Source organism: Lutra lutra, chromosome 2 (assembly GCF_902655055.1).
Source record: "Lutra lutra chromosome 2, mLutLut1.2, whole genome shotgun sequence".
NCBI lineage: Eukaryota > Metazoa > Chordata > Mammalia > Carnivora > Mustelidae > Lutra > Lutra lutra.
The window spans coordinates 35302379-35370994 of record NC_062279.1 but is presented as its reverse complement, the minus strand read 5'-3'; the positions used below and the strand labels follow the sequence as shown (position 1 = coordinate 35370994).

Sequence of the window (68616 nt, the reverse complement as noted above, 5' to 3'; positions counted from 1 at the left end):
GATACATTAAAAGGTTATAAAGATCAGATTAGTATGAAAGTGAGTTCATTTTAAAAAATTAACAATTTTTCTTTTTCTTTCTCTTTTTCTTTTTTTTTGAAGTTGGCTCCCTGCCCAGCATTCCCAACATGGGGCTAGATCTCACAACCCTGAGATCAAAACCTGAGCTGAGATCGAGGGTCAAATGCTTAACCTAGGCGCCCTCACAAAAAATTTTCTGTAACCTGTTGTGCTCACTTTCTAAGAGAATTTCCATAGAGCAAATAATATGGAAAGGACCCGAGGCATTTTCAGCCGGCTTTTCTCTCTCTCTGTCCTGGAGCCTGGCACTTACCAGCTTTTAGGATTCAGTTTGGTGGCTACAGATAGCCTTTCAGCGCTGCCCGAATGACTGTTTCAGGGATTGGGGTAAAAAAAAATTAGCCATTTGCCTCTCTCATGACTGACCACAATTCTTCCAAGATGTTGACAATGGGCAGAGAGGGCCACCTGAGGAGGCAAGGTTGGCCCATCGGTCATTAGGTATTCTGAGTTAGGCAATGATGACCAGCTACTGAGGGGCAATCACAAAACTTGTTAAACTACTTAGCCTCTGTAGGGTACACACCACACATGTTTTATAGGTCATAAACATTTCCGTCCCTGTTTGCTCTGCATTGCTTCTAGGCTTACCAAGCGAAGTTTCAAGACATTTCACCCATCTGGACTCACCCCTTTCCAGAACACCTTTTAGATGTTCTCAGCTGCTAACCCCACGTGATTTTCAGCCTTATTTTGATTCCCTGGCGGAGCCAACTAATGAATTGCTTTGAAAAAATTCTTCACCTGAGAACAGTTGAGAGTGTCCTTTGGGTCAAACACCACAGCAGGTGCTGTTCTGTTCTTCCTGCTTCTTCCCCTCACCCGAGGCCATAATCCCCTGTGTCACAATGCTTGGTTACCACGCGGGTGACTCACACTACAAGTCAGGTAGAGATTTTGCAGGGGGAGGGAAATGGGTAGCCCACATCTGACCCTGGGGTCCCGACTGGACCCACAGACAAGGAGCCCTTGAAATTTACACACATGAAAATGTTGAAGTCACTTGTAGAGCTCGTGGTCTTTCTTCCCTTCCCTTTCCGGAGCCCCCTGTGTCTAATACAATAATACAGTATTCATTTTACTGGAGCCCCTAAGTAGGTGGTTCACAAAGGATTTAATTTTGCTGAGGACCCTGATTGTGTGCGAGTCCTTATTTGGGATGAAATTGTACCCTTTAGCAGGCATATCTTCCCATGTCTAATTATTTTCTCAAGTTTCAAAGTCAGAAAAGGCACCAATGGTTCCAGTGTAACACTTGTGATGTTTGGTGAGCCTGAGCTCTTGCTCCCACCTGAGGGTATGGTATGCTTTTTAGGGCAGAATCTGGCCCTTTTGTATTTCCAGTGCCTGCTATGTAAAAATGTTTGAACTGTATCTTTGAAGCCATCTTTTCCCTGTTCGTGTCTGCCCTCTGGAATGTTTTAAAGGAAAAACATGTTTGCTTCAACTGCAGAAAGATTATTTTTGACACATACCAGCCAGTCCCTTACGAGTATAATCCCAAAAGTCTGCACTGCTGTGAGACTTTCCATTTCCCAAGAGCAAGAACTACGCTGCCTTCACCCTGCCACATTCCGATGGAAGGCCCCTGTGATCAGCTTTCCTTGCTTTTGAGCCGTACTGTGAGAAAAGGTGTGCTCTGAAGCCAACTGGTTGAGTCGATTGGCCGTGGTTGGATAATTTTAGCTCTTCTCAAAATGACTGTTTAAAAGCCTAAAAGCCCAGGAGATTGGACAATGCAGATCCAGGCGATAGAAGACATAATTGAATTTTTCTATATTTTGAGCTATTACCTTGTCTTGTGTTTGACTCCCCCCCAAAAAACTCAAAACCCCAAAAGCAACCCTAAACCCAAAAAACTCTAAAACAGCAGGGCAGCCTATTTGGATAATAGGCATTTTTGCCTATATATGCCCAGGACCATCACTTGAGTGAGGGGGGTAGAGGGGTAGGAAGATTGAAGTTTTCATTCTGTACTGTTTTGCATAATTTGAATTTTTACTTCATGCCTATTATTACTTTAAAATATAGTTTATATATAAGTCTTCTGTCAACTTTCCGTGTATTCAGAGATCCTTTTGATTTTTGAAGAACTGGGTTTTTAATTATAAGTTAAAATAATTATTTGATTATAGAAGGGACCGCTTGATTTCCTTGATTGGTTGCAGGACTTTTTCCAGAATATGGGCTTAAAAACAAACTCACTACCTTGGGATGATGGTTTTCTTCCTGTACTCTGCCCTTTGGACTAGGAAAATGAACCCAGCCCTGATTTCTGAGATAATTCCAGCTTTCTGGGCCTTCATGAATGGTAATGCTGGAACACACCCACTCTGCCATCACAGGCTGTGTGGCTATGCTGGGACTTCATTATTTATGAACTACTTCTATGAGGTGGTAGAATTAAGTGAGCTAAAAAAAAAAAAACAAATTAAAACTCAAAAACAACAACAACAAACCAAATGGATAGAAACACTTAGAATCAAATTGATGCTTGAAGGTCAAAACCTGCAAAGGTGTCTGGTTTGGGATTCCTTAGGGTGAGCCATTCATGAATCATGGCTTTCATTTATCATTAAATTATGCATGTGCCGAAAGAACCCTTGCTTAAACGGTTTGAATTTTTAATGACGAGGGTAATACTATTAGAAGAAACAATTCCTGTCTTCTTTTCCAGCTTTAATAAATCCGGCACGGATTTTTAAAAAATTCTGAACATTTGCATAAGATGCTTACCTGTGCTTCAGTCTGCTTTTCACATCCTTCAATAGGCCTGTGCCCCTTCCTGGCTACCTGGTATTTGGTTTTAGGTTTGCCTGTAAAAATAAATTTTAGGAACAGTTGATGAAGCATCTGTTCTCACCTCCTAGTGGTTTTAGAGGTTCCCCAAACAAATCCCACTTTAGTGCCCAGGACTGAACCTATGCATCAGGTAATAATAGGTCCCCCAGGGAGGATTCTAGAATTGGTTGTGGTGTCACTCAAAACAAACAGACTGGCGCTGATACTTTTGGAGAGGCAGGCTGGTCCCAGGAGCTGTCCACAGCCTGCTCTGAACGTCGTCTCTGCATCCCCTGGGAGGCTAAGGGACTGAGTTGCAGGGAAGAGCTTGGGGAGGCGGCCTGACCCACTGTTTCCCCAGGGTGAAGAGGTGAAACTGCCTGCGGCTAGTGTGGTCATCTGAGCTCTGCAGTCAGCTTTCAGCAACTTCCCCTTTCCAGGTGCCTGCAATGCGAATTTACAAAAGCTAGCCACCCTTCATCACCAGGGCGACCACTGAGCCACGTGACTGTCCGAAGAGGAAAATACAAATGATTCTCTGGTGTCTAAATGACAAACATGCAATCGCTTCCAGGCTAAGTCTTAGAAAATAGATTGGAAAGACACCAGACTGGCGGGGGTGACGCTGTGTAGAAAGACCTTGCATCTGCCCCCCACCTCCAGCTGTGGCCTGTGGTTTTAAAAACCATAAAAGATTTCCCCCTAAAGGTCCAGAATCATAGCTCACCTCATCCTCTCCGATGTTGGCTGTGTTTTTTAAAAATCCAGTCTAAGTTCTTCTTGATGACTTGGCACACTGGACTTTCTGTGTAATCTTATGATTTATGATGGGTGGCCAGCCATGGCGGGTTTCCCCCTTTCTTCCGAGAACACTTCTTTTTGTCTTCTGATAGGACTCTTAAATGAGAAGCTTAAACTTGCCTCCAAAAGAATTTAAGTTTGAGCCCTCCTCTCGTATGTTGCAAAGGGGAGATGAGTCAAGAGAGTGCAAAGCAGGAATTTTGGTGTAAGAGTAGGGGCTTTGGAGGAAGGCAGAACTGACTCAGAATCTGCCCATGCCCTTTACCAGCTGCAAGACCTTGGACAAATCACTGCACTTGTGAGCCTCAGTGTCTTGTGAGACTTGGATGAGGGTGTCCCTAAGCGTGCACAGTGCTGGGTATGCTGTAGGCGCTGTTTAAGTGTTAGGTGTCTGCTTCGCTCTGCCCCTTTACTTTCAGTGTGTAATCAGCTGAGCTAGTGGGGCAGCCTTCCGCCCTGCGAGCAGACTGGCTGATGGTGAAAGAGGAAACTGCTCGTTTGAGGAAACCTATCATTTCCTTAACGTCCCTGGCCCTCAGCTCTTAAGTAGGTCACGACACAGAACATCCAAATGTGGTTTCTCGGTCTGACGGTAACCCTAGGGATGGCTCTCAGTGGGCCACGCACTCAGACTTTTCTGCTCTGTAGGGGTCGTGCTACTCATCAGCCACATGTTCTTGCAGTTCCCCAGATGGAAAATGCCCAGGGGAGATTTCCTTTTTCTGACATCGTCTTGCAGGAGAGTTGGGCTGATAGAATATTGGCCATATCTTCAAGCAGTTTGCAAACGACCAGTTGAAATACTTGATAATGTTTGAAATATTCTTTTTTTTGGATTAATAAGGTAGGAAAGAATGCTTCCTTTCAGTTTCTAATTTTTTTTAGGGTGGTAAAATATACATCACAAAATTTACCATTTTCATCATTTTTTTTAGTGTATAGTTCTATGGTATTAAGTACATTCACATTGTTATGCCACCCCTCACCACCATCCCTGGCCAGAACTTTTTCATCTCCCCAACTGAAACTATACCCATTAAATACTAATTCTCCATTCACTGCTACCCCCAGCCCCTGTCAACCACCATTTCCACTCTATGAATCAGACTACTGTAGATACCTCATATAAGTAGGATCATACAATGACATTTGTTTTTAAAGATTTTATTTATTTGTCAGAGAGAGAGAGCACAGGCAGAGGAAGCAGCAGGCAGAGGGAGAAGCAGACTCCCCACTGGACGGGGAGTCTGATGTAGGACTCGATCCCAGGACCCTGGGATCATGACCTGAGCTGAAGGCAGATGCTTAATCGATGGAGCCACCCAGGTGTCCCACAATGTTTGTCATTTTGTGACTGGCGTAATTCATTCTTTTTGGAAAAAAAATTTTCTCTGTCTTATATTTTCTATTATTCCCCAACAGGGACTGTTCTATAAATGCTTGCTTTTTTTTTTTTTTTTTCTGAGATGTATGTGTAAATTTGCATTCTGCCTTCTTAACTGTTTGTGTGTGATCTTTGCATTTTTACCCTGTTGGCGGAAAATACCAGTCACAGGAAATGACTGGATGGAATATTTGTTTGACTTATTTTATTGTTAGAAATAGTTATTAAATCAAGATTTTAAGTGACTGTACATTAAGTACAGAATCAGATTTTGTCTTTCCCTAGTGGGTGTCTTCTCAAAAACAAAACTGCAAGTTCTGCCCCTATTCCCCTACCCCACCCTCTCTATTCCAAAGAAGAGAGCCCAAGAATGTATATATGTGAGAGGTTGGTGGTAACAGAGAAGAAAAGCTGGTTAATGGGGATGCTGAACGTTGTTTTAGGCTCTTCGATTCAAAGATCACCTCTCAGCCTTTCTCCTTGTAGGTGGTATACCTTGAAATCCAAACCCGGAAAGAAGGATAAAGAGCGAGGAGCAATTGAGGTTGACATCCAGTTTATGAGAAACAACATGACTGCTAGCATGTTTGACCTCTCCATGAAAGACAAGTCTCGGAATCCATTTGGGAAACTGAAGGACAAGATCAAGGGGAAGCATAAGGATAGTGCGTCCGACACCGCCTCAGCCATCATTCCCAGTGTGACACCCTCCGCTGACAGTGATGATGAGTCTCCTTCCAAAGACAAGAAAAAGAAATCGAAGATCAAGACCCTGTTTTCCAAGTCGAATTTGCAGAAAACGCCACTTTCCCAGTCCATGTCCGTCCTGCCTACTTCAAAGTCAGACCGAGTGCTGCTTCGTCCTGGAGACTTTCAGTCCGGGTGGGAGGATGAGGACAATGAGGATGACTCCCCCTCTGCCTCAGATGGTAAGTTTGCTCCTCCTTCTTACTTGGGCTCTCTCTCTCTCTTAGCCCCTTTGCACTCAGAGAGAAGAAGCAAATCTTAAAGAGAAGGATTTTAATTCAGTTCCTCGATTACTGAAATGATGATGGTGGTCATGATGGTCATGATGGTGGTGATGACAGCCATGATGGTGGTTAGTCTTGGTCAGAAAGGCTTCTCTTTTTAAGCCCTCTGGTTCCCAAGAATGTACAAATTCCTTTTCTAAAATGCCTGGCTCAGTCGGTTAAGCCTCTGCCTTTGGCTCAGGTCATGATGCCAGGGTCCTGGGACCCACCTCGGGTCCCCTGCTCACTGGGGAGTCTGCTTCTCCTTCTCCCTCTGCCACTCCCCATGCTTGTGCTCTCCCTCTCTCTCAAATAAATAAGTAAAATTTAAAAAAAAAAGACTAAAAAAAATTTTTTTTAAAGATTTTATTTATTTATTTGACAGACATATCACAGGTAGGCAGAGAGGCAGGCAGAGAGCGGAGGGGAAGCAGGCTCCCTCCTGAGCAGAGAGCCTGATGCAGGGCTCGACCCCAGGACCCTGAGCCGATCATGACCAGGATCATGACCCGAGCCGAAGGCAGAGGCTTTAATCCACTGAGCCACCCAGGCACCCCAAAAAGAGAATGTTTTATCTCTGTAACTGATGTAGATTTAAAAAGCTTTTGGAGTTAACAGAATGAATGTATCCAGGCCTTTTCTTTCTTTTCTTTTTTTAAATTAAGGGTAAAATCATGGAACCTTGGAGTAATTCTGACATTTTATTAACTCATCAGGTATTTATTGAGATCCTGTTAATGTGTTAAACCTTCATGGGAATTATCCTTAGTGAAAGCTGAGGAATCTAGTTCCTTTATCTGTGAATTAACTGTGGATTTGAACTTCAGTTTCAATGACCAAACCTTACTGTTGGCCAGATCCTGCCCTTCTCATTGGTTTAATGCAGGGTTTCTCAACCTCCGCTCTGCACTGTTGGTAGCTGGGGCTCATTTGTAGGGGCTGCCCCATGCCTCCTAGGATCTCTAGCACTATACCTGACCTCCCCCTGTTAGATGCCAGGAACACATTCCCATGCTGAGAACCAGAAATGCATTCAGACACGAGGGATGGGCACCCCCTTCTGATTGTGAACCAGTTGTTTAACTTCTTGTTTCCTTTTAATCTTTGTTTTTCTTCCCACAGTGATGTCTCACAAGAGAACAGGGAGTGCGGATGCTAAGCAACTGAACCAGATCAATTTCAGCCTTCCCAAGAAGGAAGGACTCTCCTTTCTTGGCGGCCTTCGGTCTAAGAATGACGTCCTTTCTCGCTCTAATGTCTGTATCAATGGGAACCATGTTTACATGGAGCAGCCGGAAGCCAAGAGCGAGACCAAGGACAGCACCCCCTCCTCCTCCCCGTCCCCCCAGGGCTTCAGGAAAAAGCATTTGTTCTCCTCCACTGAGAACCTGGCTCCTCGGTCTTGGAAGGAGCCTGGGGATGGAGGGGCCGTGTCTTCCGAACCGTGGTTCTCTGAGTCTTCCACCAAGGACTCTCTGAAAACCATGTCTCTGCCGTCCTACCGGCCGCAGGGCAGTGGGGATATTCGGGAGAGCGCGGCTCCTGTGAGCTTAGAAGCCACAAAAGAAACCAAAGAGAGCAAGAAGCAGGAGAACAAGAAGTCCTCGTTGCTTTCTCTGGTGACGGGAAAGAAGGACGTGGCTAAGGGCAGTGAGGGCGGAAGTCCGCCTACCGTCCTGGGGAAGGAGAAGGAAGGTGCGCCGCTGCCGGAGGTCCGACCAAGGGATGACCGGCCGGGGCCTGACGAAGGCCTACGGAAGAGAACTGAGAAGGACACTCTGGCTGTCGTCTCTGGACGGGGTAAATCCCTGAATCCCTTTGAGGAAGTGCAGGTCACAGAACCGGAAGCCGACCGAGAGCCCAAGTCGGAAGCTGCACCACCCGTGGGCTCTGCACGGGCTCCGCAGACCAAAGCCGTCAAGCCTCGGTGAGTCTCAGCCTTCCTCATGCGGGGCTGTTCGTGGCGATCAGAAAGGTCTGCTGCTGGAGCAGCCCTTGCCTGGGGATCCAGGGTGGTACCTGTGTATGGCAAGCATTCAGTGGTCTGAGTTATTTCTACCAGCCCGTTGGCTGGCCCGCCCTGCACAGATTGCTGCGATGGGCCCCTGTCCCACCCCGCTGCCAACAGGTACAGTCTGCCCCCTGTCGGTAGGATGATCCGCCCGCATGGAAAGCCCTGGTTTGTGGCAAACTCCGAGTATTCCAAGCGGGGCATACCAGATTCTGGTTGTGGTGTGTGCAGAACATGTGTTTTTTTAGAGTCCTCATCACGGATTTCCCTTCGAGGCAGATGATATCTTTCCTCCTTGCAATTTGGCATTGGTGTGCTGGCGCGGGGGCCCCTTGGTCCGCTCCCAAGCGTGCCCGTTCTCTGCGTGGCCATTGTACATCTAGTTGCGAGAGCCTGAGTGAACACTGGGGGCTTTCTGCTTTCAGCCTGACTCACAGTCACACTAACAATATTTCTGTGGTCTTGGGTGGGAGAGACTTTTTTTTGAGATTCTATGTACTCTGATTTCACACACACACACACACACACACGCACGCGCAGACTGTTCCTCTTCAGAATTAGTGCCCATTGCCCGGAGGGGCATCTTTTACTGCTTCGAACTTTGTAGATGCTTTTTGTTTATCACCAAAAGCAGCCGTGGACTGTTGCTTTACCTGGGGCTTTCTGTTTCTGTTGCAACAAGCCCTTTGTGTGGCAGATGTGTGGTGATAAAAGTGTCCCTTTCCTACCTTAAGTAATTGATGTTTCTTCTTTAACTTCTTAAGATACTGGCCCCCCCCATATAAAAGTGTTTGCCCCTTTGGAACAACTTTATTTGTGTTTCTTGCCTCTCACGATGCATCTGCAACTGACCTGCAGATTTTATTTTGTCCTTTTTGCAGACTGGACGTGTCTCCAGAGGCTCAACCCACAGCCAGGCTTTCTTCTTCCCCTGACTCTCCTGTCTTCTTTTCTGCTCTTCTTTCCAGTTCTGGCCAGACACCTGTCCCTTCTAAATTGGGGCATGGTGCCGAGACACCGTCCTCTGAATCTCCCTCTGTCTTCTCTTTCTCATCTCCCATAGTGGCTCCCATTTCCACATCCACGCCGGTTGAGAACTGGCCTTCCACAGACAAGGGCCAGGCCAGTCCAGAAGAACCATCTTTGCCCCTTAAGGCAGAATTGCCAAGGGAGAGTTTAATACAAGTTCCAAAGACCGTTTCTGGTGTCTTGGGGTCACTTTCCAGAAAGTTACCCACTCCAGCATGTAAAGGGACTGAAGATTCTCCCACGAGGAAGACCAGTGAGATAGGCCCAGACAGCACTGTTGGTAACGACTCAGAAAAGTCTCTTGTGAAGCAGTCTGAAATGGGGCACCATGAAGAAATTCTGGGGTTTCCTGCCTCAGAACGAGACTCTGTCCCTTCATCTCAAGAGGCCCAAGAAGTAACATTCGGCCTTTCACTCCAAAGTGACCAGATTGAAAGCCCAGCGGGGAAGCATCCGATGAGGGCAAGCACAGACTCAGAGAGTCCGTCTGTGTCCTTTGGGGAGACCAGCCTTCAGGAAGACAGCATGACTTCTGCAATGACGGAAGCGGTGCCCCCTTTTCAGATGGGAGAATCCGCTCCCCCTCTTGGCTCCGTGATGCGGAGACACGAAGAGAATGTGGGTGAGAGCCGAAAGAAAATCAGGAAGCACGTGTCATTTTCTGAGCAGCTCTTTACACAAGAGGAGGTAGAGCAGGCCGCTCGGTCAGTGGAAGAGGACAGAAGCCATCCCCGGGAGCTGACACACGAGAGAGCCGCCGCTGGAAATGCGTCAGACGGGGAGTCTGCTGAGGCCGGAGAGAGGGAAGCTGTGTCCCCAGCAGCACAGTGTGGTGTGCCAGCTTCCGTGGCAGGCCCCCTTCCCAGCCCGTCTTGCGAGGAGAAGGGCTCAGAAGCCCCCATGAGTGAAGCAGGCTCAGGGAAAGACATTCCGCTCTTGAGGATTGAGCCAGAAGATACACTCATGGCCCCAAATCAGAGCAAAGCCAATGATCACGAAGGTTTATTGTCCGAGCCCCTGAGTGGCCTTCACTCTACCCCAGGGGTTAACTCTCCAGTCGTGGCTGATCTGGGCTTAACCCTTCCTTCCATTCCTGAAGTGGCATCAGATGATGAGAGAGTGGATCAGGTTGAAGACAATGGAGAGACAGCCCAGGTGGCAGCCCCAGAAGGAGGACCTTCCTCCTTGAGCCTGTCCCCTGTCCATCCTGAGATGGAAAAGGGGCCGAGGGGTGAGGCAGATGGCTGGGCGGCGCCTGCAGAGGGTCCACACGACCCCGGGTCAAAAGCACCCAAAACATCTGCGGCAGCCTCTCCAGAGCCAACGGCCGCTTCAGGAATTCATAAGCCAGATCTTGGCAAGAGCTCATGGTCGGATGAACAGCTGCCATGTCCTGGCGGCGGTGAGAGGGAAAAGCTGATGGGAAATGGGAGGCCAAGCCCGCCTCCTGATCCAGCCCTGGATTCTCCTGTAGCCAGTCCCTCCTTTTCTGAGAACTTTCCTGTTACACGCTCTTTCTCCAGCTACCCACACGCTGACACTCACCACACCAGTACAGCAGAATCTCAAAAAAAGGCCACAGCAGAGGGTCCCGCTGGTAAAGTGGAAAGTTCTGGCAAGAGGAAGCCGCTTCTTCAGGCCTGGGTCTCACCCTCAGAGACACTTCCTATCTCAGCTCAGCCGAGCGTGGGAACGGGGTCAGCCAAGCACAGGTGAGAGTCGGGGAAGGTCGTTTTGTCCATGGGAGTGAGGCCCACCCCATAACCCAACCCTTTGCCTTTTGCCTGCTGAGGTGGATGGCTTTCTAAGTGCACGGCTATCCCGATGGCATATGCCACGCAGTTTGCTGGTAGGGCCTGTTTGCAAAGGGTCTCCCCCCCCCCCAACCCCCAGGGTGGGAATTCCTCCTCAGGACACCCCTGCATTTGTAGGGAGAACACTGGGACAGTCTTCACAGATGGTTTAGGAACTGTTCTGCACAGATTTGGGGCTCTGAAACTGCATCTTCCGGTATCTTCCCAGCATCAGAAACCAGCTGAGGCAGAGTGGTAGAACGGAGCAGTGTTGTGAGCTTGCTTTGAGGTGAAGCTGGCATGTTTGTTCCTGGCACTTTCTTTACTGTTGAGGAACGGGAGGCTCTGTAGGACCCCTTGCACTGGTGTGGGTCCTAGGCTTTAGCTGCCTCAAGAATAAGAGGCTGGCTTTAGTGTTCTTCTGACGTTGATAATGAGACCAAGGGTATGGTGAGAACGTCAGGACACCTAACTTTCCGGTGCGCATGGTGGGCCTGCACGTGGCTGCCTCGTGCTGACCGCCCTCATTTCCGCAGGGACTCCGGCATCTGCCGGACTGGACATACGGAGAGCGCATCACCACTCTGCCCTCTTGTCTGTCTCACCGGCTGCCGTCCGTGAGGTGGACGGTGTCTCGCTTTTGTCACTACCGAAGGTCTAAGGATCCTTTCCCCTTCTCTTTAGACTTCACCCTGTGAAGCCAATGAACACAACAGCCACCAAGATTGCCAGCTCCAGCTTGGGCACCGCCACCATCATCAGCGAGAACTTGACCAATGAAACTGCGATGAAGGTATGTCTCCTCCAAGAAGTAGGTGTGCTAGTTAGGGGTCCATAAAAAACCCGTTTCAAGAGTCACCGTTATGTAGACCCTCCTGGGCAGCAGGTAGGGCCGGGAACGACTTGACCATACATACGTTTATGTCTTCGTATAATCTTTGGAAGCCCCTACACTTCCCAGGGGACTATTACTGCTCCCCTTAGAGTTAGTCATTGTCGAATTGCTTGGGTCTCCAGCAACAAGACTGACACCGGGGCCGCTTTTTAGTGAGAAGAAAATGTCACCCACTGGCTGGTCCAGTCTAATCAGATATTTTCATTTGCCCATGTATCCTTTTTTATCTTTTGGCAAAAATGTAAAATTCTTGTGCTTGTCATCATTGCCTAGATACACTTTTTTGAAACTTTATTCTGTTAATCATTGCAAACTTTAAAAAAAAAGTTGCGAGTATAGTACAAAGGACTGCTATTAACCTTTCATCCCAGTTCATCAGTTGTTGACATTTTACCACATTTGCTTTATCGTTTTCACCCTCTCTCTCCCTGTCCCTGTCTGTTCTCTCTTTGTATAGACATACTTCTTCTTTTTTTTTTTTTTTTGTCTGAGCCATTGGAGGGTTGCCCACCTCATGCCCCATTTACCACTAAATACTTCAGCGTGTAATTCCCAAGAATAAGGACATTTAATCAAGATCAAGACATTTGAAGTCCTGTGTACTCCTCTTTTCTCATCTGTAGCCCATGCTTGAGCTTCACCCGTTGTCTCGTGAGTTTTCCTGTTTCTCTTTCCATTCCAGGATCCAATCCAGAATCTCCCACCGTTTTGTTGCCATGTCTCCCTAGGCTCCTTTATCCTGGAATCGTTCCCCAGCCTTCTTGATGTCTCTCAAGACCTTGACATTCTCGAAGACTTTAGATCAGTTGTTTTGTAGAAATTTTCCTCTGTTTGGATTTGTCTGCTCTCTCCTCCTGGTTTGGTTGAGGTCATGCATTCCTGGCAGGAATTAACCGTGCAAATCACGCGTCCTTCTCGGTGCATAGTAGAAGGAGGCACATTATATCCTCTTGTCACGGTAGTGGGAGCGTTAACTCTGATGACTGACTTCAGGCGGTGCCCATGAGGTTCTGTAGTATAAAGTTCCTGTTTCCCCCTTTACAATCGATGCTGTTTCCCCCTTTACAATACAATACAGTTTGTGGGGAGTTAATGTCAGGCCATGTAAGCATTCTGTTCCTCAGCGCCCTTTTGTTCCTAGTCTTTCGTATCCATCAGTGAATATGGCAGTGGCGAAATGGTAGTTTTCCAGCTCCATCCCCCTCATTGGAAACACTGTTCCAGTCTGTTTTTCATTTATTAGTAGATCATAAGCGTTTTTTGCTTGTTGCTATGTAATTATTCTTTGACATGGTTATACTCATATTTACTTAACCATTTCCTTATTATTGGATATTTGGGTTATTTTCTGTTTTTCAATATGAGTAACGCTACAGTCAACAATTTCTTGCATAGAACTTTTCCCCTTCCTAAGCTAAATTTCCAGGAAGAGTATTTCTTGATTAGAGGATCTCTTCTCTTCAAAAGCTTGGGCTAACTTTAAAAAAAAAAAAAAAAACTCCTGCCCACCAGCCAAACCAAACCAGCCCCTCAGATGATCTCTGCTTTGGAGCATCTCCATCCTGCCCTTTCTGGTTCTAAAATCAGGAGAATCTAGAACACTGCCTCCTGGCAAACCTCTGGTCTTTGACTCATTATCACTTGGGCTAGGGAGAATGATTTACAGAGGGTCTGGTGGGCAAGGCTGTGTTGAGTTTCAAATATGTGAAGAGGAATTTCCTGACTGACTACTGGGGACCACTGTCAGTAGAAATAAACTTTATTTCTATTTTAGTCCAGGGCATCTAGATGCTTCATTCAGTGAGACATTTTACAATCCAGTGCACTATAAGACATCAAGTAGTCTTTGTGGTTTTAGAATAAAAATTTCTTGCTCACTTCTCTTTTACTCCTGTAGGCATTTTTATTTTATTTTAAGATAGTATTTATTTATTTATTTGAGAGAGAGAGAGAGAGTGGGAGAGAGAGCATGAGCAGGGAGGAGGGGGAGAAGCAGACTTCCTGCTCATCAGGGAGCCCAGTGAGGGACCGGATCCCAGGATCATGACCCAAACTCAAGGCAGACGCTTAACCTACTGAGCCACCTAGGCACCTTCCCTGCAAGGGTTTTTAAAGTACTGATTTGTTTGTTATCACCTGGGCTCCATTGCATCTCTGCCATCAGGAGCTGGGCAAAAGGTTTCCTGAAAGCTGGACCCGAGGTTCAGGGAAAGAGGCCACAGATGGTTACTGCGAACAAGTTAGCATCTTCTAGCCGCTTTGCCTTCTCTTCCCTTGTACTGTGTGGTGCTGGGGTCAGTGGTAAGTGAGCATCATTTTCAGATGTGCCTGCTGTGTATTAATTAGCCCTTACCTAGAAATGTTCCATAACTTGCCAGCTCAGCTTGGTGGGCCTCTGAGGGTGTGGGGAAGAGGCAGCACATACCTTCCTGGGGTTTAAAGATATTTATCAGGAAACCAGGCAAAAGAACAGCATAAAAGGGACAGTAATGAAAGCTAGGGTCATGGAGCAGCCTCCCATCCCCTCTTCCTTGTACTGTGGGATGCAGCTGGGCTCCAAAGAGAAACAAACAGCCAGCTCTCGGGAAGTGAGCAAGACCCTTGGCTCCCATTTTATTTATTCTTCAAAGCTCATTTAATCAGGGGCTTATCTCCTGGCCCTGACTGAGGGAATAACTTGTCTTAAAACAAAGGCAACTGCTGGTTATTTTGCTCATGATTTGTAAGCCCGGCCACTGCCCCCTCTGGCTGCCTGCTACAAAGCACTTGGCCATGGACCATACCTAATAAATACTCTTGAGCAAAGAGGGAGAGTTTCTTAGAGACTCTTGTTGGCCCCCCATATAACAGGTGCCTTGTACTAGGCCGTAAATAATATTTACAAAAGTAACTACTCTTTGGAATGTGGCAGAGTGAGAGAGAGGTTAGGGAAAGATACTGCCTGGCTGAAGTTATGAAAAGCTAGCTGAATCATTACCATAATGGGTTTTGGGTTTTGTTTGGGTGGGGTTTTTTTATTGTTTGTTTGTTTGTTTGTTTTTTGGTTGCTGTTTCAGGACCTCCATTGCTTTTAGATTATTTGAAACTTAAGGGAGTGTATTATTTACCCAGGTGGCTTTAATACTTCCATTTAAAAATAATACAGCCAACTAGATCCAAAAATCATCTGTCCTGTTAATACGGAAACAGACATGGATCTGAATATACGTCATTATTATTGCAACTATGGTGGGAACATCCAATATGAAAATCCTGGAAGGAAATATGTGACAATGGGCACTGTTTTTTCTTGAATTAATGGTTATTTTCCTTGTACCTCTTCCTTGCCATGGCTGTTGTTCACTTTCTGTAATGCTGGATTGTTTTATAATTTTTAAGTCATCACATGTATAGGATTGCCTAATGATTTCAAAGCCTCACATACTTTCCTCTTTGGATTATGAAATCCAAATTGAATAGCTGTTTCATAGTTTGCAAGGTATGAAGCGTACATCCCTTTTCAACCCCACGCATTTATCCTAAGGAACTATTTTAGAGATGTGATCCAAGATTTATGCTCATGCATCTTAATAAAAATGTTATATATAATTGTGAAAACTGAAAAAACCTAAATATCTAACAAAGGAGATGGGTAAAATATAATGAAATTTCAAGCATCCATTAAAAATGATTTCTGCTAAAAAAACAAACAAAAACCAACCAAAAAATATAGGTGGTGCCTGGGTGGCTCAGCCATTAAGTGTCTGCCTTCGGCTCAGGTCATGATCCCAGGTTCCTGGGATTGAGCCCTGCATCAGACTCCCTGCTCGACAGGAAGCCTGCTTCTCCCTCTCCCACTCTCCCTGCTTGTGTTCCCTCTTTCTGTGAAATAAGTAAATAGTCTTAAAAAAATGATTTTTGTTAAAATTTAGTGAGGGGAAAATGCTCAGAAAGTAATAATTTTAAAATGCTTGAAAACCATATTCTGCATGATGCTTGAAGTTGTAAAACATACCATAAAGAAGCCAAGGAAGAAATAAGAGACCCGGGGCATCTGGGTGGCTCAGTGTGTTAAAACCTCTGCTTTCAGCTCAGGTCATGATCCCAGGGTCCTGGAATCGAGTCCCACGTCAGGCTCTCTGCTCAGGCTCTCTGCTCAGCAAGGAGCCTGCTTCCCCCCGCCACCCCACCTGCCTCTCTGCCTACTTGTGTTCTCTGTCAAATAAATAAATAAAATTTGGAAGGAAGAAAGAAAGGGAGGGAAGGAGGGAGGGAGGGAGGAAGGAAGGAAGGAGAGACCCAAATGTTATGTGTTGGAGCTCTAGGTAATAATTTTTTCCCTCTTCTGTATTTGAGATTTTCCATTATGAAGAAATATTCCCCTTATAGTGAAAACAATTCTGTTATTTTGGGGGAAAATTAATTTTTTAAAGATTTTATTTATTTGCTTGAGAGAGAACGAGAGAGTACAGAGGGAGAGGGAGAAGCAGACTCCCCACTGAGCAGAGAGCCCGACATGGGCCTCAGTCCCAGGACCCCAGGATCATTACCTGAGCCAAAGGCAGATGCCTCACCAACTGAGCCACCCAGGCACCGCGGGGGAAAATTAATTTTAACTCGTCTTCAAAGTCTAGTTGTGGTATCACTGCTCATCTTTGCAGTCTGTCCCAGTCCCCTGTGTAGCAGAGGGCTCTTCGCTGTCCAGCTCTCTGGACTCCCACGCCCCTAAGCCCTTGTGTGTGAGGCGCTGTAAGGACCTGGTCTCCACTCTGGAGGAGCCCCTGCTGCTCCTGCCTCCAGCCGACAGCTTCTTCATCTCTCGATCTCACAAACTGCCTTGCACCGTACCTTATGTGCTCCACAATTTTCAATTTCAATTTTAATTTCAATTTTCAATAAATAAAACCCTTGTATGATAGAGATACAATCTAAAAACGCTCGAGGACATTATTCTTGGGCTATTGTTCCCAAAGAGTACTTTTTCCTTGATAGACTCCATCAACAGACATGCACCTCCTTTTTAAAAAAGTGGGGTCAAATAAACATCACATAAAACTTTTATCATCTGCAGCATTCCAAAATTTAAAAAAATGTTTTTCAATTCAAGCATAGACAACATATTAGTGTTATATAAGTTTCAGGTGTACGATTTAGTGATTCAACAACTTTATATACATTACTCTGTTCATCATAAGTATGTTCTTTGCCCCTTCACCTATTCTATCCATCCCCCACCCGCCTCCCCTGTGGTAACCATCTGTGTGTTTCCTACAGTTAAGAGTCTGTTTCTTGGTTTATCTCCTTTTTTCTTTATTTGGTTTGTTTCTTAAATTCCACATATGAGTAAAAGCATATGGTACTTGTCTTTCTCTGACTGACTTATTTGGCTCAGCATCATACTCTCTGGCTCCATCCACATCATTGCAAACAGCGAGATGTCTTTTTTTTTTTTTTTTAAATGGCTGAGTAATAGTCCTGTGTGTGTGTGTGTGTGTGTGTGTGTGTGTGTGTGTGTGTGTTTACCACTTCTTTATCCATTCATCAGTCAAGGGACACCTGGGCTGCTTCCATAGTTTGGCTCTTGTAAATAATACTACAACAAACATAGGGGGTGCATGTATCTTTTTGAATTAGTTTCTTTGTATTCTTTGGGTAAATACCTAGTAGCAGGATTACTGGATCAATTCTGGTTTTTTAAAGATTTTTTTATTTTTATTTTTTTATTTGAAAGAGAGAGTGAGAGAGCATGAGCAGGGTGAGGGGCTGAGGGGGAAGAAGACTCCCTGCTGAGCAGAGAGCCCGATGTGGGACTGGATCCCAGGACCCTGATCATGACCTGAGCTGAAGGCAGATGCTTAACTGACTGAGTCACCCAGGCGCCCTCAATTCTGTTTTTAATTTTTTGAGGAACCTCCATACTGCTTTCCACAGTGGCTGCACCAGCTCGCTTTCCCAGCAACAGTACACGAGGAACCGTAAGCAATTTTAAGTGTACAGATCAGTAATGTTAAGTGCATTCACCCTGTACAACCTGTCCCTAGCGTCCTTTTCCAGAAGCTCAACTTTCTGGTTGAAGATGGTTTTAGAATTACTAATGGGATGATTGAAGTCCAGAGGAATGTGTACCTTCAACAAGTTAAGAAACTAAAACAATAAAAAGATTAAGGGAGAAGTGGTTTCTCAAAAAAGTAGTCCAACCTCTCACCTGTTTCTGTGCAGTCCGTGTTAGGTGCACACCTGCTGTGTGCATGGAGATGTCGGTGTGTGCTTCTAAACCGGGCCTGTGAGCACTGTGCTTTCCTTCCGAGCCAGGATAAGAGCGATGGGGTTTCTCTCTGATATCTGGCTAGGGTGTAGGCAGCCGATGCGCCACTATACTAAGCAGGGCCTTCTATCATGTTGTCAAAAGAGTGAGTGATGATTCCGCTCTCGACTTAGCTTCTCCAGCTGGAGGCTTGGTACGACATGGTACTTTTCCATTTAATCCTTATCTTGGTTTCCTCACGGTTTGGGCCTGGTCACTTTGCAGCTGGACTCCAGTCACCCCGGATTATAAATGCTGATGGAGTCATTCCTTAGGGCTCCTGCTGTTGGCAAGAGCACGGCTGCTAAGCCCTGGCTGTGGCCACCGGGTGCCCAGAGGGTGCGCCCTGATGTCTGAGTGTGCTGACTGCACGATGAGCCATCGTGGCTCTTAGCTCTGATTCTGCATATGTCTTGAGGATGACGTGACTTCAGGTGGGGTCTCTGAGTGGCCAGTGCCTCAGCGTTCCTTGGACCCCTTCTGGGTGTCACGGAGGAAGCAGCAGGCGGTCCTGGATGAGCGGCTGCCTGGGGAGGGGATGGGTGAGCGTCATCTCCCACACCTTCTGTCACTAGGGTTTTCTCATGGGCCAGCTTAGCTTGGGTCTCTCAGCTGGTGTTCATAATTCGCTGTGCCCGCTCAGAGTGTTCAGAGACCTCCAGTTGTTACATTTCCTGAAACCTCAAATCCAGAGTCTAACCCAGGGGTTTGTAGCCTAGGAGCCAAGTGCGGTTTGTACATTTTTATAAAGTCATAAAACAGAAATAACAAATGAAACAACAGAAGAACGGTCGACACGGGCCATATGTGGCTGGCAAAGCCTCAAATATTTACTCTCTGGTCCTTTACAGAAAACTGTCAATGACCCGGTTTCCCACCTGAACTGAAAACACATTCCCGGGAGACTGATTGCTAATAACATGTTCCTCTTTTAGATTACTTTTCGATATTTGTCTTCTTTGCTGACTTTACCACTTTTTCTCCTCATTCTCTACCCTTCTGAAGAAATACAACCCCTCGGACCCCGCCTTTGCATACGCACAGCTGACCCATGATGAGCTGATCCAGTTGGTCCTCAAGCAGAAGGAGATGATAAGCAAGAAGGAGTTTCAGGTCCGAGAGCTGGAAGACTACATTGACAACCTGCTCGTCAGGGTCATGGAGGAAACCCCCAACATCCTCCGCGTCCCGGCTCAGGTCGGCAAAAAGGCAGGAAAGATGTGACTCGTCAGCCTAGGAGACCCAGACTGTTCTGTGAGTTCGTTTCCACCCGCTCCTGAGGTCAAGGACTCTGTAGGCCTGATAACCAGCACACAGGCTCGAAGTCACCAGCCGCCTCCCTTGCCTGTTATCTGGCAAGAGTCAGTTCCAGCAACTGAAGCCAGGTTAATTATTACAATGAATCTTTTACTGTACATTCCCAGGGTTTTATTTTTAAATGCCACTGTGCCTTTAACTATCTTCTAAATATTTTATGCTCTGACCGGAGATGTGGTCATAAGATCTGCTCCTGGCCCAGAGTTTCGGGTGGCGCTGGGTGATTCATGTATCTAACACTGGGACTTTCTCTCTTCGATATTGACATTTAAAAATACATACCCCCCCCCGCTGCCACCCCGCCCTGTCAGTGAAGTGCGGGGTGAAATGAGAAGGATCGGGCACGTGCTTGCTTGGCTTTTGAGAGTAGCTCAGGGTGGCGTTTGGCTGGAGGTGCTAAGTTTTGATACCGTGTAAACCTCCCGGGCTTCTTGGACTTGGTCTTACTGATTTGACCGAAGCGGGGGAGGAGAATGAAAGCCTTGTGAGTGTGCCTTGCTAGATTTTGGAACAAGCTGCCTTTTCTAAATGCCACAACTCTTCAGCCTTACGGTGTGCTCCTGATCGGTGCATAGGGCCCACCTGTGGAGACGGGAGAGGCAGAACAGGGAGTTTGTCACTTCACACTCGTTTAACGGGGGTTGGTCGAAGTCTCACCGTAGCCGGGCTCCTGCTAGCTGGAGTGGCCTCATCAGTGCCTTGAGAAGGGATCAGGTGGCCAAAGCATTGACTAACTTGATTCCATGAGGTAGGGAATGATCTCAGTAGGACTCCTGTGGCCTATTGCCCCAGTGCCTTTGCTTGGCTCCCTGATCTCCTCACAACACTTCCTGGTGATCCCCTACTCCACCCCCAACCCTTGATATAAAGTTATGAAGAGCAAGAAGGTAACACTTAGTTTGGTTGGCTGTATTTTTAAAGCTAGAAGAGCACACCTATTTTTCTGAAGCTAGGATGTTTCTGAAATGATACCCCCCAGTCAGACTCCTCAGGTCGTTTCATTGTTCAGAAACTAATACTGGAATTAGAATGTTTCCGTGTTGCTCGCTTTTTTCCCTCCTGGTTGTGACAGAATCTTACCTAACCTTGACCTGTCTCTGGGGCGGGAGATCACAGGCCAGTGCAGAGGGCAGGGTTTGAGGCAACAACAGTTATTAGCTCGGGGCTCTCTTCTCTGTCTGTTCTTGTTCTATGGAGGCAAGAGGCAAGACGGTTGGCAGCAGAGCCCTTTTCAGGATCTTATGTTAGTGGCAACGTTAGTTACATCAGAGCACTTCGCTCTGAAGGGTGATGCTGTCACTTGATCAATCAGCTTTTGATTATCTATAGCTGCTTTATTTAATGCTCTTACAGTAGTGTGGAAGCTGTAAACTTCCCAGATGACTTGTATTTTTGTAGTGCTATGAGAGTTATTTACGTGCCTGGAAAGAGAATTGTATATTCGCCTCCACTCTGAAAATGTACGTGTATATATTCGTTCCACAATAGGTTGTTTTTGTTTTGTTTTGTTTTACTTAGAAATGTATTTTGACTGTGATAACCCAAGGGCACTGGGGGCAGGGGTGCTCCGAAGGATTTCTCCTTAGAGGAACTGGTGTGGAGACCTGCACTGTTCACGAGAGGCGCTTGGTCTGGACATACTATCTGCTGCTAGGACCTCGGGTGTGTAACTCGGTCAGTATTTGAGAGGGACGTCTGGGTAGAAGAGTGAATTCCTGTGTTCTGAAATGCCACTTGGGGACTCTGGAGAATGAAGGAGAATTTACTTCAAGGGTGTCTGGCTTCTACCAATGCTGGGGAAAAAGAAATCCAATTCATAGCAGTCCTGTACCTCTCAAAGTAGCTAACCTGGAGGGCATGAGGTAATGACTGTCCGTGAGGGCTCTATTCTGGGGGAGGGTTTATGTCTCCCTGACCCATTAGCAGGGGTTGGTGAATTGGAGCGTCGGAGGGCGCGCGTACCCACCTACGTGAGGAGCTTGGCTCCAGCTGCTGTAAATGCCAGCCTGATAGAAGCACGCTGGGAGGAGGCTGTGTTCTGGAGAAGCGGGAGCAGCTATTTTCCTGGCCTCACCTAGCTGCCTCCAGAAAGAGCGGTCGGTTCTTTAGGGAAGCATCAGGTTAAATACCGAACATCTCGCAGTGAACTTCAGCTGGAGGTCAGCCTCCTGAAAACATTGTCAATCCTTTGCCTATTTCCTATCATCTCATTCCTTGGACTCTGACAGGTTTCCTGCCCTCTGTTTTATTCCTGTGTGTTAGCACATCAGAATGGAGGAACAAGAAAGCCTGCCCTTGACCATGCGGAAGAGCCGTTGACCCTGAGTGGGAGGTGTGTGCAAATGAATAGGGGTGTGTGTGTGTGTGTGTGTGTATGTGTGTGTGTGTCTGTGTCTGTGTCTGTCTGTGTCTGTGTGGTTTCCAGCTTTGCTAACAGTGGGAACTCAAAAGGGCAGAGCGGGGGAGGACCCATGACAGCCACACACCAAATTGAAGGCCAGAGACAATTTAATGTTCAATTAGGCAGCATCTTCCCTCCCTGAGTCCCTTTTCCCAATCGATCGTCTTTGTTTCTCTTAAGAACTACGAATTAATGATCCCTCAAGGCTGACAGATTAATTGCCTTCAGTAGGGAACTTGGCCTCCTGGTAGTCATACCAACCTTGACTCTGGTTTCTCAGGATCTGTTATATGGGCTACTAACTTGACCTCTTCCACCCTCCGACTGAAAGATCGCCCAGCGTTTTTGGATTATAAAATGATTTCCTGCCTTTTGAGTTTGGGAATTTTTAACTTCTTTGGTTTTGTTTTTAAGAAGTAACCTAAAATTTCTACAACACTAAATAAAATGGTACTACCTTTCAAAGATGTGTGCCTGTGCCTTCATGGGGATGCAAGAAAAATGTCTTCTGTCTCCTGGAAAACCTCTCTTGGGGAGTGACCAGCGTTTCTTACCCCGTGAGCATCCCTCAGCTGGATTCCTGTGGCTTCCACCTTGCCTCGTCCCCAGAGGTCCCCATGTCCTTTCTCCTGCAGGGGATGGGACATCTCTGATCCCTTCCGTATGACAACTCGCCTCATCTTGGCCTGCAGGGACCATGGCATTTACCAGAAGAACATCAGTTGAATTCTCTGTCCCCACTGCGAAGAGCTGCCACCTTTGCTTGGCACCGGGCACTTTTGGCTGAGCATATGAACAAGGTCCCTTCCTTGATCTCTCTACCCCCCACCCTCACCCTCACCCCTGATTTCCTAGAAAGTAAAAGTTTCATTGTGGGGACATGATTTAAATTCAGATTGGCTTCAGACTGCCCCAGATCTGGGAGCCAAATCCCTGGTTCAGTCAGCTTAGTTTATTCATTTCGGAGCAGAGGGTATTAGAGAAGCACAGAGAATCTTCTCCTGAGCTCAGCTCTCTGGGAACTCTGAGTCTTTCCTGATGAGGTGAGAGGTCTGCCTGCCTCCCAGCCATAGTCCATGCTCCAAGGTCCCCAGTGTCTTGAAAGGGAAGAGATGCTTTTACTTGCCCAGTGATTAAAGTCACACTGTAGAGGGACAGAGGCAGGCAGTGCTTGTGAAGCCCCCCAGATGGGATGGGGGAGCTCCGGCAAGGCCTCCCTGGTTATCCCAACTGGTCAAAGGTAGGGCCACCGTGTAAAGTGGTGTGAGAGCAGCTTCTCTTAAAACACAGCCCTCCAGATTCAGTTTAAGAAAAAGGAAAAAAAAAAAAAAAAGCCCTCTGGAAGGAGTCTTGGGGAAGAAAAGTTTAATTATGCAAATGACCCTGACTTTTCCCTCAGAGATCACCCACCCTTGTCTGGTCCCTGCTGGTGCCCCCAGACCCAGCCCTCAGGGGCAGCCCAAGGAGGAACACGACGCCTCCTTTCTTTGAAGTCCCCTTTGGCCAGCTGGTAATAACAAAAAGTTAGAAAACAAAACAAAACAGGAAAATAAAATGATTATAGGGTATATGAACAGCATAGAGAGTGAACTTTCCCACGTCTGGGATCCTGAGCTACAGGAAGTCAAGCCACCGGACCTTGGGAGCTTGGAGGGTGTCTGCCAGGTGGATTCGGGTTCTTGTCTTGGCTTCTCAGTTGGTGTCAAGGGTCACCTCCTGTCCCCCTCCACTCCCTTGTCCACCCACTTGGTCTGTAGATTTTTCAAAGCAATGTCATTCATGCTTATTCTCAGAATAAAAAAGAAACCCTAAATTCCCTGCTTCTCAGAGAGGTAACTAAACATTGTCATTTTGATGCTTTGCCAGGCACTTTTCCCCCCTCATGCAAATAGATACTTAATTTTTTTAAATTTAATTTGGATTTTTGAAAATAGAGGTGTAGTTGACCTATATTATTATATTGGTCTCAGGTGTACAACACAGTGATTTGACATTTACATGCCTTAGCCAAGTGATCACCACGGTTCGGTCTGGCTGCCACCTGTCCCCATATTCACTGTACTCCCTCCCTCTCCCCCATGTCTTATGTATTTAGATACACTTTCAAATGAAGATGGGAACAGGAGGTACACAGGACGGATTGCTCTGAACATTTCTGCATGCCTTTGGATACTGTTCTGCAACAAGGACAGAGAGTGATTCTGGGGGAGAATGTTCTCCGGGCAGCTACCCCTCCCCCCGAACCCCCACAATCCAGGTTACTTCTGGCCACCACCACCACCACCACCACCCCCACCCCGCCACTTCCCAGGGAAAATAACCACTAACAGGGTATGGTTAGGACTCTTCAGCTGTGGCCCAAACATCAGCAGTGCAGGCCCCCTTAGCCCCAGAGCCCGGTCTGTAAGCAGATGGACCCTGTTCCCTCGGCTTCTCTTCAGGGGTCATGTTGGGGACTCTGCAATCTTGCCCTCCTGGGAAGGCAGGAACTTTCACTCCGCATTTAAAATTGGGTTCCTTGAGCTCTGTGGGGCCAGCAAACTCCAAAGCCCCAGACGCTCCTGAGGGAGAGTGTCCTCAGCCTCTCACTGTTTGACTATTTTACACAGAAAACTGTCTCAGCGCCCTGGAAATAGGCCCTGGTGCCACTGATAAGCGCCCCCCACCCACCCCGCCAGAGGTGAGAGAAAGCCACTCATGTCCTTGTACAGCCCTGACTGCAAAAGGAAGTCTCATTTACTGCATTATTACCATTCCCTGAGCACTGCCATGTCCTATTTCTAATTCTTGTCAAGACAGTATCTCCGTTATGCAGATGAGGAAATGAGTCCTAGGCGTCAGAATTTTAGCTCCCCTCAGGTCACACGGTGAATACTTCAGAACGGATTTGAACTCTTCATATGTCTGACCTGGAGTTGGAGAACAGAGGTCAGGAAGTATGGCCTGCCTCCTGGCTTTGTATGGCCTTTGAGGCAAGAATGATTTTTACTTTTTTTTTTTTAAACATCAAATGAATGAGTCTTGGGATCTAATGTATGTAATAATGACCATCTGTCAAACCACCACACTGAATACTGGAAATTTTACAATTTTTTAAAAAGATTTTATTTATTTTCTTTGACAGAGAGAGGCAGCAAGAAAGGGAACACAAGCAGGGGAAGAGGGAAAGGGAGAAGCAGGCTTCCCACTGAGCAGGGAGCCTAGGACCCTGAGATCACGACCTGAGCCAAAGGCAGACGCTTAACAACTGAGCCACCCAGGCACCCCTGGAATTTTTACATTTTTAACAAAAAAATCAAAATGATACATGAAAATGACTTGAAATTCCAATGTCAGTGTCCACAAAGTTTTACTGGAATACAGCCGTACTCATTCATTTACATCATGGCCTATGGCTGTTCCCACATTATAAAAGCAGACTTAAGTACTTGTAACAGAGACCTTATCACCTGCCAAACCTAAATGTTGGCTGTCGGGCCCTTTACAGAAAGAGTTTGCTCACCCCTAGTCCAGGATCACTTTGGCAGTCGAGGAGATGATGTTCTGATTCTCTTGGAATCCTAGAGGTTTGGGGTAGGCAGATGTGACTCAATTTCCCCTCAAGACAAGGCCAGCTAAGCCACAGCCTCCCTGAGGAGGGAAGTTGCAGGGAAGTAAGCTGACTGGCATTCACGCTCTCAGTCTGGGCGGCGAGTGGGGGCCAGTGATCACCTTCTTAGAGTTTTCAGATGCCTTTGTTCTAGGAGCTCAAGAAATTGAACACATGAATCCTCAGCCCAGGAAAGGCAAAGCAGGGATGCAATAAACCATGCAAATGGGGGAGGCGGATAGGAAGGAGCAAGGGAAGTTAGCTGGTGCCAGGACTCGGGTCTCTGTGTCATGGCAGTCTCACCATGAGTGGCGGAGAAGGAGGAGTATGCACCAAAGAGCTTAGGTGATGGGAAGGAGATCCGGTCAGAAGGACTGCACCGCCTGAGCTGGGCCGGACTTAATGTGACAAAGAGAGAGTGTCCTTGCGCTCAGAGAGAAACTGGTTTAGAGTGACAATGTTTTAGTCAACTGAGCTGGGAGGAGCCCAGAGGTGAGGCCAGATTAAAGACCAGAGGTGGCCCAACTCTCTCCAGTTACTTATTTTAAATTAGAATCATCTTACCTCTGAGAAATTTAGTCTATTTGTTGCTCCTGACGACAGGCCCACTGGGGACAGGTATCCCCAGGAGTTGACTAGCTCTTTGCTGAGTACCAGCCCTCCCTGGAGGAGGGGCTCCCTGGACACGGTGGTCAAGAGAGCCACAGCATTCCCACAAAGACTTGCAAGCAAAGGGAGAGCCAGACAGACAAACAACTAGCTAGAGTACACACATCTGACTGAGGGAGGACTGGTGAGAGCTGCCTTCTGTCCCGCCCTGTCAGTGCCTTCCTTATCCCTCAGAAAACCTTTCTTCCTCTACCTCTCTAGAAAGAACTGTGGTCTTAAGGTCAGTATTTCACATCTGGACCATGGCTGGGGCAGCCTTTCCAACAGTCTCCCCTGCCCAGGAGCCTTCTACTCAAATCCCCCACATTCTGGGCACGAAGCATTCCAAAAGCCTGTGTGCCAGCCGCCAAGTGGGCACTGAAGATACAGAGACAAGAAACATGATTCCAGTTCCTCAAGCTGTTGGGTGTAGCATGGGGGAGAGGGGTTTGAGGAGCATTTGGTAAACAGATCATCACTCATGGAACAATGGAAACTCTTAGAAGAGTCTGTAGCAGCAGGAAGGGCACCAAGGATGTGTCTGTCCTGATTTCCAGGGGAAGGCAAATCCATTTCCTAAATAAATCAATTTCTTCCTAAGAAAGTAGAGAACCCCAGACTCACAAGTCTTTTTTTTTTTTAATTTAAGTACAATCTACCCCCGCCCCCCAAGATGGGGCCCCAACTCAAAACCCCAAATCAAGAGTCTTATACTCTACGGACTGAGCCAGCCAGGTCCCCTCTATATACAAGTCTTAATAGAGTGCGCCATCTTCTGGCCTGAGTCCTGCCTACCACCCAGGCTGTTTGCATCTGACAGCCAGGCTCCCTTAGGATATCACGTATCTGTGACTGGAAAAGAGAATCATTCCTCTCCACCCCTTAGAGGTGCTGGTTGGAGGATTATAAAACAACTCTTCCACTTTAAAATGAGTAATGTTGGAGAAAGCAGAATTCTAAGGCTCCTATCAAGGGTAGAGGATTCTAATTAAATCCCACTTTTTTTTTTTTTTAAACGCAGTTAGGGTCAAGATCGGCACAAAAATGGGGATGAGAGTCTGATGCTGTTCTGTATGATAATGTGATGAAGCACTTCGAATGCAATTATGTTGCTTTTGGAGACATATTTCTCCACCCTAACCAGGATGTCGATGGTGTTATCAAAAACTAACGGATGTCTTTGATGGGTGTGTATGTGCACACACAAGCATGCAAGTGTGTCTCAAAGTTTATTTGCTGGACACCAGAAGTAAATCCTTATCACATCCCTCACTCTAGTGGGCGAGTCTAGAAGAAAGGGGACTTGGAATGCCAGTGCCCACCCAAAGTTATTGTGCTGATGCCCCTTGTGGTGCGGGGCTAGAGTGGGGAATTCAGATGTAAGGGTACAGACTGTTGGGGCTTACTGAGGCCCTTGGTTTTGGGGAGGGGATGAATGCTCCAGCATGATCAAGTCCTGTGGTAGTAGGTGGGATTTCTCTAGAAAGGAGAAGAGGTTTTATGTCCCAAGAATTCTCTTGGGGATGAGGTGGTGTCTTTAGGTCTGGATATCAAGGAAAAACTGGAAAAGAAGGGGCTGGCAGGCTTTGAAGGTACTTTGTTTGTTTTTGCTTGTTTTCTCTTTTAATGCTTTCCTCTTGAGCTGTAAGGAGAGTCTTAACAAAATTTCCCATTTTACAAAAATATTTTTCATTTCTATTATGATCACCTAAGTTCCTCAACCCTTCAGCAAGGTGCATTAACAGTCTCGTGATACAGGTGTGGAAAATGAGAAAATGGAAATCTCGCTGCTGTGACCTGTGTTCACAGGTCAACTAACAGCATCCTGCCGGCCCACTGAGGTCGGAGGTGTAGGAAATTCTGTTGAGCAGTAGCAAAGAAGGGGAGGTTTGTGGAATAGCTATGAGCAGAGGGGAGGAACTGTGAGCCAGGGGCTTGTGTTGAATGGACATTTCTTGTAAGGCAAAGCACCTCCTTCCCAATTTATACTAAAGATAAGTGACATCTGAAGCAGAGAAAGTTGATGCTTTGATTATAGATAAAATGCAATCTTTGTGTCAGAAATACCCTTGTTCCCCACCACAGTGGGAATGAGAGTCTGATGCTGTTCTGTATGATATGATATGACTATGGTCTAGGGAACTCAGTCCCGCTAGGCATACAGGGAATCCTGTGTACCTGACTACCGATTATAGCTTTCAAAAGAACCTACAGCTTTGTCTAATCAGATCCCTTTCTTTTTGAGGCTCAAATCCTCTGAGGACTCTCTGGGTACATGGTCATTGTGCCCCTGTCTCTTCAGACTAATAAGCTCCATTTTTTATTTTGGAAAAATTTTCAGGTCTGGAATACACAGTTTATTAGTCTTCGAAGGAATGCAGCCATAACCTGTATCTGATTCCTCAAGGGAGTATCCCAATTTGTTAAGTTCTGACAAAACATCCTTATTCCTCAATTCATTCTGCATAGAGCTGTCCAATCATTTTCTGTGCCGATCTTACCTTTCCATCTTCAACCCCCAGTATAAGTTGAAATTAAGCCCACAACAGTTCCTAAAATCTGCTAATGCCAGGAGCCTACCTGAAATTCCCAACTGTCAGCCTGAGAAACAAATTCTCCACACACACTTTAGGCACTTGCTGTGCTGACTCCCATCTGCTTCCTTGGAGTCATAAGGGACAGACTTCTGGTGGTACCTGTCATTTAACTCAATGTTCTTGTTTTTCAGACATAGCTGATTCTAAAACTCTCAAGCATTAAAATCCTTATTCTTTACGAGTGCAATTAGGATTAATTAGAAATACTCTGTTTGGGTGACTTCTAATTTATAAATATAACAGAATTTTAAATGTGTAAGCTTGGTTTCTGTGATAGCATCACTGGAGGCACAATTTTGCTCAGCATTCTTTGACCTATACTTGTACCAAGTTAGGAACTTTGGAGCCAGAATTTTGGAGTACCTTAAAGCTCAGGTTTTAAAAGCATATAAATCTGCCCGAAGCCTCCAGTTTGCCCAAAGCCTCACCACCCCCATATTCCTTCGCTCCCAACTCCCTTACCTAGTCTCTGAAAGCATTTGTGTTTGCCACTCTGTATTTTTCAATTCAACTCCCTCATTCTACAGTTGAGAGAAACAGACTGAAGGAGAGGAAAGAACTTGGCTGGGAAAGCCGCTCTGGAGAGTGGAACACAATTTCCTGTTCTCTCACGGCAGTATTCTTCCTTTTAGGCAAACTTTGTACTATGGCCAAAATCAACATTTGTTACCAAAAAGAAATGGAGAATTCTATGACCTCCCTAGCGTTTCAGAAAGGAGAGTTGTATGGAAACGGGAACATTTTCCTGTGTAGTGTGTCCACGTAGGTAGAAGTTTCACTCAAATTCAACCTGCAAACCGACCGCAAATAATGGAGAACGCGAAGACGGAGTGAGTCCACAGCAGGAACCTCTGTTCCTGGCTCGCGTTTCTACCCGAGGCCAAACAGAAACGGACCGGAGTGACGCGAAGCCGGCGGACAGAACTACCTACGTACACCGCGGTTGCTCTGGCCGGAAGAGAAGGGTGCAGCGCTTAGAAGGCTCCGGTCCTGGTTCTTGCTTCTCAGCTGTTGCTGCTTCTTGCTTTTCCGCTGTTGCTGCTGTGGACGTAGGAGTGGATACCCGAAAGCTTCCGCGCCTCTGGGGTGTGAGATGCCTGGCGGAGGCCGCTGCCCCGATTGCGGGTCCACGGAGCTCGTGGAAGACTCGCACTATTCGCAGAGCCAGCTGGTGTGTTCAGACTGTGGCTGCGTGGTCACCGAGGGGGTCCTTACTACCACCTTCAGCGACGAAGGCAACCTCCGAGGTATCTGTGCCGGCCTTTCCAGTGCCGCGGGTATAACCTGGGGTGGCGAGAGATTGACGTCGGAGTGCTCTGATTCCTCCGCGCCCTCGTCCCGTGTTTGCTAAACTACGGGAGAAAGTATCCGAGGAAGCTGCAGGAGGTCAGGGACTGCCCTTCATCTGTTTTTCCAGCACCTCGTACGGTATCTGGCATCTGTCTATCTGGAGAGAGAGAGAAGGTATAATAAAGGTTGACCAAATGAATCAGAGAAACAGAGTTCCACTCAATTTACCTAGTCTGGGTGTGATGGAAGGATTGTGGGTCAGTTCTTTACAGATACGGACAAATTATTACCTTCAAGTAGTCTTTAACACTAATTAGCAAAAATATCGTTTTTTTTTTTCTTTGCGTTCTGAGTTCCTGGCCACTGCAGCCCTCAAAATCAGCAGTCAGGAAGATTACCTGGATTGCATATGCAGGAGGGAGGGCAAAAAACTTGGAACACTCGAAGCCACTGTAGTGCATTCTTAACCTTCTCAGTCTCTGTATTTGATACTGCTGTGGGGATAAAAACCGGATAGACTTTTAGCGTGCAAAAATGGGTGCCTTCTGTGAGACAGGGAGCACAGCCTAAGGGTATGAATTCTCCCCGGTTTTGTGTGGTGCGAGGCCAGGGATCTGGTGAATAAAGGCTAAACAAGCTTTTTGTTGTCCATTATCTTACAGAAGTAACCTATTCCCGAAGCACAGGGGAAAATGAACAAGTTAGTCGCAGCCAACAACGAGGTGAGAATCGACCTTTTGTGATACGGTGGCCTTAAAATTCTCCTGATGGTCCAGCCTACCCTCTTGCTTTCCCTGTGTTCAGCATTACTGTGTAAGGTAGAGTAGGAGACATTGGTAATTAGAAATAAAGAATGGAGGTGGTTCTAAGAGCGTATACAGTTCTGATTCAGTATACAGTTTGGGATTGTCAGGGCTGTGTTAGAGGTCAAGCCATGCATTCCAGATCATACTTGGGCCTGGCTCTGAATCATGCCAGCCCCTGAAGAATGGTGGGTTGAAATGTGACTTTTTCCACGAATTTCTTTGTGTCTTTAGAATGACCTCACCAAGTGTCACCCTGGTCACTGTAGAAAGGTACATTATTTGTGCGTCTGGTGTCAGAGACAAGTTTAGCAAAAATTGCTAGGAGCTGCACAGTAGCACCTTCAACCTCTTTGAGTCCTGCTGTTGGCTTTCTTAGGTCTCCGCCGCGTGAGAGACCTCTGCCGAGTTCTGCAGTTGCCATCGACATTTGAGGACACGGCAGTTGCCTACTACCAGCAGGCCTACCGGCACCCTGGCATCCGCGCCGCCAGGCTGCAAAAGAAGGAGGTGCTGGTTGGGTGCTGTGTCTTAATCACCTGCCGGCAGCATAACTGGCCCCTCACCATGGGAACCATCTGCGCCCTGTTGTATGCAGATCTGGATGTGTTTTCTGGCACCTACATGCAGATAGTGAAGCTCCTGGGGCTGGATGTGCCGTCTCTGTGCTTGGCAGACCTGGTGAAGACTTACTGTAGCAGGTACCTACCCGCAGGGGAATCCTGGGATGGGATGGCTCCTTAGATCTGAATCCTTTGACCTTTGGCTGTCTCTTTTTCACCAAAGCTCCTCTAAAGGGATTCGAGAAGAAAACCTATTCTCCCTCCCCTGTGCCTCGTACTAATAAGGTTAAGACCATTTTACAGTTCTTTACTGCAGCCTAATGCTGTAGGTAAAGTAGGTGTCAGCCTTGGCCCGGGGCTGCTGAACTTTGCGCCTCTTGTGTTGTGCGTGACCTGCCTGACTGTATGCCAGAGCCCTGCCTTGGCTCATCTGTGAAGGATCATCTGTGAAGGCAGGTGAAAGGAAGTTAGTGATGGGGCAAGAGGCAGAAGCTGAGGCTTTTTTTTCCTAAGTAGCTGTGTTCTTTTCTTTTTTTCCGAAAAATAGGGGAAAAAGCAAAGGCTCTCAGTGACAAGTGGGGTTGGGTTTGCTGGGTTACTTCCTAGCTGGATGACTCTTGGCCCGTTTTTTCTAACTATAAGTGCACATAAAGGGGTATGGAGGAGATGAAAGAAGAACAATTGGAAAGCACTCAGAATACGGCTGACGGGGAAGCTGACAAACGTGAGCCTCCTTGTGGGTTCTCCTGCCCTTCACTGTACAAGCAGGACACTCCACCTGTCTTCTCTCTGCACCTGTAGAGAGTCGCTGCCCAGCGAGCTTGAGTATTCCAAGAGGAGAGGATAGCTTGTCCATCACGAGTGGACTGCTTTTCCTCCCTTTGGCAGAGCAGCCCCCTCCCCTATAGGCATGGCGATCAGACTCTTATTTTGGTTCTTTCAGCTTCAAACTGTTCCAAGCTTCCCCATCCGTGCCAGCCAAATACGTGGAAGACAAAGAGAAGATGCTCTCTCGAACACTGCAGTTGGTGGAGCTGGCGGATGAGACCTGGCTGGTGACCGGGCGCCATCCCTTGCCCGTCATCACTGCGGCTACCTTCCTGGCTTGGCAGTCGCTGCAGCCTTCAGAGCGTCTGAGGTGCTCCCTCGCCCGGTTTTGTAAATTGGCGAACGTGGACCTGCCCTGTCCTGCTTCCTCCCGCCTCCAGGAGCTGCTGGCTGTGCTGCTGCGGATGGCCGAGCAGCTGGCCTGGCTGCAGGTGCTGAGGCTCGACAAGCGGTCTGTGGTGAAGCACATCGGCGACCTCCTGCAGCACCGCCACACGTTGGTCCGCAAGGCCTTTCGAGATGGAACGGCGGAGCTGGACGGCGAGGGGAAGGAGCTGCAGGGACAGGGTCTGGGGCCAGGGCAGGGAAAAGCAGAGGCAGCGAGTAGTTCCTTAGATCTGCCCGAGGGCAAGCGGCCAGCCAGTCCTGCCCTTCTCCTCCCACCTTGCATGTTGAAGCCCCCAAAGCGGATCTGTCCCCCACCCCCTATCTCCACAGTCACCGGCGACGAGGACATTTCCGATAGTGAAATAGAGCAGTATTTGCGTACCCCTCAGGAAATGAGGGACTTTCAAAAAGCTCAGGCTGCCACCAGGGTTCCTAACCCTCCCTGATGTGCACCCGAGGAAGCGCTCCCACCACTCTGGCAGCAGCTTGACCACAGGCCTGTGCGACCCGGAGGAGTGAGTGTACATGAGTCCTGAGGTGGCTGGTTTTCTCTTTTTTCTCTTGTTTAAAGGAACTAAGGGACTCTGTAGTTAATTGGAACCTGGGTCCTGCAGTAGAAGTTGGGAGTGATGCAGGAACAACTGGGTTGGAGAGAATCCCATCCCTGAGAGGGATGGTCCCAAAGGGGAAGGCACACATTCATACTGTGAGGGATGGCTTTCCTCCTAGTCGGGTTGGAGGATGTCGGGCCTCCTCCTGATTTGGATCAGCTGCGCTGCTGCTGCAGGCCTGATGGGCCCTCCCCGAGGGTGTGGCAGGGTTGGCATTTGAAATGGTATCAGCCCTCAGAGGACGGGAACTGGGCCATGCTTGGCCCTGGGTCCATCTGCCGGCATGGGTGGGTTCTTGTGTACGGGGTCATAAAATCCTGTACCTCATAACAAAAGGACCATGGGTGGACTAAAGTTATATAGCTCAAAGGGCTTTGCAAATTTTAATATATTAAAACAAAAGGCATCTGCTAGAAAACATTCTATTGTATAAAACCCGAGCTTTTAAAAACAGGTTTTCTTTGGCACTTTTCATCCCCTCCCTCCCTTTTCCCCAGCGTATTGCAAAAAGCTCTCCAGTGCTAAGGCATTGGCACGGTACGTAAACAGCAGCCAGCATATGTGGAAGAATAATACGAAGCTTTTTTTTTTTTCGTGGTTTTTTTTTTTTTTTTTTTTTAGTCTAATATTGTCTGTGCAGCAAGCATAAATAACAGGATTCATCCCAAGGTGTGTGACTTTTCTCCCCTCCCTTTTGTCTTTTGCCTTGGTGATTAGACTGTGGGGATGTGGACACCAAGAGGGGACCTGGACCAGGTCTGGTTTTCCTGTTCCTCTTCACCAGGCTCAGCTTTCCCTCCATTTTTCATTGGGTCCTGTAGTAAGGCTGGTGATTGCTTTTTAGGTTGGGGGAAATATGGGTGCTGGTGTTTAAAAAAGTAGTGAAGGCACAGGCCCCACGTGAGCTTCAGAGATCCTACCTGCTGCCCTGGGGGATTCAGCTTGGGCTTCTGTGAGGCAGGAAGGCGGTTCAGGGTTTGGGAGGTTTCTCCCTAATATGGAGCTAGAGATCAGATTTTTGGAATGGTTCTTGCACATGGCCTCATGGAGGCAGGGAAATGCTCTTCCATAGTCCCTCCGTGTTGGCAGGCGGAGACTGAGGCTATGGGGCTTGCCATTGAGCAGTTAAGTGCTCCTTTAGCACCACCTGCGGCCTTGTGGTGCCTCTCTTCAGAGCACTGTTTACAGGGCTGGGTTTAGGCCAGGACTGCATGGGGCTTGAAATCTAAGTACTGCTCTCCAGTTGCCTCCCATCTCTCCTGGGTGTCTGGCGGAGTCAGCAGCTCAAGGCACAGGGCCTCGGCTTTGTCCTAAAGCACCACCTCTTAAGCCCTGCCCTGTGCTTTGTATACCACTCCTGTGTCCCCGATTGTGCACCCTTTCCCTAGAACGCCATCTCCAGGGCTGCCTTTCACACTGTTCCACCTTCTCTTGCATAGTTTATCTTAAAAGTAGCACCTATACGCACGGCCGCCTGGCTCATCTGCAAGACTGGCCCCCTCCTTGCCCTGGTAGCTGGGTGGGGGAGAGGCCCTAGGACCTAGGCACAGATGGCTGACTGTAGAGGGCAGTGAGGAGAGAACATGGTTCTCTAGCTCCCGTCTGTGTTTTCCTGATATGGACGGCCACCAGCGAGGCAGGGTGGATGAGATGTGGGGAGTACCGAAGGAGCCCACCTGGGAGCTGTGCCTGTGCCCACCTCCCAGGCCAACAGGACCTTCCCCCACTACCCTGAACGGCACAGTCTACTGCCCAAACTAGCCTGGGCTGGGAAGATGTGTATCCTGCTGGCGGTCCTGGGATCGTCGCTAGCCCAGAGGTACGGCCCTCTTGGCAGTGGCAGGCCTTTGGCCTGTCCTTTTCCCCAGCCTCCGGGACTAAAGCCAGTGTGGCCCGTGGAAGCCCTGGGCACCTCTCCCTCAAATCTGCTGACGTACCGCTGGACGTCTTTGAGGGTCCCCGAGAAGCCGGCATGTTCGGCAGCGTCGCCCACCCCCGCCCTAGACGGTGGTCTCGCTCTTCCAGAGACCTGTCTTCATGCAGGCGCTGACCGCTGCGTCCGCGCCCGCCCCGCCCAGGTCGTCGTACTTGGCCCCCTTGGGCGTGCCGTTGAGGCTGGCGGCGTTGAGCGGGTACGAGCGCCGCTTGCCCTCCCGCTCCGCGCCGGCCCCGCCGCCCTTGAGGTTGTCGCGACTGGCGCTGCGGCGCTGGCCCGGGCGGCCGGCCTCGGGAAGCGGCGCTGCGCTCGTGTCGCTGCCCTCCGACGGCGTGAGCATGGGCTCGCCCTCGAGCTGGAGGCCCGGGCTGTTGCGGCTGCTGCCCGGGTAGCTGTCAGACGGGCTGTTGTGGCCGCTCTCGCTGGACAGCAGCTCAGGCGCCCCGGCCGCCGCGCCCCCGCGCAGCACCTTGAGCCGGTTCTTGGCGCCGGCCTCCCCCGCGCGGTGCCCCTTGGCCCGACTCTTGTGCGCTCGGCGCCCATGATGCAAGTTGTTGGGGTGGCGGGGAGCGAGGCTGCCCCGGGAGCCCATGGGCTCCGGCTCCCCTTCCCCGCGGGCCACCACCCCCACCTCGCACACCTGACTCTGGGCTAGCTGCAGGTTGGTGAGCTTGCAGGGGCCCAGGGACGGCGCGTGGCCGCTGCTGCCACTCGGGGAGGACTTGAGGGAGGCGGGGCCCTCTCCGAATACGGGGGAACCGTCCTCTGGGGCGGCGGGCACGGACCGGGGTGAGGCGCGGGAGGCCGAGGCCTGGGGGCAGCAGGCACGCCAGGAGGCCCTAACGTCCCGGCGCCGGGCACAATGGTGGGTGAAAACGAAGAGTCCCAGGGCTGAGGCCGCCGCCCCGTACAGGCAGCTGCACACCACCCGGGGCAGCCAGCGCTGGGACACGGCCAGAGCCCCACAGGCCCACATGGCCAGGTACAGGAAATGAGTGGTCACCAGCGCCCCCAGTTGGACGCCCGGAGAATAGAGGCCGTCACCATCCTCCGGGGGCCCGGGTGTCACCACCCCAGCGCTTCCAGTAGCCAGAAGGGAACCTGAGTCATTCAGAAGGGGGCCACTGCTCCTAAGCCTGGTGGAACCCCTCAGTTCCTCCCCTGTCTCCAGGGACACCCTGCTGGTGCCCCCCTTTGGGCTCTGTGCCAGAGGACCCCTTAAGCGCAGCCCGGCACACAGGAAATAGATCCAGGTGATCAGCAGAATCAAAGCCACCGGGATGTAGAAGGCTCCTAGGCTTGGACGCCACACCAGCCAGCAGCTGAGGGGAGACACAGGCAGTGGGTGAGGAGAGGCATGTCTGAGGTGGCTGGGTGGCTGGGGAGACAGGACGTGGTGAGTGGCAAGGCAGAGACTGGCTTAGGCAACATGCATGGGTTTGGGTTGGGTCACTGGCTGCGTGGGCCTGCGGGTGCCCCTGCCAGCGGAGTAGAGGGCATCTGGTGTTGGGGCGGGTGGGTTTGGGGCAGGCAGGCCGTGGCGCTCACTAGGGGCTGTGGTCCCGGTAGTTGTGGATGTTGACCGCAGCTGTGATGCCACAGATAATGAGTGGGATGCCTCCGGCGATCAGATAGAACCTGGAGAGGAATGGGGTTTGGGGGTCAGAGATGGTGGGGAACCAAGGGAGTTGGAAACAGATGCTCAGAAACCTTGACTTGGGGTCTCTGTCCCCTCCTCTTTCCCCTTTAAATTCTCTCAGAATTTGTTGCAGGCTCTGTTAGGTTCCCAGGGGACTTGACCAGGACTGTTGCAAGGGACAGAGGCCAGAGTTGCTCTCTCACCTGAAACAGTACAGAAGTCAGGGTGCCACTGTGGTTCGCTGGATCCCTCCCCAGGGCCCAGGGCCCCGGCCTTGTTGTCATCCCTGAAAAGCTCTAAGGACACACCCACTCCCGAGGCCTTGGGCAACGTGTCCCCACCCAAGGCTTTGCCTCTTTTCTCTTTGGAGAGTGCTCACCCAGGACCTTGGACCCGCCCTGCCTCCAGCCTGGGAAAACAGATGGTGCTGTCCTTCCCCTGGCCTGGCCTCGGAGCCCTTCACCCTTGCAAAGCTGACCCCTGGAGGCAAGTACCGGAGCATGGGGCGGGGCGCGGGTGGAGCCAAGTCCCCTTCTTGTGGAGGGGGTGCTCTCCAGGTGAGCTCCTTGTGGAGGACACGGGCCTTCACGCCCATCCAGAGCAGTGTGGACAATGAAGAGTAGTGCAGCGTGATGCCCACCTGCAGGGTCAAGCCACAGAGGCTGGGGGACCAGGCTGCTACTGCTCAAGCCGCCCCAGAGCCCCAGTCCCCAGGATTATTCTCCCACTCCTCCCACAGTCCCACCCCCAGCTCTACCCTGATCCTCCAAAGGTTCTGCCCCTGCTGTCACCCTCTCTCCTCCCACCCCATGCTCCTCTTCCACTGGGGAGACTTTTCACAGCCCTGCTGTTGGTGTCTGCCCTGTTCCTGACCTCTCCTCCACTGCTGATCCCCACCCTCCACTTTGAAGACCCATCTCCTAGTTTCCCTACTTCTTACCACCCCTCTGCCCATGGTTCCCACCCCCAGCAAGGCTGCACACAACAGTGGAGCTGGGACCTATCAGCATGAGACCTCATTTTTTCCCCTGCACCTCCCAACTCTGTGCCATCACTCATCTTGGAGCGCTCCCCACCCCCACCCTAGCCCCTTCTGCTTACTGCCTGGCAGACCATGTGGTAGTTGGTGAGTGTGATGCCTCCTGCAAAGACGGCGGAGGTCATGGCCATGTGGAAGCACAGGTTCAGCAGCATGTGCCAGCCCTTCCGGGACACATGGATGGAGCTGCCCCAGAAACAGTCTTTAATTAACGGGCCACCCACCCAAGGTCAGGCCCATGCGGTCTCAAGGCCATTGGGAGAGCAAAGGGGGAAAGCAGGTATCTGTGTGCATGCACGTTTGTGAATGTGATCAAGGCCCGAGGGCAGGGAGGGCTTAACCCTTCGAAAGAGCCTGCAAACATCATGGAGACCCACTTGGGGAAGGGACGCTGGCCAGTACTCAGACCCACAACCTCCCCTCCGCATCTTCCCTTCCTTCAGGAGCTCCCACCTGTGGTTGAGGATGTAGGTGATGATGGTGGAAAAGAGGCAGAGCAGAAGCAGTGCCGTGCAGGGGTACACGATGGGATGCAGCCCTGCCCCAGAGCCCCCCACTGCCCTGGGGAAGGCACTCAGCTCCTGGAAAGAGCAGGAAAGAGTAAGTATTAGGAAGCAAGGGGAAGGGGCCACCTCGTGGAGTCCTGGCCAGTCCCCCAGACCATTTTTCTTCAAGCTCAGTCAGCTTTGACCCCTCTTCCATCCAGGTGGGCAAACACTAAGTGCTGAGACAGCACTCTTGGAAAGTCAGTCCCAGGTAGTGTTAGTCATCTACCGCCAGCCAGTTCTGCCCTCGTCTCTTGCCCCTCTGCTCTCAGCCTAAAAACCAGAGATGATGAAAGAGGGGGAGGTTTCTGTCTATAATCCAGGTGCATGCCTGCTCAGGATCTGGGAGAGTGGGGTACGAAATGTGGTGAGGGAGAGGGACCTGGAGAGGAGTGAGCGAGGAGGGTGACCAGAAAAATGTTCCCAGATTTTTTTTTCCCCCTTTAACAATCTGGGTCTCAGAGAGTACAGATGTGAAGACCAGGCTGGGGAGTTCCAGATCCATCTCTCAGGATGAATGGAGGCAGGACCTGTCTCCTGAAAGATGAAAAGGTGTGGGGAAGGACCAGAGGGACATTTCCCCATGAATTCTACAGTCATGAGGCTGTTCTGCTTTCTATAGTTCTTTGGGGCCCCAGGTGATCAGAATACCCCCATCCTCCCCCTACAATTCCCCAGTCCCGGTCCTCTCGAGCTCCCGCCCCCCATCCCACTCACCATGAGCACAGCCACATTGCCCAAGTGCTGGCAGTGCAGGGAGCTGACATTGGGCTGGCTGGAGCGGAGCTGGCAGCCCTCGGAGCTCCAACCTCCGGGGCCCCCAGGCCCATCCTGGCTCCACCAAGCTGCCACAGGCTCAGCCCCCTCAGCCCAATGCCGAAGCGAAATGGCCACTGGCTCAGTCAGGTTGCCCACACCGCAGCCACCTGCAGGGGAGAGGAAGTCCACCCAGGTAGAACGAGGCCGTGAGGAGGTGAGGCGGCTCGTCCTACGGCAACAGCAAGACAGCAACGGCAGAGCTGCACGAAACCCGTGGGTGGGGCAGGGTGTGGGCTGGGCTTGGGATGTACCATGGAGACCCAGGAATGAATCAAAAAGCACTGGGAGGTGACCCATTCTAAATGTCAAATGAGCCGTAGCTGGGGACAGGGAGAGGAAGGTAGAAGGTAATACTGAGGGAGAGGGAGAGAAAGGTGAAGAGAGAACCCTTTTGGAATTTGACAAATCTGGGATATAAATTCCAATGTCTTCCAGAGTCCTTCTCTAGCAATCCCTTCCTTGAGAGGATGTCTCTGTCCCTTATCCTCCTGGGAAATGATCAGGAGCCACTGTCCTCGTCCACCTCCCTCAGGGCCTTAGGGGACGCTGTGGGTGAGGGAAGGGCAGGTGGCAGGGGCCCCAGGCAGACACTTGGGAGCACTCCATGCAGCACAGGGGAGTTCAGTCCCTTACTGGTTCCTGCAAAGATGACAGGGGTGGCCACACCACGCCTCTTGCCAGGCCCAGCAGCTCCAGGGCGGGAGGTGTTGCCGTGGCTGCGGAAGAGGCGGCCATTTCGGAAGACCAGCAGTTGCAGGGTGCAGTCTGGGGGGACAGGGGGAGCCAGGGCAGCCGGAAGGGACGAGAACAGACTGGGCGGCAGCTGGATGGAGGCCAGGGCCACGCTGTTCTGGGGGGACATCGGAGTTCCTCAGAGACATCTGGGAACCCCTAGGACTCTGAGGCCTTCCAGTACTCTCCTCCCCGCTCCCCTGAACCCCTTTTCTGGATCTGCTTCCACTCATCCCACCCACCCCCACCAGGCACCTGCATCAAAGCACGACCACCCCCTTGGCCGTTCCCCAGTGCCCACCTTGATGTGGAAAGACGACAGAGAAATGCTGGGTCTCCCTGTGGTACAGCGGAAGCGGAGCTGCTGATCAGCCAGGGGCTCAGGCTCCGGTGAGGGATTCTGGCTGGGGCCCCCGGGCCGCATGCCCGGCACCCCTGCCTCCCTTCTCTGGAAGGCTGTGCAGGTCAGCCCCACGTAGCCGTGTGGCTTGATGAGATAGGCCTCCAGTGCCACATTCCTTGAGTTCTAGGGACAGGGAGCTTGTCAGCCCCCTCCCCATCTGAGATACAGCAGCTCTCTCTGGGCCTCCTGCCTGCCACTGCCCAGTCCCTCTCTGCAGATTCACTCAGGCTGGGCACCCCCTACACCTTAGTCCTGACTGGCTTCTCAAGGCCTGGCAGTGTGACATGTGCTGTGGGGTCTCCCCAGCCTCTGGCCATGGCACCCTCCTGAGACCCTTCCTTCCCTCGCACCCTACCTTGTACCTTGCTCGCCCCTTAGCAGGTACTAGTTCTGCCACCCCGGCCAAGCTGTAGAGCAGGGTCCCGTCCAACCTTACACCGTCTAGGGTACCCAGCGCGGGATCTTACATGGCCAAGATGACCTGCGGTGGTTGTTGATCCGTTCACAACCCAGCACAGGCAATGTCACCCTCTTCTTAGGGAGCAGGAGTCCCTGTGACTCTTCATTGCATCACAGGGCTGTGGCCCTGCTTCCAAGCCTCCTCTTACTCATGCCTTGGGCTCCTTTTCCCCTTCCTCCCCTTTATTTCCGTTGGGCTAGCGTTACAGCTCCAGTTCCCCACCACAAAGTCTTGCATGACTCCTCCCTGTCATCGGCCCCCTCCCTCCCCTCTGCACTGCTGTGGGCAACTCTGAATCAAATTCCACACACCGGTCCGGCTCGGAATTCTTGCCAGCTGGGCCCATGGCAGGTGCATACTTGGAGGCCTTGCTGCCCGAAGACAGGAGCGTTTCCCTCCTGGCAGGCAAGGGCTGGGCCCGATTGCCTCTAAGTTCCCTCCCAGGGCTAGGCTCCCCAAAGAGCTCCCTCCCAGCTGACCAACGTTACCACGGAGATGTGCTGGGCGTGGGGGCTGAGGGCAGCCCCCCCAATGCGCTCCAGGGCGCCCACGATGCCACTGCAGGCCTTGTCCTCGCGCTGGGCCAGCCACAGCAGGTGCTCGTCCACCAGCATCAGATTGCTGGCCATGTCCACCATCACCTCCACCAGCTGGCAGGGGGCAGAAAGTCACTGAGGGCAGGAGCGGGGTTTGGGGCCTGGAGGCTGGGGCACAAGAGGCTTGAGCAAATGGGGACTGGTTTCCAGGGACCCCAGAAGCCAGGTTGAATCTCACCTCTTTGATCTGGTCGACGTAACCCAGAAATTTCTGGATCATCTGAGCCACATAAACAACATCCATCATGTCAGAGAAGCTGGCTGCCTCGGCTGTGTACACTCGCAGCTGGTGAGCCAGGGTCAGCGCATTGGAGGCATTGATGGGCATCTGGGAAGATTGAAGGAAGAAAGGAGATGGTCCAGTTCTGCTCCTTCTCCCCCAGAATTGCCCCTAGAGGGCCCCCTTGTCTGTGCTGATGCTCAGGGCCCCAGCGCCTGGGGAGAGGGATCCGGCCCACCAGCTGGATCTAATCAAGACAGGAGGCACATGTAAGGAATGGACTCATCAGGACTCAGGGCCGCCCACTTCTAACACCATCGGGCTAAGGATAATGGGACAGCCTCACGCTGTCCTTGTTTTCCCCCTTCAGGCCGCCCTGGCTGTGTTTGAGAATAAAGATGCTTGGGGTAACCCTGGAGGGATCTGAATGCCCTCAAAGGAGAAAAGCTAGCTGAGAGCCCCTCACTGTTCATGCCCACAGCAAGGAGGAGCAGCAGAGCCACAGCCATGAGGGGGCTCCCCTTCCCAGCCCCCAGAACCAGAGCTGACGGGTGTCCCCTGCCCCTCTCCTCTCCTGGCCTCACCAGCACGAAGGTGTAGAGCACCCGGGTGATGTCGTTGGTGTACAGACAATGGGAGTAGTCCCCTGGCTCCCAGCGGCCAGCTCGGTCACACCGGCGGGAGGCTCGGGTGCCTGGGGCACCCCCGCTCAGGGGCACTGAGGTGAAGGGGTACTGTAGGCAGGACTGGTAGGCTGTGATGCCAGCCAGAGTTCGAGGCCACCTGGGGGCAGACGTGGGAGGTTGCTGATCCCCTAGGCTCCTCAGAGCAAGGCTCCCTCCTCTGCCCTTAGACCTGGGATGATGAACCCCTTTAGGACCTAGGGGGTGGATTCAGAGAGAGAGTTTGGACTGGTCTTGGAGGGGCTCCTGAGCTCCACCTCTCTCTGAGTCCACGTTTGTTCAGACATGGAGCCCTGACTCCAAGCTTCTTACCCTTTCTGGGCCTGAGTGTTCTCAGCTGTCCATGGGGAGGATAGTACCTGCCCTTCCTCATGGAGACGCCCAGGGGTATATTAAAATCTGATGTTCCTTGTGGGCGAATTTCATAAACTATTAATGCAAGGAAACAAGACAAAGAAACAAACAAAACCCACCCAAACTTTTTGTTCTGCACAGCACATGTCAGATGGGGGTTTATACAAAAAGATAAGGTCTTTGTGAAAACAACAGCGGGACAGTGGAGCTGGGGACTTAGAGAGGATGGGGAGCCCCGCCCCCGCCCCGTGTTCTCTGACAACGCGCGGGGGGGGGGGGGGGGCGGCAGAAGGCACCGCACCTGAAGTCCCCGCGGTTGTTGGCGACTCGCTCAGCAGGGCAGTAGGAGGCGGAGGTCTCCAGCACCACAATCTCCACCTTCTTGCTGGCGTTGCCCTGCGCCGTGAACACGGAGCACTCCCACTCCCCTGACGCCCACACGCCGATGTGAGACAGGGTCAGCTCGCTGCGGGCGGGCGGGTGGTGGGCTGGCTGCGAGGCACTCTCGGTGGCCGCTCCACCCTCCCTAAGCGCCCCGACCCTGTGCCCCCCCCCTCCCCCCGCCCCGGGCCCCTGACTGAGGGCCTGCGGGGCAGGGGCTTCAGGGTTCTGTCCTCTTTAACCGAGAGGGATGCGAGCACACACTCCCTCAATTCCTACTGGCCTTATGGTACGGTCTTCCTGAGCTTCCATTTCCCCACCTTTATCACGGAGCTACTAAGACCTCCCTTGCAAGTCTATCGGAGAGACTCGGTCCCACAGTGGAGCTGAGAATCACTGCATACATTGTGGAAGCGCCAGAGAAACCTCAGGTATCATCCTTGTTTTTTTCCTATCAGGCGCTGAGTCCCTATCCCCTAGCCAGACCATTTATGACTCAGCCCAGGGTTTCTAGAAACACACCTGCGCACTCTCCCAGGTACATGAGCATGCTCTCCAGCCCCTGTCGGAGCACGGCTCCTTTGGGGAGCGGGCGATGGGCACGGTGGCCTCCCCCACCCCCGCCTGGGGCTGGAAAGGGGCAGGAGGGCTGGTACCTGGTGATGAAGGTGCAGTCGTGGATGAGGCTCTCTGCCAGGAGGATGCCTGCCTGCTCGTCGCCTTCCAGGGGGGCCCGGTTGTGGTACCAGCGGATGCGAGTGTCATTCCCCAGGTAGCTGGCGGAGCACTGGAAGGGCAGCCGGTCACCCTGGAACACGACTTGGCGCAGGGATGGGATGAGGTGGTGCGTATGCAGCTCCAGGGCCCCTTCTGTGGGAGGAGACATGGTCGTGGGGGGGGCATCAGGCACCAGGGTGGGACAAGCCAGCCTGGGCAGGGCCAAGCCCCGTCTGACGAGAGCTCCCCTTGAGCTGGGGAAGAAAGAGTGCAGGAGAAAGCCTCTGGAAGTGAGAGCACAAGAGAGGAACAGGTGGGCTTTGGAAGAGCAGATCAAAGTGCTCCTTTCCAGGGCACACTTGTCACCCCAACAGGGGGACCAGATGAAAATATAAACAAAGCAGCTGCTCCCAAATAAAGTCTAGGAGCACTGATGGCTGGAGAAGGAGCCCCGAGGGATCTGAGGGAGAGGAGGCATGCCCTGGAGAAGGTGCCCACCACCCCATAACACTTAAGGCAGAGGGAGACTGGAACCAGCAGGGGCCCTTCTGCAGCGCTTCTGCACCAAGGGGCAGGTGTGCAGGGGGAGGCTAGGCTCACCGCAGCGCAGCTGGGCCTCCTGGAGGCCCCCCAGGGCCTGGGCGTGTAGGGCACTGGGGTAGGCACAGAGGGTGCGCTCGGAGAGCTGCAGGGAGCGATTCCGGGCCCAGGACAGCAGCCAGCGGAGGCGACAGTCACATGTCAGGTACTCCGTGCCAAGATCGCTGCAGAACGGGGAGAGGAGCCACAGAGTAAAACAAGGGAGTGTGGATTCTGGGGGGTTGGGGGGATGGAGCCCTGGGAGAGACTGAGGCTGGAAGGGGCACATTCGGGGTATGTGTGCACCACCAGCCTAGCCATAGTGGGAAGGCAAATATGGCGGTGTCAGCCATCGCCTGTCCCACCTACTCATAAGGTTGGGCGCCGTGGTCATGATGCTTATGTGTGTCCTTCCTGGACAGAGAAAGGATGTGGGGCTCTGAGTCTTTGGTCTGGGAACAGATACTCACACCACCTTAAGGGCTGGCAGCTCATCAAAGACCCCAGGTTGCACACTGGAGAAGATGTTTCCAGATATGTTTCTGTAAGGGATAGGGGACAGGGAGCCAGGATCTTAGGGTCTTCCTGGGCCAGAGGAGGGAGTAGTGAAGGGAATGCGGGGGGCTTATGAGGGTCTGGTGCTGCCTCCTTCCTCCCAACCCCTCCTTTGGGGTGAGCCGTCCCTCCCCCTCCTCCCTGCTAATGGCCCCTCACTCACAGACGGAGAAGCCTGGGGAGGCCTTGGAAGGTCTCAGACGTGAGACAGCCAATCCGGTTGTTGGAGAGATCTCTAGGAGGACACACACAACGTCAGCAAGCTGGCTACACAGGAGCACACGGACCCACTTGTGCGGGACACACGTGTGTGGCCAGGGCTTATGTGGGGAGCAGGAAGAACAAGGAGATGGGCTTCAAGTATCTCCCCCTTCTGCCCTCCCCCATACACTGTGTGGGGAGAGAGGTGCTGTGAGTGGGGAGACAAGAAGGAACAGTTGATCATGGGATCCAGGGGACCATCTCCAAGGATGTGGAGGGCTGGGAGGGCTTGGGGAGCCAGACATGCCACTCACAAACGCTTCAGCTCCCCCAGGCCCAGGAAGGCACCAGGCTGCACCGTGCTGATGACGTTGTTCCTCAGGTCCCTGTGGGAGGCAAGTGGGGGCCCTCACAGCTCTCCCGCTCTGGGGCCCTCACGCTCCGCTGGGGCGGGGAAGCCTCATTTTTATCAGCAGTGTCGGCAACTGGATTTTCTTCTAAATCTCCTCAGCCCTTGTGAGGAGGTTGGATGAAGGACCTGACCTCTCACATAGGTCTACTTGCTGTACCCCTCCCCCCACTACCATCAAGGGGTGCTGGTCAAAAAGATGTCAGGAAGAATAGAGAAGCCAAGAGATGGGATGGGGACCCCTGGGATGAGGAAGCAGAACATGGTGGAAAGATTGGAGCCAGCACTGAACTAGGAGCCGGGAGGCCTTGGCCATGTTGCTCCAATCTGAGCTGCCAAGGATCTCACAGGGGCTGCTATGAGAGCCATTTGAAAATGGGTGCTAGGGGCGCCTGGGTGGCTCAGTGGGTTAAAGCCTCGCCTTCGGCTCAGGACATGACCCCAGGGTCCTGGGATCAAGCCCAGCATTGGGCTCTCTGCTCAGCGGGAGCCTGCCTCCTTTCTACTCTCTGTCTGCCTCTCTGCTTACTTGTGATCTCTGTCTGTCAAATAAATAAATAAAATCGTTAAAAAAAAGAAAATGGGTGCTAAAGTCTTTTTTTTTTTTTTTAAGTCTTTTGTAAATTACTATACAAAGGTAAGACCTTCTGGAGTCCGGCATTGGGGGTTGGTATTTCCACGTGTTGATCTCTCCATCCAACGGGTGTGGAGACACAGCATGAAGCCGATGACCGCCTGGAGGCCCACCCGGGTCTCTGATTCCAGGGCAGAACTATAAATCCCCCCCACCCCCACGGTGGCCACTCATTCTTCAGATGAGGAAGGCAAGGCTGGGGACGGGTAGTAAAGCCTTGTTCACCTGCCTTCCCCCCAGGTCTCCCAGGAGCCCACAGTGCTGAAGGCAGGTGGCAAGGGAAACGAAGTCTCTAGGATGAACTCCAGTAGGTCCAGACAGAAGAAGGTGGTGCCCCTCCAAGTCTCCATGGGGCCAAGCGCCCCCATCCACACACCCAGGAATGAGGTTAGGAGAGGCATCAGGCCAGCTTCTGTCCCAGCATTCCGGTGCTCAAAGCAACCACATGACCAGATAGCAGCCCTCCTCTCTTTCATCCTCCTCCCCTGCAGTGGCGGTAGGTCGCAGTGGGGATTGGGGGTGGGGCAGAGCTGAAGGGGTGTCTACCTGGCCCCAACTCAAAACCAGGCTGGCAGCTCTCTGGGCCACAGGTGAGTGTTGGCCCACTGGCTCCCCTCCCATCCTCTGCCTTCTGAGCACAGCCACTGGCAACTCACTCACCCACTACTCAAGGTCCACCTGAGTCTCTCCTGAGCCCAACCAGCACAACTGCAGCCCCACAGGGCAATGCAGCAGGAAGCCTCACTGCTCAGCCAGCCCGCCTCACCTCCTGGGACCCTGGGATGTTGGCTGCAGCCTCCTGGCTTGGCTCTGCTCTCCACCCAGGGGCTTAGGAGGCAGAGCACAGGGGTTGGGGGGTTCCTGAGTAACCAACTTGTTGCAAAGAGCCTGTACAGGAAAGAGGAGATTGACAGGTATCTGTGGTCAACCTTTTTTCCAAGGCCCTGCGACCCTCCAGCCCAGGCTGGCGCCCTGGGCACTTGGCCTTGCCTGCTAAAGTCTCAGGGATATCTTCTGGGTCCTGGGCAGGAGGGGGTTAAGTAGCCACTCCCAGCTCTGGGAGAGGAAATGGGTGTCGAGGATGGGGAGGTGCCATCCCACCAGGGGGCCTGTTTTCGAATAGCCAGTCTCAGCTGGGGACAAAAACACCCTGAGAGAGAGAAATGAAACACCCTCATACCAAGGAGTTGGTCTCCATAACCCTGAGTCCCTTGAAAAGAAGCCACCAGAAGGGGCCAGCTCCCTAGAGAAGGGATGGCTTCCATACCCACGCTCGCTGGTGGTACACCACCAGCAGAGAACGTGCAAAAACGAAGAACCTCGATGCTCATGCAGCATGGAGACTGGAGATGGACGGGGTTGGGGGTGGGGAGCGCCCCGCCTGCTCTGGGTTGCCCCTCCTGCCAGCAGCCCCCTTTTGGTTCCCCACTCTCACAGCACCCTCCTCTGGTGCTGTTCCAGCATGTGCCCCCTGGCCCCGTTGGGGTCTGGCCATTCTCAGGGCTCTGCCTCCCACCCCCACGCGGGGGAGGGCAGAGGGAAACACATTCCTCATTGTGTCACTTCCCTTCATGGGCTGCCAAGGGGCTGAGGCCGCAGCCCCCCGCCCCTTCCCTCTCCACTAGCTGTGTTTATTCTCATTTCCTCCCCGGCCCCCCTTGAGAACCCCCACCCCGCCTGCCCCACTGATGCTCTGCAGATGGGAGCAAGGCGGCCACTTGGGCCCCAGCCCCTTCCTGCCCTGGATTTCCTGCACCCAGGGGCCCTCTGAGAGGGGAGCTGCCACCAAGCTCTGGCATGCCTGCCCCCTTGCCTCCTGCCCACAAAGTGGCTTCAGGGGTGACCCAGGCAGTGCCCAGACGGGCCAGTCCTGGAGTCTTCTCCTGAGGGGTACAGGCCAGGGGCTGCTCACTGGGCTGAGCTCTGAAAGCCTGATGATGGGGTCCTGGTCCCTAAGGTAGGGGGAAGCCAGTCTGGGCTAAACCCTCCCTAGCAGCAGGAGGAAATGCTATCCTAGAGCTTGGATTTTTTTTTCTTTTCTTTTCTTTCTTCCTTCTTTTTTTTTTTTTTTTTTGGAACAGTAAGGTCCCTCCCTATAGGTTGGTGCTTCTTGCTATGGACTCCTGTCTCAGAAAAATGCACTCTACCCAACACTGTGTCCATGATTTCAAGGGGCCTGTGGAACCCAGGAGATGCACCCCTGCCCTAGATTGTCTAACCTGATCCCTTCACTTCTTTTTTTTTTTTTTTTTAAGATTTAAAAAAAAAAATTTAAGGAAGTTCTGTACCCAGTGTGGGGCTCGAACTCACAGCTCCAAGATCAAGAGTTGCACATTCCACTACCTGGGCCATCCAGGTGCCCCAAGATCCCTCCATTTTTTAGGTGAGGTCATCAGGGCAAACAGATGTCTCAGTGGTGTGGAATCTCTCCTCTTCTCCCTGCTCCCACAGAGCCCAGGTCTTAGAAGCTGGGAAAGGTGTGGTGTGTGGACAGAGGGTCCCCTCCCCACCACCCCTCCCCCAACCCAGAGCAGGCTACCCTGACTCAAGGCAGGCCCCTCTCCCAGTATCTAGGACAGTGTGGAGGGGAGGGACTCTATGGCAGAAGTCAGGGTGGGGGGTGGGTGGGTTCCTGAGAGCAAATCATACCCTCCATCCTTCTTGGGAAAGCTGAGCTCAGGAAGCTGAGTGTAAGATGGAGTGTGTCAGCCTAAGATTAATAAAGTGTCCTTCATAAAGACTGAAAACTTCTGCTGTCTGAAGGACACCATCCAGAAAGTGAAAAGCAACCCAAGGAATGAGAGAAAATGTTTGCAAATCATATATCCGATAAGTGACTCCCATCTAGAATATACAAAGAACTCTTCCAACTCAATAATAAAAGGACAAACCAGTTGGAAAAAAAAAATGGGCAAAGGATGTCCGTAAACATTTCTTCCAAGAGCAGGTACAAATGACCAAACAACGCACGAAAAGATGGCAGACACCATTAGTCATCAGGGAAATGCAAAGTGAAACCACAGTGATATCCCCTCAAAGGTGCTAAGACGGTGATCAGAGAAAAACGGGCCACAGCACGAGTTGATGAGGGTGTGGAAACACTGGACCCCTTCTCCATTACTGGTGTAAAATGGTGCAGCCACCATGAAAACCAGTTTGGCAGAGTTACCAAGGGACCCAGCAACTGCGCGTCCAGGAACATATCCAGGAGAAACGAGGGTACAGGCACATGAAAACTAGAACAGGAATGGTCGCAGCCCTAACGTGGAAACGTCTCGAGTGCCTGTCACCTGATAACGCATTTGTGCTCTATTTGCACAACAGACTTTTATGGAATGAACTGCTGATCTATGCTATAATCTAGATGGAGCTTGAAACCATTACGCTAAGTGAAAGAAGGCCAGTTATAAAAGATTACATATGAAGTGATTCCATTTAGATGAAATGCCCACAAGAGGCAAATCTATAGAGGCAGAGAGATTAGTGGTTGCTTAGGGCTGAGTAGGAGGGGGAGCGGGGAGTGGCTGCGGCCGATGCCCGGTTGCCTTCCGACATGATGAAAATGTTCTAAAATTAGACGGTGATGGCCTCGGGACAGTGTAAATACAGTCGGAGCCGTTGGAGGGCACGCTCTAAGTGGGTGGACGCTCTAAGTGGGTGGACGTTCTGGGATGTTAATTCCATCCCACGAAAGCTGTTAAAGAGTTGAGTTTGCACACCAGAGCGAGCACGTGTGAGGGTGAGCCCCGTACCACGCCTGCACAGGGTGGGGTGGCCCCAAGTTGGCTCCCTCCGGCCCCCCCAGACCTCCCTGCTTGTGGGTTCAGAAACCAAATTATAGGTTTGGAGGCCGCAGAGCAGCTTTCTCTGGGCCCTCCAGGACTTCCAAGCCAGCCAGACCCCCGTGCAGGTACGGAGGGTGTGGGAGAGGATGTGGCTGGAGAAAACTGAGATGGTCCCACCCCTGGCAGGGCCCCTCTTGTCTCCGATATCACCCAACAGGTATTCATTCAGCACATACAGAATGCCAGGCACTGGGGCTACAAGCGTGGACACAAGGTCTGTCCCCAAGCCCACAAGCCTCCCTTCCCAGCCCTCCGCTGCTCCCAGCGTCAGCAGCCTCTCTTTCTGCATTCTTCCCTAGTGCAAGTGGGGTGGGAAGGGGCGGAGGATGGGGCCGGGCGGCCTTGCTCACGGCCCCGCCCATAGATTAATGGAAACCACCTGGCTGGTGAGAAGCACTCCACCCCCAAAACCCCCCTCCCTTGCCATCATTCCCATGAGCATCTGCTTCTAATGAGTGCCCCAGCACCGCTGCATACCAGCCCCCGGGGCTCATTAATCTCATTAGGCAATGACAAATCATCCCGGGCTGACCAGGCTCCCCTCACCAGGCCCTCTCCTCCAGGCATGCAAGGGCCTGGGGGGGGGCTCGTGTCCTCACAGAGCCACTTGCTTGCTGGCATGCCCAGTCTCTCTCCCTTAGCCTCTTCTGGGGGCTGTCTGTCCCGCGGCCCACTTGGTCCCCAGTCTGGGGGATGTCACTGTGACCGGGGCACCCTCGGAGCCTGGGAAGGTCTTCAGGTGGCCCACTCCCTGTTGAATGTGCGTGGTGGTGGATGTGGGCGGAGATGGCCGCCACCAGATGGGTGGGCCATTGGAGAGTCCTTTTGGGACTCTGAATACACGGTTCAGCTCCAGGGCTGCCCCCTCCCCCCGGAGGCTGAGGGAGCTCTGGGCAAATCCCATGCAATGAGGGGCTGCAATATAACATCTTCCAACTTCAAACTCTTCAGAGGAGAAGGGAAGGGGAGAGGTATTTACCGAAAGCCCACGCCATCCCCATGACAGCCTGTCTGAGTCCCGATTGCTCCCTTTTCCAGGGGAGAAACCCCAGGCTTGGAGAGGCACCCAGAAAGAAAATGGCAGAGGCAGGATTCAATCCCAAGCCTCTTTGACTCTAAAGGTTCTGTGCCCTTCATTGCCCACCCCATCTCCTCCACCCCAGAAGTCTTTCCTCTGGAGGACAGACAGGCTTGTCCATGTCTGGGGCTGGTGGGATATGGAGGGGAGGGCCCAGAGACAGGGTCTCACGCCCATCTGAACGATTCTGTACATGCCATGGGCTGGCCGTGAACCTCTTCTCAGCTGGACCCCGTCTTAGGTTTTCTTATCCGTCCGGCTTGCCGGATAGAGCCCCACAAGGTCGGCTCCACTCTCCCCAGACTCTCTGGAGCACCTGTCCTCCCCTGAGATCATTGCAGGCACATTCCTACATGGCACCCTCTCTCTATCCCCTCCCAGCCTTGAGGCCCCTCTATGCATTAACGGGACCGGGCTGACCTCCCCCAGTACACACATTTAGACTTGACCCATTTTCAAAGACCAGAAGGGCGCTCAGCACAAGGAGGCAACGCTGGCTTTCTCTGTGGCCCAGACCTTCCATTTCAATTATTAGGCTAGGCCCCAACCCTCCCACGGGACTTGCCTCTCACAGACTGTGGGATGTTAGGCTGCCCTGGACTCAGCTGCCCAAGCCTGGGTGTCTGAGCCTGACAGGACAGAGAGATCAGTGTTTCCTGGCACCAACGGCACGCCAGGCCACAGCGTCTCATTTGTGATGAATAGGCCCACAGTCTTGGGGTCATCTGGCCCACCGGTTCCCAACCCCAGATGAGCATGAGAATTGTAAAAAAATTCCCAGGCCCCTTCGACCTGATGAATTAGCATCTCTGGGAGGGGGGCACAGGGTCTCTCCCCATCCCATAGCAGGCCAGTGGTTTTGATGACTAGCTTTATGTGTCTGTTCAGCTGGCGACAGCACCTTGTAACCTAACCAAACACTAATGGAGGCATGATGGTGAAGGAATTTGTAACTGCAGTGGACCTCCACAAGCAGCTGACTTTAAATAAAGGAGATTACCTTACCTTGGAGAACATGGGTGGGCCCCACCCAAACAGGTGAAGGACTTAAGAGCCCAAAACTGAGGTTTCCAGGAGAAGAAATTCTATCTGGAGACTAAAGCATCATCTCCTGCCTAACTTCCCAGCCTGCCGGCCTGTCCTTCTACAGATTTTGGATTAGCCAGCTCCCATAATCACACAAACCCATTTCCTTAAAATAAATTTCTTTATAAAAAACTAACATAAAATAATTTCGTTGTGTCTTTATATAAAGATTCACATACACACATCTCCTATTGGTTTTCCTTCTTTGGAGAACCCAACTGATACAGTGGTGATCAACCAGGCTGGAGATCCTGGGCTCCTCCCATCTGAATCCCTCCAGATTCTTCCCTCCCTTAGACCTTGGACTCAATCATCTGTCAGTGAGGCCTTCCTTGACCTCCCTACTGAGCAGGGAACAGCAGCCTCTGCTGCCCATAGCAGCCTCCCCTACCGCCATTGCCTTCTCTCCCCCTTACCTGCTTTGTTTTTCTCTGTAGACTTATCTCCTGATATACACATTTATTTGCTATTTTCTGGGTCCCCATGGTGGAGGGTAAGTTCCCTGAGGGCAGGCACTGGGTCTGTTGTGTTCACTCCCAATGCCTAGAACAGAGCTCAGCACCCAAAAGGGGCTCGGTAAATATCTCTGGAATGAAGGCCTTGGAGGATCCCTAAAAGAGCGGGGCTCATCCTCAATATTCTGAATTCTCATCTGTCTCCTGCCCCGTGCACCTGCCACGGCACGTGATTCAGCTCTTAGTCATAATTCCTTGACCACGCTTTCATTTTTCTCTGATTGCCTCCCAGGCTTTGGAAGCACATGCTGGGCACTGACTTAGGTCCCTGCTGCTGGCGAGATTCAGTACGTGGGCACGGGTGGGAAGGAAAGGACCTGCTTTTCTTCTCCATCAGGAAGTTGACCCTCATGAGACTAGAGGAGGAGAAGCGGGGAGACCTGGTGGGTGTTGGATGGATAAAGTGAGAGGGTAAAGCTGGGAAGAGGTCAGTGGGGCCCCAAGAGGCTCAGAGCCATCTCGTTCATGGTAGTGAGAAAGGAGAGCGAGTCTGGGCGGTGACAGGCTCTGGTGGGGCTGGGCAAAGGGGTGAGGGCAGCTACAGTCTGTCATCCTGCAAAGATCCCTGGAGAGAGCGTGTGGCTTCCTGCCACTCAGCCCTCGGAGACCAGGCTTGGCCTGAGTGCAGGAATCAGAGCTCCCACAGGCCTAACCGCCTGTGGGGGATAAAAACCTTCCCGAGCTGCTGGTGGCCGAGGAGACTTTGTAAGAGCAGCTTGGTGGGGGCCCTTTCTCCCCATCCAGACCGCCAGCTCTGTGAGCGCCAAGGCAGTTGGACGAGGGACCTGGTCACGGAGCTGGGTGCACACACCACTGTCAACATCCCGACACCCCCTCCCAGCCCAGCACCCCCCAGAACAAAGACAGCACGCTCTTCCTTTCCACCCCAAACATGGTTTGCCCCTCCACACCACCACAAAGCCAGCCAGGCCACTGAGCTCTCCTCCCGGTGCTGGGGAGTGTGTGGACAGGTTTTCCCTTCCCCTGTGAGTGGGCTGTAATGGAGACGAACTCACAAGACTGTTGTCACGGTTGAAGACCTACATTCCATGTCACGGAGAGACTGCCTCCCAGTTACCCTCCAACTGTCCAGCCTTCCCTGCTCAGTGCTGTCCCTCCTTCGGGTTTCGTGGAAACCTCAACCTACTCAATTCTAGCACACGTGGCATTGACGGTCTCCACTAGACTGTGAGCTCGGGCTCTTTGAGGGCAGTGTTCCACCTTATTTTTCTGTATCCCCCATCACACCAGATCCACGCCTAGCAGGCAAAATGGCAGATGGCTGGGGGGCGGGGAGGGTGGGGCAGGAGGCCTGCTGAAAGATTTGGGAACCCTCAGGGTGGGAGCAGAGGTAGGAGACAGGGCAGGGGAGAAAGCAAGGATCAGGCTCTGGAGGGACAGAGACCCAGGTCTCCTGCGGAGGAGAGAGGAGCCAAGGATGGATTCTGGAGCAGGCCAGCCGAACAGGGAACTGAGGGGCTGGTTCAGTCCCCTCCTTCAGCAGGTTAAGTGACTCGCCCTCAACTCAGTCAGGCCCCCAACTCTGGGGAAAAAGCCCCTTCTGGCCAGCAGAGCCCTTGAAGTCCTGAGCCCAGTGCCAGCCCACCTGGGCCCATAGGGATGCAGTCCCAAACCACAGCAGGTCGGGTGGGGGCCCTGTGGATGGGATCCACTTTCCAGACCCTTAGCCCAGGGCACTAGCCCCATGGGCTTTGTTTGTTGATTTGTTTGGGGTGGGGTTGGGGAGGAGGAAAGAGGCCTCAGTCACACCGAATCATCCTCAGCCTTTTATGCTGGGCCCCCAGCTGGAGCAGGGAGGTGGCATCTGGCCAGCTAAGGGGCTCAGCTCTCACAGCTAAGTGCTCATTAAAGAGTGTTAATGAACTTCCCTGAGACCCATCACTGCCTAGACCAGCGAGGTTTCCCTGTACTTCTCGCTGCTGTCACTGGGGAAGGAGCTGGTCCCTCTCTCTGTAGCCTCCACCTGGTGGTCAAGTCCTGGGCAGGGCTCCTGTGGGTCTGACTCTGGGCCTCACTTAGCCAGCAGGTTCTGGGGTTGAGGGGCCCCCCTCGGCACCCAGGGGTCCTCACCCTGCCTGGACTGAATTCCTGCCCGTGACCACCAGCCCCCAACTTTACCCCCCTTTGCCTCAGCACTTACAGCTTCTCCAGCAGGGACAGTCCCAAGAAGGATCCATTCCGGAGCCCAGTAATCTTGTTGTTGCTCAGGAGCCTGAAGGAACAGGGAAAACACAGGCAGGAGAACATGCTGTTACAAGCCAGAAAGTGTGGCTGGAGAGGGGGTACGGTTTCCCCAGTACAACCATGTTCTTTCCTGTATCAGTGGTGCCCCCTGAGGTTGTGCGAAGCAGGAGCCCCACCCTCCGCTCGAGATTACAGGAAAGAGCCAGGAAATGGTTCAGGCAACCTGGAAAGCCCACTGAGCCCCTAACCAGACATTTCACCTGCCCTGGGTTCTCCCATGGCCTGGATCTGACTTAGGGCTCTGCAGGCAAGCAGACTGAGCGGGGGTCAAGGTGCAATGCCCCCTTTACACCTTGAACCCACAGGCCTGAGCCACAGCACCCTCCTCCTGCCCCCTGGGGCTCTGTCTTTCCCAGGCCTCCAGCCCCATATCCTGAGGAGAGTGGGAGAATGGCCCAAATTGGGTCAGAGCTCTGGCAGGTGGAACAGGAGGCCGGGCAGGTGGGAGGAGCTGCCCTTCCTTGGGCCCCACTCTGTGAGCAGAGGACTTCACAGAAGGGGACTCTTCCCAGCCCTCAAAGGCCCTGGCTCAGAGGGACTGAGCACCCTTGCCTCCCCAAGCCTGTCTACGGCCTTGACAGAAAACTGAGAGAGCCCCGGGGCCTGGTGGAGGAGGCCCAGGCCTCAGCCTTTGCCTCTGCCCACTCGGAGGTTCTGTTTATTTATTTGTATTTAAAGGGGGAGGAAAGAGGCCCCAAGCTACTGACTAAACGCACTCTGCCCACCCACTTAGCCTTTCTCTGCCAGACTCCCTCCCTGGGAGGAGGAAGTTCCATACCAGCCAAAGGGCTCATCCTTTGAGTTAATTGCTTATTAAAACACTTTAATGAGCCTCCCAGCCCAAACTCTTGCCTGCTCTGGGCCGAGACAAAGGGTTTCACTTCTTTGCTCTTATTGGTGGACATGGGAAGGTCAGAGGTACAGGTCTGGATACTCCTCTCCTGGGCAGCTTCTGGGATGCACAGTAAAGGAGATCTCAAGTCGGGGGTGGGGACAAGGCATGCGAGCAGCTCTGTCCCCAAGCTTACTGGTGAATTCGAGGTGAATGTATCAAGACAGGCGGTGAGAGGACCCTAGACATCTGACATTCCAACCAGTCCATCTTTAGGAGGCTCTTGGAGAACATACAATAGCCAGGATGGAGGCAAGAGTGGAAGGGGGGCTTCCTCCCTTCTCTGCTTTCCAGACAGACCCCTCCTACCTATCTGGTCCCCACCTAACTGTCCCTCCAACACTGACACTTCCTAGTAGCACCTGAAGAGTGATTGTGTGAAGGGGATGTGGGGGCGATGTTGGGTTTCCAAATGGCACGTTCTCTCTCACTCTCTCTCTCTCTCTCTCTCTCTCACACACACACACACACACACACACACTCACACACAATCTTGACATTTCCAAAACTTCATCACAGTTGTCATTATATGAGTCATTAGAACTCACATGGCCCCCTTTATTCCCATTTTACGGATTAGGAGAATTTTAATTGACATTATCCACAGTGGTAAATCCTAAATAATCATGTCAGTTCTCAGGGCCTCTAATGGTCTCATTCAGGCCCTGGCGGGGGGGGGGGGGGGGGGGGGGGGGGGGCTGCGGTGGCCCCCTCAGTGGGGACAGGCTCCTGACAGTGTGACTTTTCAATCAAAGCCCGCCTCACCTCAGCTCTGCTTCAGCTCCTTCATATACCCCCAGAGTTTGAGGCTCAGAGGTGGCATTAAATGTCAAAGGGGGTGAAAGGACCCCTCAGTATTTTGAGTAACATTAGAGAGGTGTCCTGAAGGGTCAGGTAGAAAGATGGAGAAAGGGCATGTATTTCAACCTTCCCCGTGCCCCGGTCCCAAGAGTCTCTCCCAGGGACTGTCCCCTTCTTGGTTTGTGGGGATGAGGCTGGGGGAACAGGGGAGGGAGAAGGTATGGAAGGAGAGAGGAACAGGGCTGCCAGATGATCATAGCACACACACACACACACGCACACGCACACGCACGCATGGAGGAGGAAGCCAGAGAATATTACTTCTCAAACCTGATTACACACCTGTTAAAGGGAGGCAAAAAGTATCTTATTTCCTGAGAATATGTCTGAGGAACACTGACTTAAGAAATGAAAATCTTACACTAGGAAAACACCTTCTAATAAATAATCACCTCAAAATTATCTGCAAAAGATTTTTCCTTAAAGATCATTGAATGGAGGGGTACCTGGTGGCTCAGTGAGTTAAGTGTTGGCCTTAGGCTCAGGTCATGATCCAGGGGTCCTGGGATGGAGACTTGCATCGGGGGCTCCCTGCTCAGTGGGGGGTCTGCTGCTTCCACTCCCTCCACCCTTCCCCCCTGCTCTCTCTCTCTCATGCTGTCTCCCTCTCTCAAATAAATAAATAAAATCTTTAATTAAAAAAAAAAGATCATTGAATTGAAAACAGAAAATTTTTAAAAATCCTCCAAAACCCAAACCCCCGAGATTAAAACCTGGGATCCTAATTTGAGAATCTTGTCCAGACAGGTCTAGAAGTGGTGTTGGGGTACACCCCACATTCTTCAGACTCTTCAGCCTTTAACCCTTGAACACCTTTTGCATAACCCCAAATTCTTTAAGCCAGAGCTGGTCAGTGCATGTACGATGATGTGAGGTGAGTATATAATTTTAAATGTTTTAGTAGCCATATTTTTTAAAGTTAAAAAATTAATTCTAATCATGTATTTTAGTTAACCCAATGTATTGAAGTTCTAATTTCAATATGTGATCAATATGCAAAATGATTAATGACCGTTTCCTTTTCCTTTTTTTCAGTATGGAACCTTTGGGATCTGTGTGTGTTCTACTGTTCCGGCACACCTCAGTTAAGACCAGCCATGTGACAGGTGCTCAGGAGCCCCATGTGGCTAGTGGCTTAACCCTCACCTAGTTTCCTTGTGGCCCCTGGCTCCCCAGGAGGAAGTCTGGGTTGCTTGTGGAATAGGAGGCAATCAGGGTAGGGTGTGTGAGTGTGTGTATGTGAGTGAGAGAGAGAGAGAGCAGAGCACAGAGTTGGGGACCAGCTCCTAATTGCAGGGGTGAAGATTAGCCTTTTGCCCAGAACAAGGAACAACTCATCTCTTGGTGTCCTATCCCCCTCTGGCAGCACCCCCTCTCCCCCACCAAGGTAGCCACTTTTGTGCTGGGGAGGAGTAAGGCGTCAGCTGCAGCCCACATTTCTAGCTTGACTAACTCTGTGCAAACCCCAGCCCATCAAGTCTGGAAAGGAGATACTTCTCTGTGGCAGAGAAAAAGTCCTTGATCCCCAACTCTCTCTAAGCCATTCGCAAAAGCAGGGACACCAGACAAATACCTGTTCGTTCTTCTCCTCTTAATGGCCCCCCTTCTTCCACATTTCCAACTCCTGGACAAACTTCAGGCAGATATCTCTATGCTCCCAGCCCCCCAAACCCCAGAATTGGATCTTTTGGCCTTTACGTAGATGGGGCTGAAGAAATTTTTGCTTGAGACCCAGACTGTTCAGAGAATGGCTTCAATTGTGCCAATGGGTTCCTCCGGTTCAGCTCTGGGAGCTGCCCCTTGTGTCTGGGGGTGGGGAGGGCAATGATTTGGGTCAGGAAGTACTTGGGTCTGGCGTTGTTTGGGGTAGGTAGGAAGCTGGCAGTTACTGGGAGTAGAGGAAAACACACACAGGGCCTCGTCCAATGGGAAGAAAAATGTTCCCACCATGCTAGGCTGTCACATGGGACAGAAGCTGGCAGGGTGGCCTCAACCATGAGGCGGGAAGGAGGGAGCCTTGCCCCCATGGTTCTGTCCAGCTTCGCAGACACAGTGCCAGCTTGGCCCCCTCTGAACTGCCCTGCCACCCCTACCGGACAGCTGCTTCCTCGGTCGGCACCAACCCCTCGCCCTGCAACAGCACAGGGAGCCTGCCAGGTGGATTTCCTTCCCAACCACGCCAGCCTCTCAGACCTCTGGCTCCCCCAGCCTGGCATCTCCAGCTTTCTTCCCTCCCTCCCTACCACTCCAACATCATCAGATTTTCACAGGGAGGGGGGCAGGTCCCTGGAGTCCCCTGTTCTCTAACCCTTGAGTCTGAAATCTGGCCAAGGAGAGGGGGCACACTGAGTCCATTCCAGAACTCTCCCAGCTAGGGTCCTATTTTTGGGAAGAGAAGCAAGCGAGCGGAGTGACCACTAATGAGGCTGGAGGCCAAGGGAGCGAGTGGCTGGCGTCTACAGAGAGGCCCTGTGGCCTCTGGGCAGCCACAGGAACTCACCAGATCCCAGCCCCACATCAGCGATGACCCTGCACGGGTCATGTGGGCACTACTCCGTGGGACATGGGGCCAACGCATGCCCGCACCAAACTTCTCTCGAATGCTGGAAGATTCACGCGTGTCACGCCCCACCCCCGCCCCCAACACACACATTCTGCTGTAACACACACAGATCCAAGGACCTCATGCCTGGACACTTGGGGTTGCAGCTTCTGCAGGGAATCTGAGCCTGGAGTTCAGGACATCGCCAGGGCCCTCTGGGCTCAGGAGGACCTGTCTCTAACATCTGTTGCTGGCACCTTAGCAGTGTCTTAGGGAGACCATGAGTGAGGGGGTCTCAGGCCCACAGCCACTCTGAACCAGCCCGTGAAAGTGGACTCCCAGCCCTTCCTTCAGGCGTAATGCCCAAGGCCTCTAAGCATTTCCAAGGCCCGCGAACATGTCTGAAACCTACAAAAATCATCACTGCTTATGAAATATGAATGCTGTATAATTGCGATGAACACTTAAGTAAATAACAGCCAAATGTCAAACCATGTCAGTGAGAAAGAACTGTCTCGCTTCATGAAGGAGGCGGGTGCATTCCTGTAAGGCTCTCCAAGAAGGAAACTGCCTCCAGTCCACAGGCCCCGCCCTGATGCACAGCCTCCGGCTAAAGGCTGCCCTCCTGTGGCTTCCCTTTCTTTCCAGTCTGCCCTTCACATCCAGTTAGCCCGATCCCCAGGGCACTAACTGGCGGAGAGGACACACAGCGCTCGCTCCGGAACTTCCTCGTCATCCCTTCCCTTGGCAGGAAGCCTGTCCGCACAGCCCTGAAGGAGACCAGGTAGGACCTTCTTTCCCCATGCACACAACGGGGGTTGTGTCTAGATATGGCCTCTGACCTCAGCCTTGAAGCTGAACTGTCCAGGCAGGGCCTGAGGTTAAGGTCAGGAAAGAAAATAGTCTTGGAATGGCTCCTATGCATGGAGCCTTCTTGTCTTCTTTTTTCTAACCTATGCTCTCTACAAGGGCACCCCAGCTTGGTTGTGAGGAGGCAGGACCAAGAAATTGGGGCTGAGATGGGGAGGACTAATCTGAGGGAGTCTGCAGCCTGAGAAGAGGGGCTGGGGGTATTGGTGGTGGGTGGCTGGTGTGCCTTGCTGGAGATCTGGGGCCCCAGCACCTAGCTTGAGTGCATGGAATCAAGTCTGCTGTGCTCATTCATGCCTAGGTACTCATTCAATCTTCAAGTCTACACTGACGCCTATTGTGGGCTTGGCCGTGTGCGACACAATGGTACTACAGACATCAATGAGACGTGGGGTCTACAATCCTCCATTCGTGGAAGGTGGAGGGACATGTGTCAGACCGGATGGAATGTTTGTGTGTATATGTGTCCACTCGATTCAAGGAAGCTGGGAAGTTACTCCCAATCCGCCCTAAGTGCTTCTCCAAACATGGCCTAAAATCTCAGGCCAGGCGGAGCTACGATTTTGGGTGAAGAAAGTGGATTTCTTTTCAAATCCAGATAAACCTGAAAGGATCAATTTGTTATGTCTTTTTTTTTTTTTTTTCTTTTGAGAGAGATCACGAGCAGGGGAGAAGGGCAAAGAGAAAAGTAAATGCTTAACCGAGTCACCCAGGTGCCTGTTATTAGTCTTTTACACTCAAGTATAAATTAGTCCTTTAATCTTTCTACCACAGAATTCTCCCTTGGGAGCCCTGAGGCCCTGATCCTGTCCTGCTTTGTGAGCCTGTATCCAGTCTCCACGATGAGACTGTATGGCCCCTGAGGTCAGACACCAGCTCCCTCACCTCCTGGCGCTGATGCAGCGGAACAAAGGGACCAGGGACCAGTATCTGGAGGCACAGAGCTCCAGGCAAGGTGGACGTGGTCCAGGACAGGGCTCATGCTGAACCCTGGCTTTCTCAAGCCATAGAGCAGTTTCCTCCTCCCTCCACTCCCCTGCCCCTACTCTGTCGCCCCTGCTCTGCCCGTTGCCTGGTCAGTCAGTCTTGGCAGAGCTCAGTCCTGACAGCATGGAGACAGCACCCTTGCCTCCACAGTACAGCCCTCCTGAAACTTCCCCTGCCCCCTGCGGGTGTGGTCCTGAAGTCTTGCGTGGTGCAATAGAGGGAGAGAAGCACAAGCACCAGGTTGATCTTTAGAAACCATCTGCCCTGGGTGGTTTCTAAAGATTCTGAATACTCTGAGGAGTATTCAGAATACTCTGTGCAGACATTTTGTCAGAGGTCCCCTAAATACACACGTGTTTATTAGGTTATCTGCCCCTTTTCCCTGGCTCATGTGTCCATATGGAGGAAGAAGATCACTATCTCCCCTGCTCTGTCCCCAGGGATGAGGTCATCATGGGAAGAGGCTGACCCGGGACCAAGAGCTGTGGGGTCTGGCTAGTTGCTGTGTGATCTTGGGCAGGTCAACCCCTCTCTGGAGGTTTCTTCTTCGTAAAAGAAGGGTCTGGACGGAAGACTCCCACTCCTTATATTTGATGGCTTTTCCCATCCTGGATACCGGGTCTCCTGGAGCCTGAAGTCTAAAGTTTCTGCCTCACCACCACACAGCAGGCACAGAGCCCTAGGTGGGTGGGTTGGTGGGGGGCGGCTCTCAGACTTTCCCTTCCCTTTCCAGCTGGGAAATGTCTGGCCCCTCAAGTTCAGGCTGGAACTCCCTCCTCAGTCCTCTCTCGGCTCCATTCGCTGCTCCTCGGTGACAGATTGGTTCCCCTGCCCCTCACCTGCTCCTATCCATCTTGCACACCCCTTTGCTCCCCTATCCCATCTTCCCTCCCGACTCCCAGGGCTAGGGAAGCTGGGTCCTGGGAGGTTGCTTGAGTTAGCTACACTCCACAGTTTCTCTGCTCCCCCACCCCATTACCCAGTTCTAAAAGCAAAGGAATGTTCTGGAGTTTGGGAAGGATGGGGGCCCGCCAGAGGAGGGAGGAAGGGGAGGAGGCAGCTTTGTCCTGTCAGTGTCTGAGCTCTAAATAGAACAGAGCGCTGGTCTGGGGGAATGAAAATAAACAGCCCCTCCAAGCCACCCCTTCCAAGCTGTTACCGGACTTTCCTTCTAGTTCCTCAGCCCAGTGCCATTTCCCTCTCCTCTTCTCCCCTGCTCTCCTGGTCGGGTGTGGGGGCAGGGATCTCTATCTCAGGGTCACAAAGGAGTGAGGAGTACTGGTCCAGGCTGTGTGGCACTGGGAAACTCATCTCCCCTCTCTGGGATCTGGTGAGGAGAGCCCACTGGATGGAAGGACATGGAGCCACTCCGAGGTGGTTGGAACTTCTCCTTCAGGAAAGCGTTCTTATCCCAATGATTTCTCCTGTGGCATAAGCTTGGAAACTCTCTCCCTTTAAAAACATGACCCCCAATTTAAGGGTCAATTTATGGTCAGGTTCAAATTACACTGGTTTGCCTGTGCCTTTGGGGGAAATTCTCAGACTCACTCCCCCAGGGCTAGGGATTACCCACCATCCCCTCCCCCCACCAAGGATGGTAATCCATGGGATAGTTGGTGGGAGTCTGTGGGAAGGGACCTCCTTGGGGATCAGAAGTGGCTGGGTTCATGCACATGTTCTGAATAATTCAGGCCAAATTACCCATTCTGGGTCCTGGAACCACTGGGATGCTGAATTATAGGGGTTGTCTTTGGAGTTCAGTGTGGTGGCCTCTCCAGTCTCTTTGGTGCAATGAGACTCAACTAGTAAACCCCAGAGGGCTCTGGTCTCTGCCCAGGGCTTGCCCTGAGATGGGACCACGGACCCTGACATCCTGCACATGAGGGAGACTAAAGGGTCCCCAGGAGCTACGGGAAGGGGCTGACTGCTGCCAGCTTCTGCACATAGTTGCGAAGTCCGAGGGGAACGTGGATTTTTTCTGGGCTCCTCCTTCAGGCAGGCGGGGTGAGGAGTCCCCACTGGGCGTGCTGCAGCTGAGCCCCTGCCTCAGGAGGGTAAGGTGGTGTGCCCGGAGTCTCCCAGCTGCCTCCCACCTTCCGTCCCCAGCCTCTTCCCTCTTTTCATTCCTTCTTTCGCTCTGCTCTCTCCCCCTCCCCCTCCTCTCCTGCACAAAAGCTCTCTGTACACAGCCACTTCCTCTGGCTGCTGTCTCTGAGCCCAGACCTTATGAGAACCATATGGGGGAAAGAGGGTGGAAGAGAAGGGGGTGGGGAAGCCGGCAAGGACCCGCCCCTCCAGCCAGCATCTTTCCACTCCCCTCAGGCTATGTGCAAGGCAGTTGGCACACTTTGCCCCCAACTCCCCTAACTGGATCCTGGCAGCTGGGGTGAGGGGCACTGAGGGGAAGGGTCAGTCCAGAGGGAGATCTGTGTTCAAGAACCAGTTTCCTGAGGCTGGAGCAAGCACAAGGGCTGTGAAGGGGCCTCGCCTTCACCCCATGCTGTCTCTAGAGACCCTCAAACCCCAGCGAAAGGATCTGGCCACCACTAGCTGCATCTGAATGGCAAACGCCCCTTCTCCCCTGTGTGGGCTGCTGATGTGGTGGGCAGCCCCTGCCCCAGAAAGAGGAGGTGAAGCGGACAAGGGTTTGTGGGTTCTGGGAGAATCCAGAACGACCTGTACCTTGCCTGCCTCCTCCCCTCCCAGCCTGGGAATGTTCCCAGGTCAAAAGGGCCTTGGTTCTGCTGGGAAGGAACTGGGTTTTTTAAAAAGTGGCTTTGTGTCCCTTGGATCCCAAGTCCAGCCAGGTGAACAGCAAGTCCCTCACCCAAGAGAAGTGTAAGAGAACCCAGCCAGCTGCTCCTGGCGTCATCTAGGGTCAGGACACCAGGCCCTCCCCTCCTGGCCTCAGTTTGCTCAGCCCTAAGACCAAGAGGCTGGATTTGCTCATCTGTAAGGGCCTTTTCAGTGCAGCTGGTCTAGGAATTTACGACCCTGGCTGGGATCCTCTGAGGGGCTGCTCAGATGTCCCAGAAGGTCATTGTAGGAGATTTCCTTTTGGAGTTACCTATTATCAGTCCTTTCCTAGAATTCCTTATTATCCCCCTCCCTCTTCCTCTCACTCCCGGAGCAGAGAAGCAGAAGGGGAGCCCCATCAGCTGCTGTCCAGGAATGGGTGGGGGGGTTCACAGGGGTCTTCATCTCCCTCCCATACCCAGGCTCTCCCCGAAATTCACCATCTCCCATGAGACCTTTCCCCCTGGGGGAGAGTCAGAAAGGCCCCTGCTCTGGACAGGAGCATCAGTGTCCACAGCCACCATGCAGACCGAGCTGAGGGGTGGGACAGATGGATCAGGAAGGGGGCCAAGAGTTCTGCTTTCCTGTAAAACTGCAAATGAAGGGGCGCCTGGGTGGCTCAGTGGTTAAAGCCTCTGCCTTCAGCTCGGGTCATGATCTCAGGGTCCTGGGATCAAGCCCCGCATCGGGCTCTCTGCTCAGCAGGGAGCCTGCCTCCTCCTCCTCTCTCTCTCTGCCTGCCTCTCTGCCTACTCATAATCTGTCTGTCAAATTAAAAAAAAAAAAAAATCTTTAAAAAACTGCAAATGAGGGGCGCCTGGGTGGCTCAGTGGGTTAAGCCGCTGCCTTTTGCTCAGGTCATGATCTCAGGGTCCTGGGATCAAGCCCCGCATCGGGCTCTCTGCTCAGCGGGGAGCCTGCTTCCTCCTCTCTCTCTGCCTGCCTCTCTGCCTACTTGTGATCTCTCTCTCTCTCTGTCAAATAAATAAATAAATAATCTTTTAAAAAAAACTGCAAATGAAAATCCATTAGAAGGGGAAAAAGCAAAGGGTGGGGAGAGGGGGCACAAAGTCTACAAAAACAGAAGGCAGAAGTTAGGATAATAGGATGGAAGGGTTTTCAGTGCAGTAAACAGGACTAGTCACGGAATTGCCCCAGAACTGCCCGGAAGCTTTCTCTGAGCAGAGACAGGAGGCTCCTTGCAGACAGGCACCTTTTCTAGCACTTTCTTGGCCTGAAGAGTCCAGCACTGGCGCCTACCAGGCTTTCCAAGGTGGAGTCCTGGGTCCCCTGAGGACCCAAGTGAGCAGGGTGGGGTGTGAAGGGGACTGGGACTGGGTGGCCCATTCCGGAGGAAAAGAGGGGAGGAGGAAGGAGATAAAGCCAGGGGTGCAAAAATTGATCTGTGATAGTCCTGTTGTTTCCACCAGGTGACAGACAAAAAGATGGCAGGGGAAATCCGTGTAGAAACACAAAGAGTAAGGAGGAGGAGTCTGGGAAGGTGTGGAGAAGGTTCTCAAACTCCTGGCCTCCTGTTTTGCTGCCAGGCTGAAGTCCCTTCCCAGCACGTCTCTTCCTTCTTCCCTCAAGAGGCATGCTGGGTAGGGATGGGTATGCTGGAGGGGGTGAGCCCTGGGGAGAGAACCCGGGCCCAGCAATCAGGGTCAGGTTTAGGTGGAGCCTGGAGGGAGCCTAAGAAATATGTTTGTGGCTAGGATTCAGCCATACTCCAGGCTGAGGGCCCAGCGGGCTCTTCGAAGCTTCTAGGGCCCTCCCTATCGTTGCTGTCGGGATGCCCAGCTAGGCTGCAGGGGCGTGGGGGGCGGTGTTGGCTGTTCCTTTGGAAGGTATCTTAAGTCAGCTAGGTGAGTGGCCTGGGACAAAGAAGGGGCCTTTCCTCTGGGAGCAGTTTGGGTTGGGAAGGTGATCTAGCATTCGTGTTTGCTGACACCCTGTCAAAGTATATTCTCACCAAGGGTTGGCTGTGCTCACTCCTTGGAGTGGCATCGATGGGAATTAGCTATGGCTGGAAAGCATTAGTTACCAAATCATTCTAAGATGTACTGCAAAACCACCTTTTAATGTTTTCCCCCTCTCTTCTGCCTTCAGTATGTGTGGATTCCTTAATCCCAACAAGCAGACACACAGAGAGATGGTGTCCCACATATGTGTGTGAATACAACCACAAGATTGAGTAGACACACACACACACACACACACACACACACACACACCCCTCTCTTGAACCGAGTTATCATGGCCCAGCAGGAGCTCACAGAGACATGGGCCCAACCATTCCACACAGCAAGCATATTTATCCTCCAGATCTGAGTGGGCTGGGGAATGCACGGGCCTATCTGGACCCTTCAAAACCAGTGGACAATCAAAGAGACCAGGACTGAGCAGCCCTAGCTGCCTTCCCAGGCCACCACCATATCTCAGAGTTGCTGCTGGGACGTGGGAGAGAGCAGACACATTGCCTCCACTCCCCTAATGCACACACATACACTCAGCGTGCCTGCACACACACACACACACACACCCAGCTGGGGAAAACGCAGGCCAAGCCGCCAACGTCAGAGGCTGACCAGTCGTGTCCTGTCAGGAAGCCGGCAGCCTCTGAACTCACCCAACCAGAGGCATGACTGTATTGTTCTGGACACAATCAGGATAGACTGTGAGCCAGCCCTAAGTCTGGGCAAGGGGCGGTGGGGAAACGCTTGCCACCGGGGTCAGGAAGACAGGAAAGGGGAAGCGCTCGAAGGCTGGGTCCGGGACAGGAAAGGCACGGGCCGCTCGGGCCGGACCCTCCACTCCGCGGCGTGCGTGGAGCTGGGAGCACGTGGTCAGAGCAGGAAATCGCCGCGGCGGGCTGGGGTCTCGGAGTGTCCTGCGGTGGCGGGGGCTTCAGCCCTCCATCGGGGAGGCTTGGGGTGGGGTCGGGGTGCGGCGCCACTGGGCCGCGCTCGCCGGCAGCCAAGTGAGAGGGCTCAGTACGGGCCCTGGTTGAGAAAGGAAACGGGATGACGGAAGGAGTTCGGAAGGCAGCCGCCTCCCCCTCAGCCGGGTTTCTTTCTTCGCAATCTTGGGAGCGAAGAAGTCAATCGATTAACAGCCAAAGCTGGTGTTATACCCAGAGGAGGCAAAGAAGAGGGCAGGGTGCGGGACCCGGCGTACAGCTCACTTCACAGATGCGCGCGGAGGGAGAGGGGCCCGAGTCGAACCGTGACGCCGGGGTCTCATTCAGGCCAGAAGCGCCGCAATCCCAAAGACAGATTTTCCGACAACCCCCGCCCGCATCCGCCCTATGGAGACCGGCTGGAAGCGGGGCTGGCAGGCTTGGGGAGGGGGGTGCGGATAGGGTGCCAAGAGGAGCCAAGCCCGCGGGATGAACCCGGGAGACTCCTCCAGTCCAGCCAAGGACGCGTCCGCGGAGGTAACGACCGCAGCCACCTTTGAGGCCGCGGGCGTCGATCTTTCCTGAGCCTTCCCCCAGCCCACCCACTCAGGTCCCCGAAGTCTGCAACACTAGCGCAGGCTGGAAAGTCAAAGGGGCGTGGGCGTCCCGCCGGCGCGCATTCCCTTCACCTGTGCAGGTGAGTGGGCGCCCGCGGTGCCTCTCTCTCGGGCGCAGCCGGCCCCCGAAGCTCCCTCCTCCTTCCACACCCCTGGAGCCCTAATGCTCCCCGCACTGCTCCAAGCCTCCCTTCTCGGCGCCTGGACTCAGGCCTGTCCCCGAGTCTCTGAAGTGGCGGCAACGTCCCGGTCCCTTTCCTCTCGCCCCTCCCGTCCTGTCTTCGTTCGCCCCCTCGTCGGGGCTCGGGCCCGCCGGCCGAGTGGGGATACTCACAGGGTGACGGTGCCGTTAGGCAGAAGGCTGGGCTCGGGAGGCTCCGGGAGGTCCCCGCCGCCGCACACCACTCTCCTGCGCGCCGGGTTGGGGGCGCCGCCGCTCAGCCCCTTGGGCCGCTCCCCCGAGCATTTGCAGCTGCGAATGGGGACGGGGCAGCCGGGCGCACCCCGGGTCTCGGGCGCCAGGAGCAGTAGCCACGGCAGCAGCGGCAGCAGCAGGCGCGCTGGCGCCCCCCGCATCCTGCGTCCCGCGGCGCCCATCAGCCCATCGCCCCGCGGGGACCCGCAGCTCTGGGGCCCGTCTGTGCGCCGGCCAGAGGGACCTGGGCTTGCGGGAGGCGTGCTCAGCAGGGGCCCCGGGAGTCCGAGGGCGGGGCGGGGGGCCCTGGGCGGAGGCAAGCCCCGGGGTCCCCGCCGCCGCGCCCCGGGGGCATGTCCGGCTAGCGCCCCGGCGGGGAGGACGCGGGCGCGGCTGTCAGCGCGGCGCGGGCGGCCCCCGGCGGCGCGGCCCAAGTCTCTGCGCTGTGATCCCGGGCCGCCCGAGGCCGGGCCCCTCCGCGTCGCCTGCTCGCTCCGCGCTGATCTGGAACCTAGCGGATCGCGCCGGGCTCCTGCTGCTGCCGCCGCCGCCGCTCCGGGCCATGGATGGAGGCAGCTCCGCGCGGCGCCGCTCCCGCCGCCGCCAGCCCCCACCCGCCCTCCCGAGAGGGCGCCCTCCCCTCGCCAGCTCGCCGGTCCGCTAGGCCCTAGCGCCTTCCGCTACGCAGCCAGGCAGCTGCCCTCCCTCGAGCGAGAGCCGGCCAGGAAGCTTAAGGCCCCGCGCGTCCCCGAACTCGCCCTGAGCCTAGACTCCTTCTCCCTTCCGCGCCGCCCCCCTTCCCCGGGCCGGGACTCTTCCTCTCCACAACCCATCTCAGCCCTCAAAGCCAACCACCACAAAACCCTTTCCACAAAACTCTCCCTCGCTCTTGCTCATCCAGCCCGCACCCCTATGTTCTGGGTCTTTCATTGACCTGCGGGTTT

At 52.4% G+C, this 68616-nt stretch overlaps 3 protein-coding genes across 7 annotated transcripts in view; 2 read left to right on the top strand and 1 right to left on the bottom strand.

Moving 5' to 3' along the window:
* RAB11FIP1 (RAB11 family interacting protein 1) overlaps window positions 1–22251 on the top strand; it is a 30961-nt gene extending 8710 nt beyond the window's left edge. Inside the window, exons 2-6 of one of the 3 annotated variants that reach the window (XM_047717076.1) lie at window positions 5534–5976; window positions 7180–7984; window positions 8950–10809; window positions 11575–11683; window positions 19074–22251. In XM_047717076.1, coding sequence (XP_047573032.1) covers window positions 5534–5976; window positions 7180–7984; window positions 8950–10809; window positions 11575–11683; window positions 19074–19292 — 3436 coding nt within the window. In that variant the 3' untranslated portion in view covers window positions 19293–22251. Of the gene's footprint in view, window positions 1–5533; window positions 5977–7179; window positions 7985–8949; window positions 10814–11574; window positions 11684–19073 lie in introns of those variants that run through there. The other 2 variants (XM_047717078.1, XM_047717077.1) reach the window with 2 other exon arrangements.
* Window positions 22252–29298: 7047 nt separating this feature from the next.
* On the top strand, window positions 29299–33553 carry BRF2 (BRF2 RNA polymerase III transcription initiation factor subunit). The gene is made up of 4 exons (XM_047717075.1): window positions 29299–29867; window positions 30573–30632; window positions 31093–31414; window positions 32220–33553. Exons 1-4 carry the CDS (start codon window positions 29714–29716, stop codon window positions 32935–32937), a joined length of 1254 nt encoding a protein of 417 aa, XP_047573031.1. The 5' UTR covers window positions 29299–29713; the 3' UTR covers window positions 32938–33553.
* A 169-nt stretch (window positions 33554–33722) lies between these two features.
* ADGRA2 (adhesion G protein-coupled receptor A2) lies at window positions 33723–68291 on the bottom strand. 3 transcript variants are annotated; one of them, XM_047717072.1, is made up of 19 exons: window positions 67592–68290; window positions 54690–54761; window positions 45276–45347; window positions 44924–44995; window positions 44676–44747; window positions 44227–44390; window positions 43566–43779; window positions 42830–42994; window positions 42076–42274; window positions 41450–41599; window positions 41164–41325; window positions 40114–40338; window positions 39714–39930; window positions 38979–39187; window positions 38170–38297; window positions 37779–37902; window positions 37172–37317; window positions 36587–36676; window positions 33723–36360 (listed from the first exon to the last, which is right to left on the bottom strand). In XM_047717072.1, exons 1-19 carry the CDS (start codon window positions 67852–67854, stop codon window positions 35103–35105), a joined length of 4002 nt encoding a protein of 1333 aa, XP_047573028.1. In that variant the 5' UTR covers window positions 67855–68290; the 3' UTR covers window positions 33723–35102. The 3 variants fall into 3 exon arrangements, with proteins under 3 accessions (XP_047573028.1, XP_047573029.1, XP_047573030.1); XM_047717073.1 differs by lacking the exon at window positions 45276–45347 and having other exon boundaries at window positions 67592–68291; XM_047717074.1 differs by lacking the exons at window positions 37172–37317; window positions 37779–37902 and having other exon boundaries at window positions 67592–68291.
* Window positions 68292–68616: the final 325 nt, after the last annotated feature.

What these genes read in the sequence shown, in the direction of transcription:
- ADGRA2 (XM_047717072.1), bottom strand. Translation starts at nt 67,854, where the DNA reads ATGGGCGCCGCGGGACGCAGGATGCGGGGGGCGCCAGCGCGCCTGCTG. An exon ending in ACGCCCAGCACATCTCCGTG is followed by an intron (nt 40,339 to 41,163) that starts GTAACGTTGGTC and finishes CCCTGTCCCTAG; the next exon opens with AACTCAAGGAATGTGGCACT. An exon ending in TGTCATCTTTGCAGGAACCA is followed by an intron (nt 39,188 to 39,713) that starts GTAAGGGACTGA and finishes TCTCCCCTGCAG; the next exon opens with GTGGCTGCGGTGTGGGCAAC.
- BRF2 (XM_047717075.1), top strand. Translation starts at nt 29,714, where the DNA reads ATGCCTGGCGGAGGCCGCTGCCCCGATTGCGGGTCCACGGAGCTCGTG. An exon ending in TAGTCGCAGCCAACAACGAG is followed by an intron (nt 30,633 to 31,092) that starts GTGAGAATCGAC and finishes TGGCTTTCTTAG; the next exon opens with GTCTCCGCCGCGTGAGAGAC. An exon ending in GTGAAGACTTACTGTAGCAG is followed by an intron (nt 31,415 to 32,219) that starts GTACCTACCCGC and finishes TGGTTCTTTCAG; the next exon opens with CTTCAAACTGTTCCAAGCTT.